At 40.8% G+C, this 72,089-nt stretch overlaps 1 long non-coding RNA gene and 1 pseudogene across 3 annotated transcripts; one reads left to right on the top strand and one right to left on the bottom strand.

Moving 5' to 3' along the window:
- Positions 1-32,486: 32,486 nt before the first annotated feature.
- Positions 32,487-34,070, top strand: LOC125304495. 3 transcript variants are annotated; one of them, XR_007195248.1, is made up of 6 exons: positions 32,487-32,526; positions 32,770-32,871; positions 32,966-33,035; positions 33,116-33,372; positions 33,501-33,799; positions 33,936-34,070. It is a non-coding gene; the product is annotated as an uncharacterized LOC125304495 (long non-coding RNA). The 3 variants fall into 3 exon arrangements; XR_007195247.1 differs by having other exon boundaries at positions 33,116-33,799; XR_007195249.1 differs by having other exon boundaries at positions 32,501-32,526; positions 32,731-32,871; positions 33,116-33,799.
- A 2,779-nt stretch (positions 34,071-36,849) lies between these two features.
- On the bottom strand, positions 36,850-48,219 carry LOC125304485 (annotated as a pseudogene).
- Between the last annotated feature and the right edge of the window lie 23,870 nt (positions 48,220-72,089).

Raw genomic sequence — 72,089 nt, 5'->3', positions numbered from 1 at the left:
CTCAACCTATAGAGAGTCGAAGTCCCGCCCCTTCCGTTTGCCTCCATGGGACCTATCTTTCAAAAAATTTTGGCGAAAAATAAATTATTTTCTGGTCCCGGTTGACTTGTGCCTTGAATTACCCATATGATGATTGTCAATTTTAAAGACAATTTTTCATGTAAAGACATTTGCAGTTTGTTTCGTAATTATTGAATTAGAACATTGTGAAAGATCGTAATTCCAACGACTACAAACCCATCAGTCGCGCTAGTGACGTTAGCTCATTCACAGCCACACTAGATTGTACAAGCATACCAGCAACAGGTCTTAATTGGGCTTTCCTTGCCGATTAAAATACTATGAGTCAGAGGATTAAACACATCAGGTAAGTTGTATTCGTCCATAGACTGTACATTAGATACTGTTAAGTGACATAGCAGGCAGCAAGATGCAACCGTTAACTAGCATAACAGCTAATCTTATCGTTTCATTATGTTGGTGACATACATCGTTCGAGACGAGAGATGTAGTCCACTGAGCGGATTCGCACAAAACCAACATAACTTTTGAAGTCTATTGAACAACAGTACTTTCTTGACGTGAAAAATTATCTTTTAAATTCACACACATCATATGTGAAATTCGTGGCACAATTCAAACTGGACCAAAAAATGATTGTTATCTCTCCCGTTCATATTTTTTTAGAGATAGGTCCCTTGTAGCGGAAGTAAAACGGAAGTCACTGGGACACTCTATTGGTAAGGTTATTGATTACTTTTATAGAGTGGAATTTCAGGCCCGTGGTTCTCCTCATACACACGCTCTTTTCTGGGTTGAAAATGCTCCCCAGGTTGATAAATGTGAGGATAGCGTTTATGGTGGATTTTCATGATTTAAAGGGATGTAATCATGGGTTTCATAAGGGTTTATAATATTGTATGGGTTTTCATGTTTTAGAAGAATGTAGTCATGAGTGTCATAAGTTTTTATGTCACTGCATGTGCTGTGAGCAGGGTGAGGTCATTGTATCTTGTGTAGGCCAGACCAACTATCAGAGGAGTGGGGTGAGTGGAAAAGTACTGGGGGTACCAGGATGAGAGCATCTCCTCCTTACATGGTCAAGAGAAGGGGGTGTTATCCAGCTGGTGAGCACCGGACAGGACAGGCAGTAGGAGGCCGCTGTGTCTTATGATTTAGGTCCTGTCCAGCTAGAAAGAGAATCAGATAAGAAGGCCCTATTTCCCCAAACTGGAAAGAACCAGAAAACCTCTATTTTACATATGTTTCCTATGCATTAGACAGGTTTGCATATAGTTTTATGCATGATGGGAAGATGGTTTCCACCAATGTAAGCAACCCTGCTTAATGCTGATTGGTGAAAGGTGTTTTTGGGGATGACGTGAGAGGGTGGCACTTCTCGAGGGCCAAGGGGTATAAAATATAGTGTATAGCCCTCCGTAGGCAGATTTCGTCTGGGGCCCCAGCTGATGACATCTCCTCCCTATTGCTTTGATGGTTGGTCTGGACTTTGGTTAGGCTGTACTATCATTGCAATATGGAGAATAAAGATCAACAGTCTTCAGAAAGTCTTCGGTCTACATTGTCTCCTTCAGACGCCTTGTTCCAGAGTGCTAAATTACTAAATAGTCAAGTGGTAATTGTTAATTGGAAAATTGGATTCGGAAGTGGACTTTTTCCACGACATGTTGTAGCACTTTGTTGATCAATATGTGACTTGTGAAATGCCACCTGTTACTGATGAGATGCATGCTATTGTTTCCAGTGTGCAGCAGCATAACCGAAAGCATTCTGTGAGTTGCAGAAAGAAGGGGACTGTTTGTCGTTTTAATTTTCCTCGTCCTCCTAGTGGCAGAACTTTTATCACATGAAGCAAGCTATCCCAAAATCAAGCACTGGTTGAAGTTGAAGTGAATGAAAAAGTTGAGAGAGACAAAAATGATGCTTTGGATGAAATAAAGGAACCGGTCCACTCTATGAAAAAAGAGGAAGCTGAGGCTATTCTTGAAAAGGTAAAGAAAGTATACTAAATGATGAATGTCAAACATTTCAATCAGTTGATGGTTGGTCTGATGCAGTAGGTATCACTCAGGAGTTGTTTGAAGAGGCATATAAAAGGATAACTAAGAAAACAAGTGTTATGCTGAAGAGAAGACCTTCTGATATATGGGTGAATCAGTATAATAAGCATCTTCTGATGTGCTGGAATGGAAACATGGACATTCAGTTTGTTGTTGATGCTTACTCATGTATTGTTTATATTGTTTCTTACATTTCAAAATCTGAACGTGAAATGGGTATGTTGCTTCAGCATGCCCAAAAAGAGGCCTCTAATAAGAACATGGAAGCCAAACAGGTGTTAAAGAAGCTTGGGTCAGTGTACTTGTTCAACCGTGAAGTTTCTGCTCAGGAAAGCATTTATCGTCTAACAAATATGAGATTGAGAGAAGGTTCAAGGAAAGTCCAATTTATACCAACAGGTGATGATGTGGTTCGTATGAGTTTTCCTTTACATGTTATTCAGAAGAAAGCTGAATGTGGTGACTGGGAGCATTTGGATGAGGAGCCTTACAGAGAAATACAGAGGTAGGCCTAAAACGACAACAAAATGATGAGTTTTATGATATGTGCTTGGCAAGGTTTAGTTCTGAATATCGCATTGTGTCTGCAAGTGATGCATTAAATGCCATAAAGCTAGATACTGATTTGGGCTTTGTGAAGAAAAGGACACGCACAGGTTTTGCTGTTGTAAGGTATGCAAGATTTTCTCCTACTAAAAATCCAGAGAAATATTATCAGAGTATTTTACAACTGTTTTTGCCACATTACTTGGACAGTGAATTAAAGCCATCAATGTTCCCCTCATTTGAGGAATTTTACAGAACAGGATTTGTGACATTGTTTGATAATGAGTTAATAGCTGCTAAGCGTGTAGTGTACTCTAACAGAAGTATGTTTGAAAAAGATGCTGAAAATGTACAGACTGCTCAACAGCATCTTGAAATACATGGTCCTATGGAAGATGTATGGGCTGAGATTTGCCCTGAAACTGAACGGGAACGGCTTGAGTGTGTTGAGGAAAATGGACTGAGAAATGATTATGGGGTATGTGAAGAGGCTATTCCAGATTTGCTCTCACCTATAGAGGTTGTGTGCACATTTGAGCCGTTGTCTAATGTGATGTCAAAAGAGAATGATTTCGCTTTGTTAAGGTCATTAAATGAGACACATTTGTAAAGTGTAAAGTCTTGCACAGGATTTCTAAGTGGTGTTTACAGAAAGTACAATGCAAAAACCCAGAGCCATTATATGTGTTTGTAACAGGAGGAGCTGGAACTGGAAAGTCTCACTTGATACTTTATTTTAGCCACAACCACATCGCGATGGAGCATACAGTGTGTAAAAATTTTATTTGGGGCTTTCTGCTATATGAGAGCCATCAGTCTACTATTATTCCCAGTCATTATCATGGGAAATATGTTCAGATATGCTTTACATTATTATAATGGCATTGTATAACAACCCTCATAGTATATTTTAAATGTTTTAAATGTATTTATTTCTTGCTTTTATTTTTCCCTCCAACTTGCTGAGGCCCCCCTACCAAGAGCTCATTTACTGCACCATGTAGGCTACTGTAGTGCGGTTCTGTCAACATAAAAAAAAACTACGGGTAGCCTACAATTTTCGCACAACTTGGTGGAAAAGTGTAGCACAGGTTAAAGAAAACCCATTAATTTTTGGAGCTGATCCTACTCAAAAGAAACTTCGCGAGTCGATGCAGGTAAAAAGTACCCAGATAGCAATTTCCTTTGGGCCGGATCCGCATAAAAGCCATTAGATCCGCCTGTAGCGGACATACGGTATCTGACTGTGGGCCAGGTCTGCTCCTGATACAGGTTTCAGCTCTGCTAGCAATGCTGTTTTATCACCGGTTTACAGATTTGTCCCAGGTCCAATTTCCGCAACTCAACTGGAAGTCAGGAGATGCGTTTAAAATACAAAACACCGATTTGGCCCAAACCTGTGATACGGATATGAGCCGAAGGACCATTTTTTCACATCAGACCCAGGTGGTAATGATATTAATTAAGGTGCTGATTCTGCTAAATTGACCTTTCCCTACTTCATTGTCAACTGGCTGTTAAAGAAAAAAAAAGGTATTTTGGAATGGCACAAATTTAGAAACCATGGGGGTGCACTATGTTCCCATGGCCACTTCATTTCTACAGTAAGGCTGGAAAAGAAGATATAGTTGGCTCAATATTGATCATATGCTCGTTTCATTATTTTTATTATTACCTAGCAGTTGTAAAAGTAGTCAATTGTTGTTTGTGTCAGATCAAACAGTGCTATGAGACAACCCCATATTCTTGCCACGCATGCAGAAGTCCAAGCAGTAACGTTAATCAAGGATCTTTGGTTTGCTCACTATCAATCTTTTCACATGATTTGCCAGCCTGGACTAGGACAGCCCAACTTTTCAAGGTAGGCTCTGCTTTTATGCTTTTTATCTCTGTTGGTTTATTCAGAGACAACAATAAGCAAACGAGCGATTGATAACTTTACTGTAAGGTTATACTATTATTTTCCAGCAAAATAGGCTAGGCTACTAGCTTAGCTTGAGCAAAACAGCCATCACAATAACTAGCCTATTTTGGTAACAGCTAACGCCAACAGGATCACTGATGATAAAAAAAACGAGTGTAATTGTGACTTAACCTATTTTCAAAAAGGAATAAATGGCTCATATTTATTTTTTTGTTGTTTCAGATTGACCATGGAGATGACTGAGGAAGACTGAATATCGATGGGAACAGTGGAATTAACACGACTTAAACTTTGTCTGGGATTGCACTTCTACAGCCAGGTTGTTGAATAAAAAAAATAATAAGACACTTATGTGTTTTTTTTTTTTTACCCCCTTGTGTTTGTAGCCTAGCTTATGTTTATCAGTTGAGCTGTTGGGAAAACGTTACGAACTTTAGCCTGGGTGAACCTATAACGAACCTGTTAGCAAATGTGTAGCAAACAGATTTTTCAGGATAATTAGCCCTAATTACCAATCACATTTCACATGTCAAATAAAGCCGGCTGATGTCTGATAAACGGGTCCGTACCACACACAATAAAGCGGACCATTATTGCATATGATAAACAGATCTGGAACACGTCAGTAACACAGACTACCATACGGAACTGGGCCAGTCTTAGCCCTTATTGGTACCAGATCCGTCAAATGGATCCAGACCAATTTTGGACCGATGTGCGTTTGGACGCCGGATCAGGTCCATTATGCAGATCCGTGCCGGACGTTGTGGTAGGTGTGGCCCAGTTCCGTCCCAGTGTATGTTTGCTATCTGGGTAGGCTATCAAGTTCAACTGGTAGGTAACGAAGGTATTGCAAAATGTGATGACGGCACACAAACTAGGGCAAAAACGTTTAGTATACACTTGTGGTGATAGCCTACAGTTAATGTGAATCGCGGACTATAACCAAAGTAAAGGACCAAATAAAGGCTGTGTTTGTGTTTCTACAACATGTTGGCACAAAACGTCATTTCTGTCAACTATGACGATGTCCATGTTCAGTGGCCTATATTTTTCATTTCGTCAAGCAGTGACATGTGGTTTAATGCATGGGGTAACATGACGTGAGACAGACAGAAGATGAGCCTGTCTTTAGTAGCCTATCCCTGAATCCTGTCCCTCTCAATTTCAAATCACTTTAAAACGGTGTGATTAGCAACCAGAATTTTTTTTTAAAATCCCGGAGAGACACCCTGGGCCGTGTTATTGTGATTAGGCTATAGGTCCAAATCTAAATGTTTGGGACGATTGGGTTCAGTTTATGAAGTATTGCTACAGCATAATACTGTGTGTTTGTTATTTATGGGGGGGATTTTCTTTTTTGGGGCGTCGGTCCAGTGGTGGGCCAGTTTTGGGCACTCATCGGGCATCCTATTTGGCAGAAATGCGCGTGCGCAAGGCTTCATGACACCAATCTTGCTCCTATCCAGCGACGAGTTCACAACACACCACATGATTGGCTCAATGTATTCACATATTGACATTTCGCCGAGGAAGGGGTGGGATATGTGTAACTAGCCCCATGCATTTCTATGGAGGATTTTTTGAGTGCTGTGTCTCCTCATTAGAAAGTCTCTGGTTAGGGTTAGAATAAGGGTTAGGATTAGGGTTAGGGTTCATGTGTCATGACAGTGTCATGTGTTCACGGCAGTGTCATGTCACTCTTATGTCGATACTGTCAAGTAAAGTGTTACCAAATAATTAAAGATATTTCAAAAGACATTTACTTGGATCGTAAAGCTGTCCTGTTTTGGATGCCAGCAGCTCCTTGCCAGATTGTAACTTCAGTGCTAAGACCCTGTCCCATACAAGGTAATATGGAGTGTGTCTGATCAAGTTACTTATTCACAAACACGTCTGAACATGGCAGCTATGACAACATTTTTGCTGTGGCTGCTTTATTTATTTCTGACAGCTGCAACAGTTGCAAAACCAATCAAATCCTAAATTAATCCTTACACTAATTAATAACAATGAATACAGTATCCTGTCTATAGAACTTTTGGTGTATAATAATAATAATTATATTTCAGAAAGAACAGTTGTAGATTCCGAGATAATGCAACTTTTTTGGAGGGAACTATCTCTAAAAGTTAGTTTGTAAGGTGACAATAAGGCTCAGTCATGTTGGGCTGTGCACAGACATATTGGGAGTCAGGTACTTAAGGTAAAAAAGGTCACCCCATTCACCAACAGTTATTTATAAACACCACCTACAGTAGGCAACATTTAGCACATCAATGCGCCTGTCAAGGTAATAAACATGAGTTACATATTCATAATAACAGTAGTTTACAGTATCAGTAAAGGTAAGGATACTGAACATTTCCTATACACCACAATAATGTAACATGGCTACAGATCTATTACAGATCTATCAGCGCAGCCTATATTGTTCTACATTTAAAATGCGGCTGCAGTAACTTGCCACCATTGGTAAGTCATCTCTGTGTGATGTCATCTCCAAGCACCTTGCCGGCCTAACCCTAATGCAGTTTTGTGATAAATTAGTCCTCTTTAACAAAGCAAGTTGGCCAGACTCAGGAGCTAGGATTCTGGCCTCAGCTGCTAAAACAGAATTATTTTGGATTAATAGATCGGGAAACCTGAAAAGATACCCGGCATTTCAGTTTGTGCACTTGTGTATGTGTTTGTGTATTTGTGCAGTTCTTTGCATGTCAAGGTCCTGAGTGAAATGTACTGACATTGTGTGTTACGTGTTTTGATTTTTTAAGTGTTCAATGCTAATTTCTGGGTGAGCTGCTTCTATGTTAAGTTATTAAGCTTAGATAAACCCTCATGAAACAGACATAGAGAAAGAGCATAGTCCATGCGAACATTAAGGTTATTATCAAGGATATACTCAAGGTGAGTGAATACACAAAAATGTGAAGACAACACATGACAACAGTCGAACACCCCTGTGGCTGTCTTTGCAGATGGCTGTTGAGTCTCTAAACAATTTATCAATGTGTCAGTTCATGCCTGATACCACTTTTAGGCACTGTTGCTCTCAGTGTATAAGTTGAGTTCTTTGATCTGTTGTCTAGAGAAGGGGAGGACATTTCAGTGTGTTTTTTTTTAAATGGAAGGACACACGAGAGGTGTCTGTATACTCCACGGTTGAGGGGAAAGCAGACAAAAAAACAGAGCTTGGTTGTTGGACATTTGACACGAAAGTCAAAATCAAATCAATGCAAGTATTAATATATGGAATGGTGGCAGATCAGGGCCCAGTTCCCCGAAAGCATCTTAAGCCTAAGAGCGTCATAAAGTCCCTCTTACGAACGTCTTAAGATTTGCCGACTGTTTCCCGAAACCATCGTAGCTTAAGAGCATCGTGAAAACACTCGTAGATCTACGAGTGCTCCAGAGTTCTCGTTACCGGCTAAGAGTGTCTTAACAGTACTTCTCACTGAAGTCACCAACAGTACATACGAAGGAATTACAACTTAGAATACATAATCCAACGTACGTTCCCATTCTAGTTGAATGTGTTTACCTGTGATGAATCAGATTGTAGCGTGCAAAATAGCATAGCCTACATTTAATGGTCATAATGATGTGATGAAAAGCGGACAAAAATGCAATCAAGTTATGAAACGAGACGTTGCCAGAATAGTTTGCCATTATCTTTGCTAACTGAAGGCTATATTTTATTAGGCCTATGAGGTAAAAGCAAAGAAAGAAACATAACAAAATCTAAGCCTACACATTTCCTTCTTACTCGACTTCTTTCTTATCTTCAAATGTATTCTTGACACCGCGAAAAATGATTGCACGGTGCAACAATCTAATCTTAAATAATTACAATTATTTATGTCTGTGTGGTATATAACCTAGCCTACTTGGGATGCTTACATGCAGGTGTCAAAGTGTTTCTATTTTCGTATTGATGTGAATTGATGTGTAGATCCGAAGTTTAAATGGTAGGCCTGTAGCTGTGACGTGCAGTCACCTCACATCACCATCAAATTAGAGGATATTTCAGAACTATTAACGTGGACAGCTCCCCTTAAGAGCATCATAAGAGCAGTGCACGCGCGTTCACGCTACGAGCATGTTCGGGAAACAGTCAGAAAAACCAAACGAACGATCGTAAGATGAATCATAGAAAACCCTCGTAAGAGCGTGTCTCCGTCGTTATCGGGAAACTGGGCCCTGGGTAGCCTAGGCTGTGCTGAGTAATTGGTTCAGTCATGTGTTGAAATGGTGTAGTTTTAAAATAAAATGTCAATTTCAGGATGAAAATGACTGAAAGGTGTGTTTTGTATCAACAGATGGTATTTTTGAACGTTTTGCAATTGTCAAGGTTCTCCTTTAGCTAATCATTAAGAACGATATACAGTATATAATATATATAATCACATACCAAATTTTACAGAGTGGGCTATCATGATGGACATGCTGAATTGAACGCATATAGAAAAGGGTGCCTTAAAGAAACGTAAAAAAAGAAGTCATTTATCTATGTTAAAGCAATAGAAAACACCTAAACACATAATAAAATTGATTTGTTATAGATATGTCTGATTTTAAAGTATAAGAGTAAGGAAATCATTGGGACATGGAAATTTGATCCAAAACACAAATGACCTCTTGACTAGCCTATGTGACAACTATCAGTAGCTTACACACCACAATATTGTAACATATGGCTACAGATCTATCAGCGCAGTCTATTCTGTAATTATATAGGTTGTCAGATTTTTCTTTTTCGCATGTCCAAATTTCCGTCAAGGATTCCCGGGACACTGAAAGACCGGGGTACACGAAACTTGGTGGGCATGTAACCCCACATACAGTGGGCATCGCTTTCAAATGGCCACTTCATTCGCGCATTACGCGGCATGAAGCTGCGTGAAGCTTTAGTACCACTTTCAGCCACTGTGCGTCGCTCTGCCACTGTACATCGCTCTGTCAGTGGTAATTGTTACCAAGAGGAATCCCAGCCTACGAATTCAATAACAAAATAAATCGTAATTAAACATTACCTCGATTAAGGCTACTTGGGTATGGCTTAAGGCTTGACTAAACGGTGGTAGCAAAAATCGAAATCTGCTTTTGATAGCCTACCGGTGCAGCTCCACAAAACGAAAACATATCTTAACTGGCTGTCTATGTTATTGTCAGTGTTGGGGGTAACGCAACTACGCAAATCAAAACAGTGTCTTAATTTGCCCTACTTCTTGACTGCAATGTAGTCAATTGACTGCTTGACATGTCATTTTTATTTTTCTGTACAATAAACAAATACATCTGCTTATGCCGCAGAATTACATTCATATTTGGCTGACTGCAGACGCGCCACTTCCCTCCCCATATTCCAAGATTAAGATAGTAGCCTATACAAAAAGCACTTCATACTATCATAAAAATTCGTTAAAACGAATAGCTATTTGCAATTTGACAAAACACTGGTCCTCATTTTGCGAATGCTAGGACTATATGAGCCTGTTGCATTTAGTTAGATGTCCGAGTCACGCATAATGTTTGAAAACCACTGGCTCGTAATAACAATAATGTAACACAGGACAGTTGGATAGCCTACTTCATCATGTCCCCATGCCTACATTTTTGTGAGTAGCATAGAGATCGTTAAAAACAATAAAGTATGGCTCTCCGTTTGGGACATCGAAAACTTATATTTTTAATAGACTACCGTCGAAGATGCTGACTTGCAAAAGCCTTGGGATAACACGTTATCTCCACTATCATCAGTCATGCCCCTTGATCAAAGTGGGGAATGAAATAAAAGTTTGAGAACCACTGGTTTAACAAGTTACCTGCAGTCCAGAACACACAGAATCTGTTGCAATATTCTGATGATCGGCAATGATATCGGCAAATGTTTGTTTTCCAAAGTAAGAATTTCACCTTCGACAATTTCACCTTCGACAATGAATAGCTCATTACACTTGTTACTGTTAAACGTAGGCCTACCTGGTATCATTACAAACATTATTCTGTGTCCTAAAAACTGGCATATTTTTATGGCATTGTGTCATGTAAGTTCGTTGCAAAATCTAGAGAAATGTGTGAGGTGGTCAGCGGGAGACAATTGAGATACACATTGGATTGTGTTATTACTTGAACATTCCACACAATCCACAGCTGTGGTAGGCCTATCAGGGGCAGGAGGATTACTGTTAGCGCAGGCTTTATATACAATTCTTCAACATAAGGCCTCGAATGTTGTCTTGTTTGTGGAGCGCTTTGCTTCGCGTCTGTAATCTCGGCTTCATTGAAAATGAGGGCTTCCCTCAATGACCCTCCGAGAATAAATAAAGGTTGAATGAATGAATGAATGAATGCAGGCTTGCCCAAAATAGGCTAAAGGCCTGTGGTTTTGCGCAGCCTACAGTAAATAACAGAGCCGCCAGAATGTGCGTTATGATGATGTTTTTTACGAGCAAGATGTTTTGGTACCCCTACGCACACTGCATGTTCTTAAATAACAATGATCATCAGTAATATTCGACCATTAATTTGGGTAAATGGGCAAGCGTGACCACCTTGATTGGCTGATGATTGTAACGCGGGCATGATTCCAAACACCTCCCTTAAGATGATGAGTGACAGGTGACAGGTCTCAGAATGCGTGCGCTACACAAGGACAGAAGATGATGAATAACTGGGGCCGTAGGCTATTCACAAAGGCTTTTATCTTACTACTAGGAGTAGGCTACTCCTAAATCGCACTTAAAGATTTTAGCTTGTAGTTTTCTCTTAAAAGTTATTCACAAAGCGTTTCAGACAACTCCTAAACTAGGAGTGAGTCTTCGTTGCTATGGATTACGTCATTACTCATGCACGAGCTTGACTGAAGTGATCACCTTGATTGGCTGACGATTTAACGCGGGAATTCCAAACACCTCTTTTCCGATGATGAGTGACCGGTGACAGGTCGGAGAATGCGTGCGCTACACAAGTAGTGCAAAGGACGGAAGATGATTAATTACTGAATAAAAAGGCCTAGCCTAAATTAATAAAGAGTAAGGCAAAACAAATAGCTAGTAGCCATAGAAACATAGGCCTATGGATTGATGCAGTAGCCTACCTTTGCAACATTATTAAATGAATCTGTCACCATATGCCTAGGCTACGTTTGCAAAGAGGAGAACATTTTAATTTGATTCACAATGAAACGTTACATTTCATTTACATGTTAACAATGAGTAGTTTTGGTTGTTGTTGGTGGCGTTATTGCATCCCTTTTATGAATGCAAAATTGTTCCCTCACGATTGGAAGCTCCCTGTTCGCGCATAGGCTACGATTTCAAAACATCATAACGTAAAATGCCACAAAAAAGCTGTTTATGAATAGGTCTTAGTGAGTTAGGAGTCCTCTCGACTTAAGCTGTCCCAGACTTAGGTGCTACTTTTAGGTCTAAAATGCTTCGTGAATTACTTTTTGTGGAAAAAATTAGGAGTCCTAAAGTTAGGAGTGGCACGCCCATTATTTTTAGGAGTTGCTCCTAAATTCGCCAGTTAGGCTGAATAAAAAGGCCTAGCCTAAATGAATCAAGGCAAAACATATAGCCTAGTAGCCTAATGAAACATACGGATTGATGTAGCATCTTTGTAACATTATTAAATTATTCTGTTACTATGCCTACGTTTGCAAAATAGAACATTTTAATTTGATTCACAATAATGTTACATTTAATTTACATGTTGACAATGATTAGCCTAGTTTTGGTTGTTGTTGGTGGCGTTATTGCATGTTAGTTATGCCTACAATGCAAAATTGCTTCCTCACGATTGGAAGCATGATTTCAAAACACGGCAGAATGCTGCAGGTTTGTGAATAGGTCTGTGAGTAAGGAGTCCTCTTGACTTCTTTTAAGCTGTCAGAGGTGGGAAGGTGTGATTTGTTGGGGGCAGGGGTTAACTGGGCACAAATGTCTGATGGCCCCCCTTCCCCCCAGCCAACGTGAATCGGGTGGTTAGTTAATAGGCCTATCGTGAAGATTTTTCCTGCCATCTAAGGCAGGAGCGCATCTGTGAGGCCAAGCCTCACCAAGTAGCTCGTTTGTTTACAACTAACATCCCATTTAATTAAACTGCTTTATAGGCTATGCCGAAATAGTTTTCAATATTTTGAATATTAGTGTCGGGTGAATTGAAATGTTCTCAAAGTATCCTTATGGCTGAAAGCTGCTTGGGATCCCCCCCGTCAAGCAATATAACCATACAAACGCGCTTCCTGCACTCATTGTTTCAAAAGGAGTAATTTTGGCTATGTCAGAACTGAAGAGCTGTGGACGGCACGGCACGGCATGCCCAATGAAAATAAATTAACGCAACGCAACACAACACAGACCCCGCTTCTCTCGCGTCAGTCACTGACATGAACGAAACAGAACCCGCTTCTCTCACGGCAGTCACTGACAGTAACCTAGAATAAATGCATGGGGAAAAACACTTCCCCATGACAAAGACATCGTAAAACACTGAAAGTTAATATTTTGTCACTAGCAACATACATCTGTCCTTTGTCAAATGTATTAGGCTATGTTCCAAGTAGCCTATGCGTTAATTCTGCTTCATAAAGTTGAACAAATACATTTGCTTATTTCACAGAAAATATAAATAGCCAGATAGGGTCTACAGTACAGAGTTGGTACAAGTTATGGTAGGCCCGATGGAAGGGCTGTTATGAGAGTATTAAAATATGGGATATTCTATGGGAAAACATTAAAACGGCAAGACAGTGGGGGAAAGTTAAAATAGGCCTACGTGATAAACACGGAAAAAGTTGGCATGCATTGTTTCGGTCCCCGTGCACAGGGATTATTTGTCATATTATTAATCACATATGATTATTTGTGAAATTGTGCAAACAGGCGCAACACATTTGAAAAGGAAGCACTGGTAGCATGCAAGCTCACGGGAAAGATTGATTTAAGAACGTTATCACAGTGTGTGGCTGTGGCTGGGCGAAGACAGCAATTGGCAGGGGAGGGTCATGTCTTTTTTAACAATTCTGTCGGAGGGTCATTGAACAATTTCTAGCAGGCAAGAGAGGGTCATGCAACTTTTGCCTGAAGCACTCAAAATTCCTCCGGTGGCCCCTTCAATAAATAACGAACAGTCCCTAGATTGCTGCTGGGCTATATGTCTTGGTTCATGTCTGTTAACAACTCATTGCCATCAAACGCATAGCCTATCTCTGCGGTTGCATCCATTACAAAACAAACATGCAATGTGAACGTCTGGGATTGGGAGAGCACTAAATGCTCTACTGAATAAGCACGAAGTCAAACCTTTAAATGAAAATAACTGTTTAATAATAATAAAAAAAAAAAGCGCTAATGAATTAAACTTGTGACCATCAAAAATCGTTTATCGCCTGTAACTCCGTGATAACAGAACGTAACAGGAAGGAATTTGGCTGAGCAAAGGAGGTTAATATGCTCTATATTTTGTCCAAATGATGTCTGTCTATCATCGTTGCACTCGGAGAAAATCAGAATGTTTAATTTGTCCTGCGTTTCTTCTACGGCTGCAAACGGGATTCACTCGCAGTTAACCAAATATTTCTTTTTTAGTGCAGGGCAGGCATATTTCTGGCTATCAAATTATTTCTAAACCAGTCTGCTAAAGTCTGTAGTGAAGTCTGTGTAGGGTTTTCCAGGCTCCATTTCTTTTTACGAGACACCCTGCTCACTTGAGCCATCTACAGGTTGTTTGGGTTGTTGCAGCGTCTCACTGGAAAAATACAAATTAGAGCCACGTGATACCGCGTGATCCCGCGAGTGAAGCTGGCCAAGTCGAAGCACTGCCCACTGTAGATACCTTGGAACCATCATTTTTCGTTTTGATCTGTAGCCCCCCCGCTGGACTGGACCCCTCGAAAGGAGGGTAGGGCAGACAGTTTTCTGTGAATATCTTGAGAACCGTAGGGCCTAGGATGACCAATTTTTTTCCATATGTTTGCCTCCAGGGGTCATCTTAACCCATTCCATGTGCACACATGTGCATAAACAGATACACACGCACACACAGTAATCCTACGTATGACACACTCACACAGTAGACATATGTACACATGCATGCACATGCACAAACAGGCACACACCCTGTTAGATTGGGTTGGGACTGGAACCCTGGCTACTAGTCTAATCCAGTGAACACCCACTAGGCAAAACAGAGAAATGACTCAAGTGCAGAGGGCCGACAACAAGGCTCAAGTTCAATAAAGTTTAATTAACAAAGTCCAGGAAAATCCACAGCTTGCAATGAAGATACGTCCAGTCAAGGCAATCAAGTGTCCAAAAAGAGAAAGTAAAATCTAAACGCTCAGAAGATACAAAAGTTCCAAACAAACATCTTCCTGCGGCAAGTTCCAGGATAAAGTTTCACAAAAGTGGTCTCAAAAGATCCAAAGTTTTACAAACGCAAAGTTCCAAGCAAACAAAAGGTAATGCCAAAGTTTTTTCCCAATAGGTACACGAGTGACTCACCCTCAAACAGCACAAAGACTCAGTGACAAGAACCAAACACAGGGTAGAATAAATACCCAAGGTAATTGATCACATGACCACCACAGAATTGGAAATTAAGAATTGGAGGGAAAGTTAACCAAAAACAGGTGGGGCACAAATCACATGACCATCAAAACAAAGAATCACATGACCATCAAAACAAAGAAGCACATGGCTGTCAAAACCATCACAAACAATCTAGCTGTCAAAACAAACATGGCAAGGATGCAAGAGTGACCCCCTAGTGGCCAAGATAGTCACAAAACCTAACACACCCACACACATAACCATAAACATGTACATGCACACATGCACTCAAGAATTTCTCAGAATTATGAACAGGCAAGATGGGGGTGGGGTTGTATAAAATGAATTTTACATGTGAAATCTAATCTAAACTAATCATGTTTTGGTACTTGTTGTCTAGCAGATACCAGTGGGAATTGAGTGTGGATAATGCAGTTTAGTGAGACAGATAGATTCATATAGGCCTTTCAGCGCGATTTATTTTTGTGGAAAAAATGTGCTGGACTGGGCGGCGGTCATATTTTGTACCGCTCTGTGGTACATCTAGTTTTGTTTGTTTTAATTAGCCTAGTCACCTGCTGTAGTTTTAGTGGTCACCTTGCTATTTTAAAGTTGTATCAGGTAGCTCAGTTGACTTTACATTATCCTAGCCTATGTGGGCCTAACACTTCAGCCATTTGGAACAAACCAGAATAGGCCTGTTTAGTAGGCCTAAGCAGGATTTGATGGCCGCATTCCTACACTTACAAAATGCAATTCAATGCGGAAGTAATCTAAGTATTCAGAATACGTTACTCAGATTGAGTAATGTAACGGAATACGTTACAAATTACATTTTTGGGCATGTATTCTGTAACGGAATACGTTTTGAAAGTAACCCTCCCAACACTGAGCATAGCGTATGTCACTGTCTGCTCACGTTGGTGACCGGACCAGGGCAAGCACACTTTCGCAGTTCCCGCCGGAAATGCAGTCTAGTTAATTAGGGGTCCGAGCAGCGTAGCTGCAGGACCCCTATTGTTTCTGTACCGTTCATTTTTGGCCAAAATTCTGTAAAAATCATACTGCAGCCTAAACCATAAATCCAAAACTCTTCAAATTTTCAGGTATGGTTACAAGTACCCCCCTCTGCCCATAACCCAAAATTTGGGGTACTGCACCCAAAGGTGGCGCTGTTGGAAAAAAAGTTAATTATGCTAATTTCTCCTTACCAGATTGACCTAGACTCAAAATTCTTTCATAATATTAATCTCTAAACTCAGATGCATCTTTTTGGCCCTGGTCTTATGGTCTAAAAATGTTTACTTTTGACACAATTTCATGGAAAAGCCAAACATTATAAAAAGTTTCACACTCTTCAAAAATAATTAAATCTTCACCAAAATTCTCACAGACAATGTTTTAGACCAAACCTCACACAAAAGTTATCGATCAGAATTTTGATATTTTGTTCCATTTCAGAGATATAGGCCAATAAAGTTAGACCACTTAGGCCATTTTTCCTAGATCACCTATATTCCTATAAACCGTAAGTCCTAGAAACTTCACATTTTCAAGTATTGTTACCAGTACCCCCCACTACCCATAATCCAAAATGTGGGGTACACTCTAAAAAATGCTGGGTTATTTTCTCAACCCAAACGCTGAGTTGAAACTGTTGGGTCATTGTGTGGGGTTGTTTTTACTCATTTTGGGTTATTTTCTGTAACCCAGCTTGTTGGGTTGATAGTTTAGGACAGCCCCCCTCCTCTCCCCCACCTGACGTGAGCACACTACCCAGCACCAGGGTAACTTTAACACAGCTGCATAGTTATTTGAGAGTTCGGCGGAAATCGTTATTCTTTCAACCGTCCAAGCAGTCCAGCAGCTGTCAACATGCAGTGGAAATCAGGCGATTTTGGAAGGTATGTATCTGCTTTTAACTTTTTTTATTATTATTATTCAGACGGATTTTAAAAGTACACAAAGAGATACCCTTCGTGATATGAATGGATATTCTGCCTGCCAATTTTCATTTAGCCTAAGCAGGTTAAGAATTGTGTCATTCAAGCCAGCTAACGTTAGCTAACATTAACTTACAATTACTGCTCATGTTAATGTTAAATCTACACAAAGACAGACTTTTAAAAACATAGTTCTGTGTTCACTGGCTATGAACTGCTGAACAGAAACAAAACAAACTTTTACAACGAACTAAAATTAGCATACCAACAGCTGGCTAGGTTAACGTTAGCAGACGGTTGGTATGCTAACGTTAATTAAATGCTTCGTGGTAGTGCAGCATGTGTGTCAGCAAATGTATACAGTCGAAGTAGTCTCTTCACACATACGGTAATCATCATGCCAAACAACATATTAATTCATTCAGGGTAGCTTCATATTATAGCCATGTAACTTACTGGGTGGTTTTTGGTGGTAACATTAACGTTACAGACAACTTGAATTTAACTAACTGAATGTGTTGACATGAGCTAGCTAACGGTAGAACTATCACTGCCACTAACGTTAACATTACTGAACGTATGTTTGTCAGTCTGCTGTTAAACAACTCCATGAGGTGGTTATGGTTTCCGAGTGTATTGCGCTTAATATTTTGTCTCCCGATTTTTTAATGTTTGTCAACATCATTCACTGATCATGGTTCGTGAAAGTCTTGATATAAAGTTCTGTCAATAGCAGTTGTTAATTTACTATTTTTCTTTCTTTGATTGACAGGGCTGACCCCCAAATGGACCACGGAATCTAGCTGTCTTCATGGAAGTAACTTATCACAATGCTGCTGCTGCTTTTAGAGTTGGCTATCCATACAAAAATAAAGTAAACTGTCAAATAAATAATTATGTCGAACTGTTTTATTTCATTGCATGGCTATTTGTTGCCCATTTTCTCTCAATGCAACCCAAAAACTGGGTTAAGAAAACCCGACAACTGGTTATTTTAACTAGCAGTTCTGTTGATATAACCCAGTGGTTTGGGTTGAATCTATACCCAATAATCTGTGTGAATTTTACTCAACATTTATATAGTTATAACCCAGCACATTGGTTACCCAGTGTACCCTTTACCCAGTCTATTTTGCCAATTTAACTAACATTGTGTTGATATTACCCAGCATTTTGGGTTAGAATCATACCCAATCTGCTGGGTTTAATAATGTACCCAGACCATTGGGTTAGGATAACTCAATGTGGTGTTGGTCCAATAGTTAACCAGCGGCTGGGTTATATTTGGGTTATTTTTAACCCAACATTTTTTAGAGTGTACTGCACCCAAAGGTGGCGCTCTTGTCAAAAATGCTTATTTCTCCTTACCAGATTGACCTAGACTCAAAATTCTTTCATCATATTAATCTCTACATTCGGATGCATCTTTGTCACCCTGGTCTTATGCTCTAAAAATGTTTACTTTTGCCACAATTTCAGAGAAAAGCCAAACATCATAAAAAGTTTCACAGGCTTCAGAAATTATCAAATCTTCACCAAAATTCTCACAGACAATGTTTAGACAAAGCCTCACAAAAGTTATCAAAAGAATTTGATATGTTTTTCCATTTCAGAGATATAGACCAGTAAAGTTCGACCACTCAGCCCATTTCTCCTATATCACCTATTCCTATATGAGTATTTTTTTTCCCTTGGAGAACAACCATACAACCATCATTATGTGGATACCATTAACAGTGCACATTTTCAGATCTGTACTCTTTTTTATAAAGCCCTTAATTCTATTGTCAAATGTATGCTAGGAATTTTCTTGATGTTGTGTGTTTGCCAACACACATTTTCACCATGTGAATGTGACTGCCAAATATGTAGGATTGTCAGTGGCTCAGTAGGATAATGCCTAGCGCTGATGTTTGCTAGGTTGAGAGTTCGAATCCCTGGTAGTGCTTTAGGCTCTAGCTCAAATACTATTGGTTATTGAAGATTCACACCATTGAACAGCACCTGAATGACATCAGGCAATCAACATACACAGTCATTAGTTGCCAAGAATCAGAACGCTGAGACACTCTGACATTTAGGGGAACTTCTTTGTTCACTATTTTTCCTTCTTCATTAAGTCTATCATATTTATATTTCATCCATTAGTGTTCTTCTCTACAAATGTCTAATTGCCCCAGAATTTCAAAAAGATTTCAGGTGTACTCTTTCAGGAAAGCCCTTCATTTTATTGTCAAATGTATGCTTGGAGTTTTTCTTGTGTGTTTACCAACACACATTTTCAACATGTGAATGTGACTGCCTAATGTGTATGATTGTTAGTGGCTCAGTGGGATAATGCCTTGTACTGGTGTTTCTTAGGTTGAGTGTTCGAATCCCCGTTAGAACTTTAGGATCAAGCTGCACATGCTATTGGTCATTTAAGATTCACACCATTGAACAGCACCTGAATAACATCAGCCAATCAACATTCACACTCATCAGTTGCCAAGAATCACAATGCCGAGACACTCTATGACATTCAGGGGAACTTCTTTGTTTACTATTTTTCCTTCATCATAAAGTCTATCATATTTATATTTCATCCATTAGTATTCTTCTCTACAAATGTCTTATTGCCCCAGAATTTCAAAAAAGTTTTCAGGTGTACTCTTTTTAGGAAAGCCCTTCATTTTATTGTCAAATGTATGCTTGGAGTTTTTCTTGTTGTGTGTTTACCAATACACATTTTCACCATGTGAATGTGACTGCCCAATGTGTATGGTTGTTAGTGGCTCAGTGGGATAATGCCTTGTACTGGTGTTTCTTAGGTTGAGTGTTCAAATCCCCGATAGAACTTTAGGATCAAGCTGCACATGCTATTGGTCATTTAAGATTCACACCATTGAACAGCACCTGAATGACATCAGCCAATCAACATTCACACTCATCAGTTGCCAAGAATCACAATGCCGAGACACTATGACATTCAGGGGAACTTCTTTGTTTACTATTTTTCCTTCATCATAAAGTCTATCATATTTATATTTCATCCATTAGTATTCTTCTCTACAAATGTCTTATTGCCCCAGAATTTCAAAAAGTTTTCAGGTGTACTCTTTTAGGAAAGCCCTTCATTTTATTGTCAAATGTATGCTTGGAGTTTTTCTTGTTGTGTGTTTACCAATACACATTTTCACCATGTGAATGTGACTGCCCAATGTGTATGATTGTTAGTGGCTCAGTGGGATAATGCCTTGTACTGGTGTTTCTTAGGTTGAGTGTTCAAATCCCCGATAGAACTTTAGGATCAAGCTGCACATGCTATTGGTCATTTAAGATTCACACCATTGAACAGCACCTGAATGACATCAGCCAATCAACATTCACACTCATCAGTTGCCAAGAATCAGAATGCCGGGACTCTCTATTACATTTAGGGCAACTTCTTTGTTTACTATTTTTCCTTCATCATTAAGTCTATCATATTTATATTTCATCCATTAGTGTTCATCTCTACAAATGTCTAATTGCCCCAGAATTTCAAAAAGTTTTCAGGTGTACTCTTCTAGGAAAGCCCTTCATTTTATTGTAAAAATGTATGCTTAGAGTTTTTCTTGTTGTGTGTTTACCAATACACATTTTCACCATGTGAATGTGAGTGGCCAACATATAGGATTGACAGTGGCTCAGTGGGATAATGCCTTGTACTGGTGATCCTTAGCTTGAGAGTTCAAATCCCACTTGAAGCATTAGTGTTAGAATACTGTTGGGTTGTGGATGTTAGCATACTACAATAGAATGCTGTTGGGTTGTGGAGGTTAACACACTGTAACATTACAGCTACTTGTCAATATGGACTTGTAGTGCAAGGCAAGTGTAACTGTATAATTATAGGCTGTTTATCTTATTGACTCCGACACAGCTGTAGCCTATAATTATTTGTTATTCTTATAATATTTGTCATTTCTTATACATATTTAGTCGGCTCTTCCACTTGACAGAACAACTCTGTATCGGTTAAGGATGTCACGCATGAAACAATGCTGCAGAAACACGAAAATACGACTGAGTTTAGTAGGCTATAATGTTCAGTTCCTGTTTATCTAGTGCACGATGGGTAATAATTTAAAGGAATCGTGTTGCAGTCTTGTAAATAGTGACCCTGCAAGATCCCTAGTCATTGCAAAATCATAGTCTGTGACTTAAAACTCTACTACTTGTCTTTAGATGTGAGAGGGTCTGAGACTGTAGTCTTTCAAAAATCTTTTCCAAATCTTTGCCAATCTTTCCAAAGTCTGTCAGTGTAAGGAGGGCTTGTGGTGAAAGTGCTGTGGAGAAATTGCAGGATTGTTTGGCTCTGCCACCTAACCACACCCAGTTTACCTGCTGGGAAACCCTGTAGCTCAGAGCAGGGGGGCTCAGACCAGGATAAATTGTTTGCTCGCCCTCAGTTCACTCTTTTGTTCATCTCAACCCAGCACTCCAGTGTGTCCTGCTTTGTGTGCGTCTTTGAGTTAACGTAAGTCATCACTTTAATGACCCTCACTATAACTTTTGTGATGTTTATCAGTTTGTAGAGTAGCTCTGCCATCATGTGTAAAGTTAAGGTCTTTGTTTGTTGGTTTGGTGTGTTGGAGTCCCATGTGAGAGATGATTAGGTGATGTTGGTTGACTTGGGATGTCAAGTATTGTTTAGTTGTACCTTATATAGCCATATGATTTCAGTTTATTGTTCAAATGTCAATTGGTTTGTTTGTGAGTTGGGATCTGTACTGATTTACCCAATTTCACTGATTACTCCATTTTCTGTTTGTTTCCTCTTTGATGCAGCACACATACAAGTAAAGAACAAAAGAACAGATGAATTGAAACTCAAATAAAGTTCACTTGTGTTGCACTGAAACCTGCCATCTCCGTGTCATCACTTCATACCATTGAGCCTTCTGACCGAGGCTCTGCCTGCTCGCCACACACTCACTCTACCTCGACCCACATCGCCCCCTACAGTTCCTTCAGCTGGGTTGTGGAGGTTAGCATACTAGAATAGAATACTGTTAAGAATACTGTTGGGATGTGGAGGTTAGCACACTATAACGTTACAGCTACTTGTCAGGACTTGTCGTGCAAGGCAAGTATAACTGCATAATTATAGGCTGTTAATCTTATTGACTCCAACACAGAACCCACCCCCACCCCCCTTCACCTACCACCACAAATACAATTCCATTCTGTGGGAAACACTACCTTCCATTAACAGACACTTCATCTTATCCATGACAAATGCATAGTCCTGTAGAATAGAGTATTGTTAGAATACTATTGAGTTGTGGAGATTAGCACACTAGAATACTACTGTTGGAATACTGTTGGGTTGTGGAGGTTAGCACACTAGAATAGGGTATTGTTAGAATAGTATTAGGTTGTGGAGGTTAGCACACTATAACGTTACAGCACAGGGTAATCCTAATTTTATGCATCAAATTTATTCCAATCCAACTCAAAAGTTTTGAACAACACAAAGTGAAGGTTTTATCCAGATCAAAACCAAGAATAGATTATGTGATCTAATCCAATTTCAGGATCCTTGTTTCCCTTTGAACAAGCCATTTTCAAGATTTGATCCAATCCGATAGCCGAAATCCGGTAACTGAAATCCGATAACCGAAATCCAATCACGTTTCTTTTGAACAATTGGGCCCAAACAATCAAAGCATATGTAAAACTAAAAAGCTATGCTACCTCATGTTTGTTTTGCTCGGACCCTGTAAATCACCGCTTGCGGTTATATTATTAAGTGTGCTTGCAAAGCAGCACACTTATTATTGTTCTTAAGTTTTATTATTATTATTATTATTAAGTGTGCTTGCAAAGCAGCACACTTATTGTTCTTAAGTTTTATTATTATTTTTCCCGTCTCCCTAATTTTTTGTCAGCCCTAGCGCCTAGGCCCTTTGAGACAGAGACACCGTTCCAACTTTAAAACGTCCGGTCAGTACCGGTGTAAGTTGGTCGCGAAGATGACGTCAGGTGGACGTGCCGTTCGTCCGCCATATTGGATTGAACAGAAAGCGAAACTAAATTTTCACAGGTCACAAATTTGGTCCGAACGCCACGAAACTTGGCCGTACATTATCCTTGGACCAAGCCTCTGAAAAATGTTAGCGGAAGGATTTTTTGATTTTCGAAAGCGTTTGCCCGTCACAGCCAAACGAAATCGGGCGAAGCTCTCGAAACAGGAAGTAGATCCATATCTCAGGAACACTGTCACATATCGATACCAAATTTTGTATATGAACTGGGGACTCCAGTGTGAGGGTGCATAGGCAAAAAAAAAAAGAAATATTCCAAAAGTTTCCATCATTTGGCAAACCACCCACAGGTATTTGGTAACTCACACCATTCACCTTTTATCACAATGCCTTCCATATATGCACAATGTCTCAGAGCAGACACAATGTCTCCAGGCAACCATGCCCAATCATGAAATCCTTGCTCTGCCATGGGATAGTATGGACTTACGAACTGAAACAGCAAGGAGAACAGTAGCTATATATAGCTTACATAATAGAGTTGTTTTCACATTGACGGTATTCAAATTAAATTTTTCATTATTGTTAAATATCATGATGGGAGAGTATTATTAAAAATGTTACAAGTATGCAAATGCATATGTTTACGGGCATTTAGGTTTTACTGTGTTTTGTTGTAAAGACATGCAAGGCATTCTGGGCCATGTAATGGTCGGCAGCACTCCATAGGCTACGTATTAATATGAATAGGTGTTTCTGTAAACCTAGGGACAATAAACAGCTCTCTGTTACAAAAACGAGCTGGTAATCGCCCATTGAAGAGGGAACTATGATAAAAAGATTGTTTTCCTAAAAGCATGGAGTTGATGAAAGAATAAACAAGCAATGTCACGTTAATGTTAAATAGCCTACATCTGGACGCTAGGTGGCAACGTTGTATTACATTTCACTAGTGTAGCCTACTTGAAATATGGTGTGAGATTCACAAGTAAGGAAGGTGCAAATATTATGTAATTTATCATGGGAAATTATTGGAAATGTTATTTCTTGTTTATTCTAATTGCAAACCACACACATCCATTCGGGAAGCACACGTACACATTTAATACTGGAAGACTGTCATTTCGTTTATTTGATGTTGCTTAGCAATGGGGACAGACTTCAGAGCAAAGATTCTAGAACAGAGCTTCAGAGAGACACGTTTTGAGTTTGTGGCCAAGTACCTAAAATATCGGTTTCCATGTGTATGTGCTGGATGGTGTGCTTCCTTTATGAAAGTAAGTGTTTTATACAGTTAACGTTACAGACATAATGAGTCATGTTGTAGTGGTCCACATAAATGTGCCCCTTCTCTTATTAGAATGCTAAGCAGAGATTTTAACATCATTCATTTCTTGTGTGGCTAGAAGCTAGAGCTAGCTAGCTATCGTAACTCCCCCTATTTCCACCGGTCCCGTATTTCCACCGTCTTGCGTGTATGTGTCACTTAATATCCATTTCTATACAAACCAAGACAGCGGACTCCTATAGAAACATAAACCACCCACAACATAGGTGTATCTAAATTAGCTATGTACCAAAAAATGACATTTTACCCGTGACTCGAGGGAGCTGTAAACAGTGTTGTAAGGCTGCGTGTACACAACCGCTTGGAGCTCCAGTGTAATTTTAAATTTCACGGCCCGAGAATTCTCGGTCTAACCGATCCAGCAATGCCGTTGAAGCGGTGTAAATGGCGCGACCCATCAGGCCAGCACTATAACTCGGCGTGGTAAACAAAATCGGATATTTCAGGCAGTAAATGCTCCGTTAAGAACCAAACCAGATTCTGTTCAAATCTACACAACTATGGCTACTGAAAAATGTAAGGTTCATTTAGTAAATGTTATTTTGAAGTGTTAAAAAACATTGTTGTTTTAGAATTTCTGAACAAAAGTGGTGATAATTGGGGGGTGTTACGATAGGTCATAGGGAAGGAGATGTTGCTTGTTATGAGATTTATGTTGCTTAAGCGTAATGCCATGGTCATTTGATATGAGATGCTTGTACTTTCGTAACCGTCACTGGTAACTTTAGGACTCTATTTTTTTTTTTACTAAGAGTAATTCAGGAAGCATTTAGCCCTAAAAGTGGCTCCTGAGTCTGTGACGACTTAAGCGAGGACTCCTAATAAGACCGATTCACAAACAATGTTTTTTTGTGGTGGCATTTCACGTCCTTTGATGTTTTGAAATCGTCTAACAATCCCGAGGAACAATTTTGCATTGTAGGCATAACTAAGGGATGCAGTAACACCACCAACAACAACCAAAACTAGCCTACTCATTGTTTACATGTACATTAAATGTAACGTTTCATTGTGAATCAAATTAAAAGATTCTCCTCTTTGCAAACGTTGGCATAGGCATATGGTGACAGATTAATTTAATAATGTTGCTTTCGTGAATCCGCGGTAAGCGCGAATGAAGTGGCCACTTCTTAATAGGAGTCACTGTATGGAAGTAGGCTAAGTAAAATAGAGATGTTTAAAATAGGATAAAGTTAGGATATGTAAAGCGACAGCGGCAGAGATAACTGGCCTTTGGCCATAGTAACCATCCATTTAGAGCGACTGGCCTTCAACCAAGGATCTTAGCTGTGATTCATGTAGCTACAGTATGCATGTGTAACAGGGTGGTACATAGGAAGGGCCAAGGGGGCCAATCACAGTAGCCTGACCCTACATGCACTGCCCTGAGGCCCTGGTGCATCAGGGGAATCTTTAAGAGATTGTGCCGCTTTCAGGGTTCGTAACTACACAGTGGACATGAACAGAAAACAATATTTTATTAAGACAAAGGTGGGGAGGTGGAGATCTGAGGGTGGCAACTATGGAAATTCAGACCAATACCATGCAAGCTTAAGAAAGGGTTCACCCTGGTACACAGCAAAGGGACACACAGTAAAGCTACAAGGAATACACCAAAAAACATCCGTGCTTAAACTAGACCCCCCTCAGGAGCCACCCTCCCTACTAAATAAAGATGAAAGTTACAAACAGAGAGGGACAAGACAGGCAACACAAAAGAAAACCAAACATAAAAAATCAACCAAAGCAAAACCAAGACTAGAGACAAGACAGCAGCCACTGGGCCATGTTCCCCATTAGCATTTTGTGCTGCCTGAAAACAAGAACACAGAAGATTAAACAGGGCACACCAATATACATAACATAAAACCACAAATGTCTATGGGGACAGCATACCTGGCCGGTAGCACAGACAGGGGGGCTACACCAGTGGAGTCTACATTGCTACTGGCTGCTGCCCCTCTTAAGTAGTACTCCACTGGTGCCAGATTAATCAAATGCTACATGCCCGCCCCCCTTCATTAGCACTTCCAGGTGCTATGGGAAAATAACAGGCAGAAAAGGTCTACCTGCTACAATCCACCCCATTAATTGTCATTAAGCCTGACGACAAATCAACTCCTAAACTGTCCTGGTTAAAACCAGGGGAGACTACAAGGCCTAAGAACAAAAAATTAAAACATGGTGGCCTTGTAGTATGGACGCGTCAAAATCATATGGGCACAGAAGACCTGGCCAGTGGATCCAACCCTGATACAGGGGACCCAGTGGACTAACAACAGGTAAAGTACATAGGTCTCCAATATACAGAGTGAAGCTAAAACCATTAAAACCGCGACTATTGGCATTAAACCAAATACTTGGAACCCGACGGTCGACCCGCTATCAGAACACAGTGGAACCCGGCAGTCGGCCGCTGAACCGACGGTCCGGCGCCGCTATCCAGGACACAGTGGAGACCCGACAGTCCGACGCCGCTAGACCCGACAGTCCGACGGCTATCAGGACACAGTGGAGACCGGTGGTCCCAGGCTGCGCGTGTCCATAAGTCACATCCATGCCAACTGGTAGGCCAATGCCACACCGGTGGTGCTTCTCTGCAACTCAGTCCTTTGGGGTTGGTCCGGAGGGGCACCAAAACTCCGAGCCTGGGATGGTGGGAGGGTCCTGGGAGGCTGGTGCAGGAGGCTCTCCGGATCCATGTCTCTCCTGGCGACTCTTGGGTGTGTTGTCTTAGAAATAAAAACAAAGAACCACAAAAACAGTCTGTAGCTCAGGTGTATACCTGGAATTCATGTCACTGGGCTGCATGGGGCGTGTAACAGGTCAGATGTAACAGGGTGGTACATAGGAAGGGCCAAAGGGCCAATCACAGTAGCCTGATTCACGCCACCCTGAGGCCTAGTGCATCAGGGAATCTTTAAGAGATTGTACCGCTTTCCAGGTTAAGAACTACACAGTGGACATGAATTACAGGAAAACAATATTTATTAAGACAAAAGGTGGGGAAGTGGAGATCTGAGGGTGGCAACTATGGAAATTCAGACCAATACCATGCAAGCTTAAAGAAAGGTTCACCTGTTACACAGCAAAGGTACACAGTAAAGCTACAAGGAATACACCAAAACATCAACGGCTTAAACTAGGACCCCCTCAGAGCCACCTCCTACTAAATAAAGATGAAAGTTACAAACAGAAGGACAAGACAGGCAACACAAAACCAAACATAAAAATAACCAAAGCAAAAAAACCAAGACAAGACAAGACAGCAGCCTAGACCCCATGTTCCCCATTAGCATGACTGTGCTGCCTAAAAGAACAGAACACAGAAGATTAAACAAACACACCACAATATACATAACATAAAACCACAAATGTCTATGGGGACAGCATACCTGGACGGTAGCACAGACAGGGGGCTACACCAGTGGAGTCTACATTGCTACTGGCTGCTGCCCCTCTTAAGTAGTACTCCACTGGTGCCAGATTAATCAAATGCCTATGCCCCGGCCCCTTCATTAGCACTTCCAGGTGCTATGGGAAAATAGCAGGCAGAAAAGGTCTACCTGCTACAATCCACCCCCCATTAATTGTCGTCAGCCCGACGACAAGCCAACTCTAAACTGTCCCTGGTCTAAAACCAGGAGCTAAAGGCACAGAACAAAATTAAAACATGGTGGCCTTAATTGGGCACGTCAAAATCCCTTAACGGGGCACAGAAGACCTGGCCAGTGGATCCAACCCTGATACAGAGGGGACCCAGTGGACTAACAGGGAAACAGGTAAAAGTACATAAGGTCTCCAATATACAGAGCCCAGAAGCTAAAACCATTAAAACACGACTATTGGCATTAAAACCAAATACTTGGAGACCGGCAGTCCTAACCCCCGCTATCCAGAACACAGTGGAGACCGGCAGTCCGCCGCCAAGCTAGACCCGCAGTCCGGCGCCGCTATCCAGGACACAGTGGAGACCCGGCAGTCCGCCCGCTAGACCCGCAGTCCGGCGCCGCTATCCAGGGACACAGTGGAGACCCGGTGGTCTGACTGCCGCTGTCCATAAGTCACATCCATGCCAACTGGTAGGCCAATGCCACACCAGTGGTCGCTAGGAGGCTTCCTCCTGCAACTCAGTCCGCACAGGGTTGGTCCAGAGGAGGCACCAAAACTTCCAGAGAGCCTGAGGATGGTAGGAGAGGTCCACAGGAAGGCTGGTCGGTAGAGCTCTCCAGATCCATAATCTCCAATGGGCTGGGTCTTGTCTTAGAAATAAAAAGCAAAGAACCACAAAACAATCTGCCAACAAATTAACATACCTGGAATTCATGTCTCTTATGTATCCCGTCGAAATTTACGCCAGAATGTAACAGGGTGGTACATAGGAAGGGCCAAGGGCCAATCACAGTAGCCTGACTTCACGCCACCCTGAGGCCTAGTGCATCAGGGAATCTTTAAGAGATTGTACCGCTTTCAGGTTCAGAACTACACAGTGGACATGAATTACAGGAAACAATATTTATTAAGACAAAAGGTAGGGGAAGTGGAGATCTGAGGGTGGCAACTATGGAAATTCAGACCAATACCATGCAAGCTTAAAGAAAGGTTCACCTGTTACACAGCAAAGGTACACAGTAAAGCTACAAGGAATACACCAAAACATCACACGTGCTTAAACTAGACCCCCTCAGAGCCACCTCCCCTACTAAATAAAGATGAAAGTTACAAACAGAAGGACAAGACAGGGCAACACAAAACCAAACATAAAATAACCAAAGCAAAACCAAGACAAGACAAGACAGCAGCACGACCCATGTTCCCCATTAGCATGACTGTGCTGCCTAAAAGAACAGAACACAGAAGATTAAACAAACACACCACAATATACATAACATAAAACCACAAATGTCTATGGGGACAGCATACCTGACGGTAGCACAGACAGGGGCTACACCAGTGGAGTCTACATTGCTACTGGCTGCTGCCCCTCTTAAGTAGTACTCCACTGGTGCCAGATTAATCAAATGCCTATGCCCCGCCCCCTTCATTAGCACTTCCAGGTGCTATGGGGAAATAGCAGGCAGAAAAGGTCTACCTGCTACACATGCAATGTGATGCAAAGTATAGAAAGGTGATGAAATATACAGAGACAGGTCAAGAAATATAGTGCAATGTAGACAGTAGTATACAGTTGATTTACAGAAGGTGGTTTAGAGTAATATGAATTAAATATAAATATGTGCAGTGTATTAGCAGTTATCTCATACAATAAGTAGAATAATGTATGTAGATGTAGCAGTAAACATTATAATAGTAGAAATAATAATATAGATATATGCAGTGTATTAACAGAATATAATAAAACAGAATAAATATGGATATTCAATATGACAAATATATAACAGATATGTACATAACATACAGCTATGTGCAGTGTGGAAACGGTGTCATTGTAGTACAGAAACAACATTATAAGAGTAGTAAGAATAAGTTTATGTGCAGGATGAATAGTATAAAGATCAGTAGAATAACTATGTAGAAATGTAATTACAGTAGGGCTATGTACATTTGTAAATAAATAGAAAACTATGGGTGAGAGGGATAAATTAATTTTATTTAGTAAGAAAAGTAAATTGCATTCAATTAAATTGCAATTAAAAATCTTTCCAGTAGGCTTTAATGTCACGCAAAAAGTACAACCAAAGCTGAGCTTGATCAACTTGATCAACGTCTAAAGAACCAGAACTTGAGTAGTTTTTTGCTGGGTCCCAGGCCATGTTGGTCTGAGGGGAAATGAGAAAGCGGACAGTGCTGCTAAGCAAGCCCTCAATGAAGAAGTCACAGAATGTCAAATCCCTGCCCCAGACCTTAAACCTATACTGAACTCTTACATCTCAGATAAGTGGCAATCTGAATGGGATTAATGTACCAACAACAAGCAAGAAATGTGAATTTTGGCACATTTTCATGATCCACTGGGTCGTTATGGGCCACACAAAATAATGGTGTTGCTAAAATTACTCCCTATTGTGGCTATTAGAGACATGCGTTCATGAGTATCCAGCTACATTCAATGAGTTAAGTAAAATACATTTACACACAAAAAAAAAACCCATCACTAATGTTGTGGACATTCCTTTATTCTGAGATACATCAATAGGCTCTCAAAACAATCCCAAACAGACATAAGGTCTTTATAGAGCAAATCCATATAGATTATTTGTCAAATAAACCAGTAAAACAGAATTAGGGGATGGAATATATAACATTCACACTCATAGCTCATATTTCTAAAATAAATCAGTGAAAAAATATCCTGACAAACAAGCAGCATTTTAATGCCTTAGTCATATTTCATAATTTCAAATGTTTCTCTAGGTTACCTGATAGCCCAGTTTGAGAGGTGCAAGACGTGTGACATTATTTATTTTTGCAGCCAATCACTGCTGTTGTTTTATTTTATTGATTTGATTTTAGTCATAGAAGCTAAATTCAAGGCAGGCCACAGGTAAAGCCAACGAACCGCATTCACCCATAAGGCAATAGTTGAATAGAGCTTTTGAGGTATTGCCACTGCTCCAACACTGAAAGGCACTGTTAGAATGCTTGGATCAAGCCAGGTTCAGCATAGCGTATGTCACTGTCTGCTCACGTTGGTGACCGGACCAGGGCAAGCACACTTTCGCAGTTCCCGCCGGAAATGCAGTCTAGTTATTATTATTCCCGTCTCCCTAATTTTTTGCCAGCTCCTGTGCCTGGGCCCTTTGAGACAGAGACACCGTTCCAACTTTAAAACGTCCGGGCAGTACCCGTGTAACTTGCTCGAGAAGATGACGTCAGGTGGGCGTGTCGTTCGTCCGCCATATTGGATTGAATAGAAAGCGAAACTAAATTTTCACAGGTCACAAATTTGGTCCGAATGCCACGAAACTTCACGTACATTATCATTGGACCAAGCCTCACAAAAGTTACTAGAAGGATTTTTGATTTTCGAAAGCGTTTGCCAAACAAAATCGGCGGCGAAGCTCCGAAACAGGAAGTCGTCCATATCACAGGAACACTGTCACATATCGATACCAAATTTTGTATGTGAACTCGGGACTCCAATGTGAGGGTGCTTGAGCTAAAAAAAAAAAAGAAAACATTCCAAAAGTTTGCAGCATTTGGCAAACCACCCTCCCGTATCTGGTAACTATCACCTTCCACATTTGCAGTTGTACTGGTACATCTATCACAACACCTTCCAAGTATGCACAATGTCTCCAGGCAACCTTGCCCAATCATGAAATCCTTGCTCTGCCATGGAGTAGTATGGACTTACAAACTGAAGTAGCAAGGAGAACATTAGCTATTTATAGCTGACGTAGTACAGTTATTTTCACATTGACGGTATTCAAATTAAAATTTTCATTATTGTTAAATATCATGATGGGAGAGTATTATTAAAAATGTTACAAGTATGCAAATTCATATTTTTATTTGGGTATTTAGGTTTTAATGTGTTGTTTTGTTGTAAAGACATGTAAGGCATTCTGGCCCGTAATGAACAGTGGTCGGCAGCACTCCATAGGCTACGTATTAATATGAATAGGTGTTTCTGTAAACCTAGGGACAATAAACAGCTATCTCCGTTACAAAAACGAGCTGGTAATCGCTCATTGAAGAGGGAACTATGATAAAAAAAGATTGTTTTCCTAAAAGCATGGAGTTGACGAAAGAATAAGCAATGTCACGTTAATGTTAAATAGCCTACATCTGAACGCTAGGTGGCAACGTTGTATTACGTTGTAGTGTACATTTCACTAGTGTACTTGAAATACGGTGTGAGCTTCACAAGTAAGGAAGGTGCAAATATTATGTAATTTATCATGGGAAATTATTGGAAATGTTATTTCTTGTTTATTCTTATTGCAAACCACACACATCCATTCGGAATCACACGTACACATTTAATACTGAAAGACTCTCATTTCGTTTATTTGATGATGCCTAGCAACGCAGCCTTCAGAGCAAAGATTCTAGAACAGGGATTCAGAGAGACACATTTTGAGTTTGTGGCCAAGAACCTAAAATATCGGTTTCCATGTGTATGTGCTGGATGATGTGCGTCCTTTATGAAAGTAAGTGTTTTATACAGTTAACGTTACAGACATAATGAGTTATGTAGTAGTGGTCAACATAAATGTGCCCCTTCTGTTATTAGAATGCTAAGCACAGAAGCTATGGGAGAAGCATGCTAAGCAGAGATTTAGTATCATTAATTTCTTGTGTGGCTAGCTATAGGGAGGAGATGTATGTTGCTAATTGGGATTTATGTTGTTTAGCGTAATGCCATGGTCATTTGATATGAGATGCTTGTGTAGCAGGCTGTGCCTCTACTGAGTGTTACGTGTTCCGAAGTCTAGACGTGATGAATGGGCGGGTCTACTACTACAGGGCAAGCGTGGGTCCTGTGTGGGTCAAAGGTAAGCTCATTACTAATGCTCGGTATTGTGGTGCGATATAGCACTATTGCTAGTTAACACATAGTTGTTTACCTGCCGGTTTGTCTGTATTTAGGTGGTGGTTATGACCTCTGGTCCATCCTTTGGCTTACTCTACTGCTAAGATAGCTGCACTTTGTGAGCCGGTACGTATACGCAAGCACTGCCATAGTTGATGTACTCAATAGTAATTTACATAGAGTAACTGTAACGTTTACATTTATAGAGACTGCATGTTTCACCGGCAAAGACGAGATTGGCCACCAGGCGAGTGTCCGCTCTCACAAGGGTCTGCTGTTTTATCTTGTCCATTTTGTCTTGTTTTTGTGACTTGTTTAATCAAACTCTCCATACTCTGGTCATCCTAGCGTGGGCTGCTAGCTTTGGTTGCTGGGGCTTGGTTGTTTACCTCACGCTTGCTGCTTATCTACAGCTTGCTTTGTCTACAGCTTGCTTTGTTACGATGATTATTATGTACTGCTGGTGAGTTTTGTATCATCTGTGTGTCGCTTTCTTTTCTTTTGTATTACTCCATATTTTGTGTGTGTTTGTGGGTGTTTGTGGTTGTGTGTGCATATGGTCCTATGTGCCTAACTTCTGCTACCCTGTAGTGGTGGAGGACGCCTGGGGTCTTAACCGATGTGGTCCCTATAGCAGGGCTCTGGGCCTCTCCTAGCATTGTGCCACAAGCTAAGTACACTCTTCATATCAGAGCTAACTAATAATTTCTTATCTATTGGGTGGCAACTCCACCCTTATATGCATGTAGCTGATATCTCTCTCTCCCTCCTCGACAGGAATAGCTGGCCTACACTGGTGGTTCGCAGTCTCCGGGTGGTGGTCTTCCTCACTAGCCTCCCTACTTCCACATGGTGTGTCTGACGTTGCAGTGTCGTCACCTGGTTGCAGTGTGAGTTGTGTGAGAGTGTGTGCAAGATATTTTCTCTCTCTCTTTTTCTGCCTCCTGCCAGTGATCAGCCGTCAGTCCTGTCTACGGTAGTAATAGAGATTAATTAAATAGTTAATTGTACATCTCCATCTTTTAGGGCCACATCCTCGCCATACCCCCGGCCTCCCTTCCACTTTAACGGGAGAGCTTGTCATTGCTGTGGCTGCTGTGTTTTATTGAATTAATTATGCATTTGTCCGTTTGCTACTAAATAAACATATGTATTGCATCATTCACGTCTCTGCCCTATGTGTATCGAACCTGTGTTGTCAAATTACTTGAGTTGGTGAATTGGTAATAGTGTCCTAGGGGTAACCATACTCTAGGTGGCGTAGTCAGCTACAATTTCCTTTTTGAATCTGCCACACTTGCACTCGTAACTTTGTCACTTGTAACTTTAGGACTGCTATTTTTTTTACTAACAGTAATTCATGAAGCACTTTAGCCCTAAAAGTAGCACCTAAGTGCTAGTAGTTAGAAAAACTCATTCATGCATTTATCTCCAGCAGGGTTGATTACTGCAATGGACTGTTCACAGGCCTTCCTAAAAAGACTATTAAACAGCTTCAGGTGATACAAAATGCAGCAGCTAGGACTCTAACAAAAACTAAAAGAACTGACCACATTACTCCAATTCTTAAGTCCTTGCACTGGCTTCCAGTAAGTCACAGAATTGACTTTAAAGCACTATTGCTTGTTTATAAATCAGTAAATGGAGCAGGACCTAAATACTTGTCAGACATGCTTCAGCAGTACACACCTTCTCGTCCTCTCAGGTCCCAGGTGAAAAACCTGCTAGTAAAACCTACAGTTAGAACTAAACATGGTGAAGCAGCTTTTAGCTGCTATGCGGCTCAGCTGTGGAACCAACTTTCGGATGACATTAAAAAGGCCCCAACTGTAGCCAGTTTTAAATCTAGACTTAAGACCAAACTGTTCTCAGACGCTTTCTGCTAACTGTGCCGAGTTACAAATTCTGAATCTGCCTCGATAATTATTCTACTTTGTCTTTTATTACTTTTTTACTACTTTTTGCCTTTTGTTTTTGCTTACTAATTATTCTTTATTTTTAAATGATTTTACCTTGTGTTTTATGTTTTCTTTTTATTATGATCTTTACCTTTTAACTATTCTTTGACTATATTGCTATGTTTCAAATAAGTTAAGGTTAATCAGAATTCTACGATATGCCCGCTTGACAACGGCAGAGATAGAACTGGCCTTTGGCCATAGCAACCATCCATTTAGAACGATTGGCCTTCATAGCAACCAAAGATCTGAGCTGTGTTGCAATGTGAGGCAAAGTATAGAAAGGTGATGAAATATACAGAGACAGGTCAAAAAATATAGTGCAATGTAGACAGTAGTATACAGTTGATTTACAGACGGTGGTTTAGAGTAATATGAAGTATTCCTTTATTCTGAGATACATCTGAGATAGGCTGCATCAATTGGCTCTCAAAACAACCCCAGGCTCACAAAACAATCCTAAACAGACATAAGGTCTTTATAGAGCAAATCCATATAGATTATTTGTCAAATAAACCAGTAAAACATAATTTGTGGGATGGAATATATAACATTCACACTCATAGCTCATATTTTTTTTAATAAATCAGTGAAAAATTATCCTGACAAACAAGCAGCTTTTTAATGCCTTGGTCATATTTCATAATTTCAATTCCTCTGTAGGTTACCTGATAGCCCAGTTTGAGAGGCGCAAGACGCGTGACATTATTTATTTTTGCAGCCAATCACTGATGTCATTTTATTTTATTGATTTGATCTGTCATAGAAGCTAAATTCGAAGGCAGGCCCAAAGGTAAAATCCAACGAACCGCATTCAACCCGCAAGCCAATAGTTGAATAGCCCTCTCCTAGAGCTTTTGAGGTATTGCCACTGCTCCAACACTGAAAGGCACTGTTACAATGCCTGGATCAAGCCAGGTTCAGCATAGCGTATATGCCACTGTCTGCTCACGTTGGTGACTGGACCAGGGCAAGCACACTTTCGCAGTTCCCGTCGGAAATGCAGTCTAGTTATGAGATAATTATCTCATAATTACGAGATAGTTGAGATACTATCTCGTAATTATGAGATAATATCTCGTAATTACGAGATAATCATGATTTATGACACATTTCAAATTCTGCCCCCACTTGTGTGAGGCAATGACATGGTCTATTAGAGAAGATAGACCTAACAGCTTCCCAAGAGAAAGGTTCCTTTCAAACCTTTACTTAGGATTCACTGTAAAACTATGCAGACCAACAGAGTACATCTCTACGGTGGCGCATTGCATTCACATCACAACCTGATTATTTTTATTATTTTTTCTATCTTATTATCTTATCTTATTATGAGATAATATTCTTTCTTTTAACTTGCATAAAACCCTCTCCTGCGGCTAATACACAGGAAATTACTGTAGGCTAATCTTTTTTCATCTAGAAAATCTTTCAAGGGGGTTGAACATTTGGCAAGGAAATGTATTTGCCGACCAATGTTTAAGACAGTGTTTTATCGTTAACAATTATCCCGCCGGTAAAATAGCATCAGCGGCCAAGATCCGCCCACAAAGTCACTTGCGTTTTGCGCAAAGACACTTCCGTTTCAGACCATTAAAATAGAGCCCTATATGTTAATGTATGTTTTGCTTTTTCAAGCACTGGTAATTTCCTCGAAATTACATTTTCTAGTTATTATTATAATTACTTATGATCGCAAGTTATGAATGTATGCATAACTCATTATAACAGTGACCTTCATAGAAAGTGTTACCACATTGTTCATTATTGGCAAACAAGTCTGTTTTAGCCAACGGACCTGGAAATCTTAAAGTGATTTTAAATGCAAATAGAAAATCGAAACATATTACAAATTCTGATCACAATTAATTCTGATTCTAATTAAAAACAATATACTCATATTCTGAAGAGACTTTTATTATGTAGGAGTTGAAGTGTGGTCACAGTAATCAGGATATTAATCCAAATGAGTGACTGGTCAGAAGATTTCACAGGATTTACTCTGCAGCCTCCTTGCCCTGAGAAAGAGAAATTGAAGAATGAAATAAAATTGAGTATGAACATATGGCTTATAATACATTGAAATATGGCAAATTAGATTTACCTTTCCAGAATCACGGCTCTTTGCTCTCATCTTGTTGACCTGGGATTCAGCAATGTCAGCACGCTCCTCAGCCTCCTCTAGCTCATGCTGAACCTTCCTGAACTTGGACAGGTGGGAGTTGGATTGCTCCTCCTAATAATGAAAAAGTATGTTTGAGTTCAGATGCTTCTGTTTTGAAGCAAACCAAAAAAAATTTTGTGTGTGTTTATGAAGATTCATTTAGGGTCCAGGTGATAGCAGTTCTTTTAAAACATTTACTTTGAAAACACTGAACTTAATGGACTAAGAGATACAAAATGTTTTGGTGTTCATCCTTCCTGTTGCATTTATTACAACTGATGATGGTGTTTGGATGAACCGAAAAGTTGTTTATCTTTTATTCTTTTTAGTCCAGTGTTTTCAAATTAGACATTATCATTTTTATTAATACAAAGGCAAGATGTTTGACCATATAGGCAACACAAGAAACAACTTACAGCTTCCTCAGCCTGCCTCTTGTAGGCTTTGACCTTCAACTGCAGCTTGTCAACCAGGTCCTGCAGTCTGCTGACGTTTTTCTTGTCCTCCTCAGTCTGAAAAGAAAAACTGTCAATCATTGTCTTCCTCGAGATGAATGCTGTTCAATAGTGGTGAAAGAAACTTTGTACCTGGTAGGTGAGCTCCTTCACTCTCCTCTCGTATTTGCGGACTCCCTTGACAGCATCAACACCACGTCGTTGTTCATTCTCAACCTCACTTTCCAACTCACGAACCTTTACATAAGCAAGATTTCATTTCACAATGTCTTCATTTTATTTATTACATTCTGAATATCTTACCCAAGTTTAGTCACTTACTCTAGACTCCAGTTTCTGGAGTTGTTTCTTGCCACCCTTCATGGCCAGATTCTCAGCCTCATCCAGGCGGTGCTGCAGATCCTTCACAGTGATCTCCAGGTTCTTCTTCATCCTCTCCAGATGAGAACTGGTGTCCTGCTCCTTCTTCAGCTCCTCCGCCATCATGGCAGCCTGAATAATGGGAAATTGTGTTTTAGATCACGCAAGCTACATACAGTATTTAGCTCATAATATACAGTACTGAGGTGCAAAACAAAACATTGCTTACATCAGTGATGGCTTTCTTGGCCTTGTCCTCAGCATTTCTAGCCTCCTGGACGATGTCATCAACCTCACCTTGGATCTGAACCAAGTCAGCCTCAAGCTTCTTCTTGGTGTTAATCAGACTTGTGTTCTAACATTCAGAAATAATTAAAAATAATAATAATTAAAATATGTTATACGGTGAAAAATATTTTAAAAAAAGAACTGAGGGTTTTTTTTTATGAGAAAAATATATCCCCACCTGAGAGTGCAGGAGGCCAACACGCTCACTGACATCAACCAGCTCCTGTTCAGCCACTTTGCGGCCTCTCTCTGTCTGCTCCAGAGCAACTCTGAGCTCCTCAATCTCAGCCAACATCAGGGTGTTCCTGCGCTCCACCATGGCAACCTGCTCCTTCCCGTCTTCTTGTCCTCTGACAGCATCATCAAGGTGCAGTTGGGCATCCTAAGAAAAAAAATGTGCCATTCATGGACAAAATCATATAACATTGATGTATGGACATTCTTGAACTATTAACCAAATAGCAATTATGGTAAAATAGGATCCTTGTACTATTTTATTGCATTACTGACCTTGAGTTGACCCTGCACATTTCTCAGTTGTTTCTGGGACTCAGCAGCCTGGCGGTTAGCATGGCTCAACTGAATCTCCATCTCATTGAGGTCTCCCTCCATCTTCTTCTTGATTCTCAGGGCATCATTTCTGCTCCTGACCTCAGAGTCCAAAGTGCTCTGCATGGAGTCGGCTATCCTCTGGGCATTCCTCTTGATCTGCTCCATCTCCTCATCCTTCTCTGCAAGCTTTCTGTCAACCTCACCCTTGATCTGGTTGAGTTCAAGTTGGACACGAAGAATCTTGGACTCCTCATGCTCAAGAGTTCCCTAAACAAGAAAATGAAGAATTTTGAAATGATGAAAAAACATCATAATTTCCATTTCTCACTGTGTAGGAAAGCCATCCTGATTTTTTTTACCTCAGCCTCTTCCAGGGCTGTTTGGATCTCAGACTTCTCAGTCTCAACAGTCTTCTTGGACTTCTCCAACTCATGGATGCTCTTTCCAGTCTCACCAAGCTGCTCAGTCAGGTCAGAGATCTCCTCTGCAAATAAGCAGTTATATTGGAGCAAACATTATCTGAAAGTTTTAAAACATTTTTTGAGTGGGATATGTATTGGGTTGTTTTTGACTCACGTTGCAAATTCTTGTTCTCCCTCTTCAGGGTCTCAAGGTGGTCAAGAGACTCCTCATAGGAGTTCTTCATCTTGAACAGCTCAGTGCTGAGAGAACGAGCCTCTTTCTGGGCACCCTCCAACTCTGCCTGACCCTCCTCATACTTCTGCTTCCATTCTGCCAGGACCTTTTAGAAACAGTTGTTGTGAGGCTTATACTTATTCACCTACATTCCACATCTGAATGATGTTTTGGAGGAATTACCTTGTCAAAGTTTCTTTGCTTCTTGTCAAGGTTGGCAGCTAGACCATTGGCTCTCTCCACATCAATCATGAGGTCCTCAACCTCACCCTGGAGTCTCTGCTTGGTTTTATCTAGAGAGGCACATTTTGAGTTGACAGCCTCGATTTGCTCCTCAGCCTCCTGGAGACGCTGGGCAAGCTTTTTTCTGAAGGAAAAAGCATCAAATTTAAGACACAAAATATGATTTTTTAAGAAAGTTTTAGTGAAAAAAATCCATATCCAAAACTGTGTTTTAGCATCTTTAGCACATACTTGGACTCCTCAAGCTCTTCAGTGCGCTGGATGGCATCAGTTTCGTACTTGCTCCTCCACTGAGCAACCTCGCTGTTGGCCTTGGACATGCCACGTTGAAGCTCAGCCTTTGCTTCCTGCTCCTCCTCAAACTGCTCCCTTAGAAGGTCGCAGTCGTGGCGAGCAGACTGAACAGCATGAGCCAGGGCATTCTTGGCCTGTTTGTTAACAAGTAAGGGTGATTATGTAAGCATTTCCCCAAATGTGATTGATGTAATTCAATTTCTTCATTTCATGCATAGGTATCAGTACCTTGACTTCCTCTTCATTCAGTCTCTTCAGCTCCTCAACTTGCTGAGTGAAGGCCTGTTTGCTTCTGGTCAGTTGAGACACAAGAGCATCTTTCTCCTCAACCTGGCGACCAAGCTCACCATTTTCAGTCTGAAGTCTTGCTCTCTGACCACTGAGGTCATTGACCTGACGGGCACCCTCATCACTCTTGGCCTTGGTTTCACTGAGTTGGTCTTCAAGGGTGCGGCACATCTTCTCCAGATTTGTCTGTTTATGATAATGTCCGTTAGTAGCAAAAAGTTAATGAAATTAGTTTACAAGATAGCATGAGGGTAAACATCTCACCAACCTTAGATTTAGCAACAGCCTCCATATTGCTGGAGAGATCATCAATCTCCATCTTGTATTCACTCTTCTCCTTCTCAAGCTTCTGCTTGACACGTTGGAGGTTGTCAATCTGCTCTCCCAGCTCAGCCACGCTGTCGGCCTGCTTCTTGCGGAGAGCTGACGCAGTGGCTTCGTGCTGCAGGGTGGACTCTTCAAGGTCACGACGCAACTTCTGGAACTCAGCCTCACGCTTTTTGTTCATCTCAATTTGAGCAGCAGTGGCACCACCAGCTTCCTCAAGCCTTTCACTAATCTCTTCAAGTTCCCTGGAGAGATCAGCTCTCTGCTTCTCAATCTTGGCACGAGCTGCACGCTCAGACTCAATCTCTTCCTCCAGTTCCTCAATGCGGGCCTATTGAAAAAATATATTATATTTTATTGGTAAGACAGAAAATTGCAATAACGCTCAAAGTTTGAGTTGGTGGAGAATAATTAAACCTGAAGCTCCTTGATCTTTTTCTGCAGCTGAGCAGCAAGTGATTGTTCATCTTCAATCTTACTAAGAAGTTGACTTGTTTCGAAGTCCTTCCTGATTAAAAGAGAGATTGATGAAAAGAAAGAGTCATCTGAAGTTGGCTGCACACATGGGAATTGAACAGTGATATTTTGCAATATATAATGCCTTTACTTCTTTATCTTCTCATCAGACTGCTGCTTGTCATTCTCCAGATCCATTATGGTCTCCTGGGCCAGCTTCAGGTCACCCTCAAGCTTACGCTTGGCTCTCTCAAGGTCCATACGGAGCTTCTTTTCTTGCTCCAGAGAACCCTCAAGCTGCCAATTTGAAGTGTGAGGTGAGCATGTGGTAAATGGTCAAATTTCAGTGTGAGAAGTTGTCAAAGGTTGATTTTTGTACTTACATCATCCACTTGCTGTTCAAGCTTAGTCTTTGATTTGGTCAGAGTGTTGACTTTGTCTTCCTCTGCTTGAAGATCATCAAGAGTCTGCTGGTGGGCCTCTTGGAGGGCTTTCTTCTCCTTTGTCAGCTTAGCAAGGGACTCATCCTGAGAGGCCATCTCTTCAGTTAGGTTCTTGACCTGCACATAGAACAAGTTTGACATTAGTGAAGAGTGTAAATAAAATACTTTATTTCCGACAGACTACATTGATTGCCTCTTTATAAATCCCAACCTTGTTCTCGGTGGCATGTTTCTCCTTCTCCACTTTGGCCAAGGTCAGCTCCAGATCATCAATGTCCTTTTTTGAGCTCAGAGCACTCATCCTCCAGCTTCCTCTTCTTGGCAGTCAGCTCAGCATTGATTTCCTCTTCATCCTCCAGTCTTTCGGTTGTCTCTTTGAGCTTGGCCTCAAGCTGGATCTTACTTTTGATAAGACCCTCACACCTCTCCTCAGCATCATTAAGACCCTCATTTCCCTATTGTAAAATAAGATGGAAGCATGACAATATATAATTTGTATTGAAATCACAATGCTGAGACTGGGTAGTGGTATGATTGTGAATATTGAAATGGTACACTATACACTTACAGATGACACTTGCAGTGCCAGGTCATTCCTCTCTTGCACCAGAGACACCATCTTCTCCTCTAGCTCCTTCTTCCTGGCTGTTGCCTTTGCACAGTCCACTTTGAGTTTCTCATAGTTTCTCCTTCATGTTGGCCAGCTCCTTCTCAGTTTCAGCACTCTTCAGCAGAGGCTTGATCTTGTAGTAAACCTTCATCCAAGGCCAGTGTTTGACATTCATGAATGAGCGTATATTGTACTGGATGGTGTAGACAGACTCCCTACACAAGAAGGGTGGTAAAATGTATCCTTAAATATAGGTTGTATAATTACATGAATTGTATAGAGTAGGGATGTAACTAGCCTATATCAAAATCTTACAATGCGATAATACCCCAATAACAAGTCCAAGTTAACAAGTTACAATATGTGAATATGAAAACAAGTCCATATTATGATATGTATTGCAATACTGCAGATATGTAACAATATAAATATCACAATATGATATCTCGGTAACAAATCAATGGTAAAATATTTATTGTGATATTTAACAAAAAAGTCAAATTAAGACTCGGAAAATAAAAACATTTACTACCAGATCAATTACTACCATATCACCGATCTCCTTTGCAGTTCTACCTTTTTTAGCTACTATGTTTCAGTCTGACTCTGAACTATGACACCAATAGCCTACATTAGACAAAACGTAGCCTAATGGTGCATACATAGACGAGTTTAGTTGTTCGGTTGATACATAAACATCTCTGTGGATTCAAACTCTCGTTTAGAGACACTGCATAGTTGCATAAGATGTGTGTGCAGTCTCTATATGTCTTACCAACTGTGTAAATAGTTTACTGTTAAATGTAACTATTGTACTGTTATTTGTATGTCGCTTTGGACAAAGATGTCTGCTAAATACCATAACCATAACCATAACATGATGAAAATGGACATCATGCTGTCATCAGCTCTCAACTCTTATAACAGGTCTAATCAAATATTGACCGGAGGAGGCGCAAAAGAAACAAATAGCATGCTCTATATTGTCTGGCCAACACCGGCATCTACCATTTTTGCTGTAGGCCTAGATCTGTAGAGGCAACTGACAAGCAGAGTGCAAAGGATAATAGGCACGAATAGGACGATGGTCTCTGTAATTTTTATTTTATCTTCACTCTGCTCCACGGCAGCTGAAACTGTTTTTTGCTCAGGAGACCTATCGTTTGATACCATACCATCACATGTCCATGACGATATCGAGACACTTTTGTTATTGCGATATTGTGAAATTGACAATAACATTCATCCCTAGTAGGAAGTGTAATAGGATCTTCTGAGACATTATTTTTGAGAAAAATAGAAAAATATTAATATTGCTAATCATTTAGCAAACAGCAGTGCACTATCAATTGAGAGGGATACCGAGGCGGACTATACAATTAATATGCTTGCTACTCATACTATAGCAGTCTTTCAGTCTTCTGAGTTCTTTTGAAATACAAATTTACCTCCTTTCCATCATCTTTGAAAACTCCCTCCTCATCAGGTATGCACGGCAGAGAGCCTGAGTCATTGTGACCAGGGTAACCAGTTTCTCATCTCGCATCTCCTCAAGGTCACCCAGCAAACCAGCTTTAAAGAACACCTGAGGGATGAATGAAAATATAAGCATCTATTTGATACAGAAAAGCTGTGCTCTAGTTTGTCCTCATGAGATACAGATAATAGATTGCATGAAACTTATCTACCTTTGTGTGTCCAAACATGTATTGCGTGTGATCAACATCAATAGATCCCAAGAGCTTCTCAGCAGCCTTCTTATTATCAATGAACTGACCATCGGGGATGACACTGGCATTTAACACTTTGTATCTGGACAGAATAAATGAATGTCCTTATAGAGCATTACTTCCCCCCCTCTAAATGCAGTATTGAATATGTGTCATACTCCATTGGCTTTTTCTAAGTTCACCTCTGCTTGAAGTCACCATAGAGGATTCTGCTTGGGAAACCCTTTCTGCAGATTCTGATACCCTCCAGCACACCATTGCACCTGAGCTGGTGGATGACCAGGAAGTTCTGCATATAACCTGTCAAATACATGTCATGAGATCTTCTATTCTCAATGTAATATATGACTATGCACACATCTTTATTGACTACCAAACGCCCTTTACCTGGTTTCTTAATTTCATTTGGAATCAGACAACGCACAAAGTGAGGATGGGTGCTCCTCAAGTTGGTCATCAGTTTGCCCAAGTTCTCCTGTTGAGATAAGAATGCAATCAAAACATCCTCTTCACCATTCTATTAGATGATTGATTTGTTGTTATTGGTTTAATATACACACCCTGAACTGTGATGACACAGTCTGCATGGAGCCACCCTTCTTCTTCTTCTTACCACCACCACCAGACTCTGTTGACACACATTATTCAATAATGGAGGTATAAATATATAATTTTTTAAATTAGCTTTTAGATTTGCTTACTTGTGTTTTGTTGTTACCCTCAACAACAGGTGGGTACAAGACAGGCAGGAGTTTTACTCCCGACTTCTGGTACAGCTGCACAACAGAATCGTTCAGTGGATCCTTGTTCTTGTCCAGCCACCCAGTAACATTGTAGTCCACAGTACCGGCATAGTGCACCAGGGAGAAGTGGGCCTCAGCCTTGCCCTTTTTTGGGCTTGGGCTTCTCAAAGGCCTGATTTTTGCCAAGATGCTGGTCATACAGCTTGTTCTTGAAAGTGGTGTCAGAGGCCTTGGGGAACATGCACTCCTCTTCAAGGATGGCAAAGATTCCCATAGGCTGTTGGGAAAATGAGCTTAGTTTTAAAAGTGAATATTATAAAACAATATAAATCTAGCACTTGGCTCATTTGACTGATTAAAACTGACCTTCTCAATGAGCTCAATGCAAGCGGCTAAGTCCATGCCGAAGTCAATGAACTCCCATACAATGCCCTCTTTCTTGTATTCCTCTTGCTCCAGAACGAACATGGTGTGGTTGAAGAACTGTTGCAGTTTCTCATTGGTGAAGTTGATGCATAACTGTTCCATGCTGTTGTACTGTGATTAAAAAATAGTTTGTAATATGAATGTCCCCTACTGAAATTGTATTACATTGTGGTGTGAGTGAAAAATGGTGTTAACTCATGCTTACATCAAAAATCTCAAAGCCAGCAATATCCAGCACACCGATATAGAACTGCCTTGGCTGTTTAGTGTCCAGCATCTGGTTTATACGGATGACCATCCACAAGAACATCCTCTCATAGATGGACTTGGACAAGGCCGAAACTGAGTTATTGACCTGAAACAGAATATTCAAGCAGTGGTCATCCTATGCTCAGAGACAAAAAGGTGAAATGCTTATAGGATAAAAGTAAGTCCTTTTACTATTAGTAATTCTGTCCAAATACTGCCAAGTGGTTTGTGATCTTACGTTAACTTTTTAGTAACTAAAATAATACCTGTGGCACAGTCTGACCCTTGGTGACAAACTCATTTCCGACTTTCACTCTTGGGTAGCACAAAGCCTTCAGCATGTCAGCGGAGTTCAGGCCCAAGAGGTAAGAGACTTTGTCAGCATCTAAAAAGAGTGCAACAGTGAAGCATTTTGGTGATTTGGAATTTATAGCAACCAATTTCATACTCCACACTCCAAACAAATTTGGGACAACATATGAAACAAGTTTGTCCACCTCAATTTCCTCTCCCTAAATCAAAACGTTTGTCCAAGATAGTGTTAGATTAAAGGTTATATGTCTCACAAAAACATAAAGGTATCTGAGTGACCATTGTTTTGTAAATGTTTGTCTTTAAAAGAATATAGATACTTTCTTTATCCAGAAGGACATTTAGAATATGAATACACATTAATATACATACTGTATGTTGATATAAATAACATGGTGGTATGGTATGACAATTTCCTGGGTTCACTTTCCAAATCTGCCAGTGCCAGCCCGTTTTTGTCATTTTTGATAAATGTGTTACTAGATATCAGTCATATTTAAAGGAACCATATGTAAGATTGTGGCCAAAACTGGTACTGCAATCACTTTCAAAATACTCGGTGTATCCCTCCCCTCCCCTGACTCGAGGTTGCCAACCCGGATCTGAAACACTACTGACCATTGATTAGTTTTGCATCAGGCCAAAACACAACATGACATGACAAAACACAACATCAACATCAGTTGAGGGTTTACTTTTAAATGACAATATCTAGTCATATTTGAAATGAACATGATTTTTCATGTCTAGTGAAAATCAGGGCCATTTTAATTAATTGAAAATTTTTCTTAAAACTTTAACCTCTTAATAAATAAGAGTACCTTGTAGTTATTACTAGAACTGTGATTCAGTAAAGTGTTGTAACCTACCCTCAGTGCCATCAGGCTCAGCCTGCTCCTCACGCTGCTTCTGCTTGAATTTCATGTTGCCATGATGGAGCACAGCACCAGTCAACTTGTAAATGGTGACTTTCTCCTCTCCAGTGAAACCCAGGATGTCAATGGCATCCTAGAATGGTAAATTATTTGATTCATTTAAAACTATCTTCAAGAAATTGAACAGGGGAAAACCCATTATTGGAAGACTTACATCTGTGGCATCCAACTCCTCTTTGTCATCAATGCTCGCCACAGTGATCTGACCCTGACTGCACATAGGGAAGTCATAGGGGTTGGAAGTGATGAGGGACATTTCTGTCAGGATGCAAAAATTATTTTAGAAATTCAGAATTAAATTCATTTTTTGAACATTTGGTGAAATTATTAACCTTACCTATAATTTCAGGCTTGTGGTTGGTCATCATCTGGAAGAAAATGTGGTAGCCTCTCTCATCAGGAAGCTGGAATGTCACTCTAGACTTCTCCAGCAGGTCTTTTTATGCAGGGAAGGATGTATTTTAATTTGATACATTTAAGGCAATAAAAGAACATTTCTACTTTGAACAATTATACTTACAAGTCTCAATATCAGCACTAGCCAGTTTTCCAGTTGTGGCAAAGTGAATTCTGATGAATTTTCCCTGTTTGAGATTACATTTTGACATTTTGATTTTAACCAAAGCAGGTTACACATGAGGAAAATATTCAAGTATTCAATAAATATTAAAATATTCAGTAATAGACCTATGAGTAACAATAAATACTGCGTTTAATACAAAAAGCAAAATATGATAGTGTATATATTTAAGTAGACATCAGAGGATACTTTGAAAAAGAGATACTAATTGATATAAAACAAAGTGCATGTTTGATTTAACAGAAAAACCCTAAGAAGTTGAACCTATCTAAAAACAAAACAAACAAACAAAAAAAAACATGTAAGAGATTAGATGGGAAACTAAACTTACGAAACGTGAAGAGTTATCATTCCTCACAGTCTTGGCATTACCATAAGCCTCCAGCAGTGGGTTTGCTGCAATAATCTGGTCTTCAAGAGAGCCCTGCAAGTCAATAGATATATTGTTACTGAAGTTCATGTCTGTGTTGCTATGTGATAATTAGCCTATAAATATGCAAGGGGTCCTATACCTTAATTTTTCCACTGCTGCCAGCTGGTGCATCTGATGCCTTCTTACCAGCCACTGCAATTGTTGCAAAGTACTGGATGACACGTTTGGTGTTAACAGTCTTGCCAGCACCAGATTCTCCACTGTATTAAACAGAAGATCACAATTAGAAAGTGTACCAGAAGAGTATACAGAAGATAATGTAAAGGTTTAGCCTTTTAATAATGTAAAAAGTTTTAAGGGATGCATGGACACTTACGTGATCAGGACAGACTGATTCTCTCTGTCTGTAAGGCAAAATAGAGATTGAAATAATTGGTTAATTTCACGTAAATGAATCAAATATATAATGTATTATTCAGTGATGGATTTAAAACTGAAAGCATACCTTGGAGCATGAACTGAAATGCGTTGTCAGAGACAGAGAAGATGTGGGGTGGGGCCTCCACACGCTTCTTGCCTCTGTAGGCATCCACCACTTCTTGGTCGTACACTGGGAGCCACTTGTAGGGGTTCACAGTGACACAGAAAAGTCCAGAGTAGGTCTAGAATGAAGAAATGAAGAGGATTCGTTTTTCAGCTTTTCAAATTCACTTGATTTTCTTAATTTGTTTATAAGTGAGATGCTTACATAGATCATCCATGCTGCATAACGCTCTTTGAGGTTATACAGGACAGAGGCTTCATTGAGGTGGGTCATCATGGCCATGTCCTCAATTTTGTCGTATTTGGGAGGATTCAAGGGGAAGACTTCATCTTCCTTCACTGTCCTTTCCTAAAACCAATGTAGAAAACAGCTTAAACAAAGAGATGTATTCAAGACACTTTCTGTAAAAATTTAATTTTAACATCAGAAGATTTTCAACAGCCTTGCTAAAGTACCTCCTTAGATTCAAGCGTTTCAACAACAACTTTGCCACCATCCTTCTTTTTAATTGTACCCTTGAGGTACAACTCCTCTTTATCAACCACAAAGCAAGCAGTCTTTGCATCAAAGGGTTTGCTTTGAGCCTCCATTCTCTCCCTCTCAGGCTTACGAAGGTAGATGGCAGCTTTGCCATACGTGGCCATGTCACTGTCCCCCATGGTTGCTGGTTACTGCATTAATCATAAACATGAAGAGCAGTTTCAACATAAAATGCTTTTCACAATCAGACATCTAGACACGGTACTGTAAATAAAGTGGTTGACAGTCATTAGGGGGCAAAACCACAGTTTTTTGTCAGACCTCAATATACGGAGCTTATCAATGTACATTGGGTACTCAAACTGCAATTCATTAAAAAGTAAAATACAAAACAGTCCTTTTGATATCTAAATAATAATGGAACCAATTTATTTATTGCATTATTGACCTGAAATCTAATCCCATCCCCCATTATACTAATTTACACATTGAATAGGGTTGGCAGGACGGCAGACGGTAGTAATGACATTGAATAAAATGTGGATTCCGCTACCTCATTTCGATGCCACTTAAATCTATTTTTTTTCAGTTTTCAGTTTTTTTCAGTTTTTTCAAATTCAGTTTGCATGAGCCCATGCTATCACACACTCTTGTCAAAATCTAGGCTATGAAACAACACCAACAGCCTACACAAAAACTTGCTAATGCACTACTGACATCTATTTGAAATGTTATCAGCAAAGTTGTAATGTGAATACTTTTTCAAGGTATGTTCTGATAACTTCCGAACTACCTAATAACATCAATCTCTCATATTCATGAGGCCCATACAGCATCACAATGAATTTGAAGCTGATGCAAAAAGTTTGCTTGTAAAAGCATAAATATGTAGATGACAAACATACCTCTTCTGCATTGATATTCCCAAGCTGTCAAAGAGGCTATGGAATCATCACCGCATATTATTACTAATTAAGCTGCTCTAACGGGAGGTAACCTAATGTTTTGTGCATAGTTGCTGTTAAAATGCCTACTAATCCTTCAACACAGGCATATGTTTAGTTTATCATGAATATCTGTTGTTTAAATGCTTTTAGGCATCAGTCTAAATAACTTTAAACATTAAAACAGCTTACCATGATGGATGCACACACAATGGCAAGTATCCTAATCATTCCTCTCTCTGCTTTCAAGTTTATCTAGTGCAGATGGCTTGCCATATCTTTATATGTTAAAACGGCTTGCCTTGAAAATGCCAGGTCATGGACAACAGTAATTGCAAGAAGTCTCATCTATGGAGTCAGCTTTTAAGTTTATCCAATGTGTTCTCAAATGCTTCGATAAATTCTGTCTTCCCCCTTAAATCATTTTTTTAACATGCAATAGCCAAAATAATGCATGATGTCCAATGTAGTAGACACAATCAATATTTACAGCTTAAATGAAATCAGTATTTGAAAAATAAACCAGTTCTAATACTAACTACTGTAATGTTACTTTCATGGGAGCTCAACATATTTGGACTTTTGTCGGCCATCTTGGATTTTTGGTATTACATTTGCAGTTACAACTGCTCACCACTTGGAGGAAGGCTAGTGTTTACTGAAGTGGCTGATATGCAGTAACCCTACATGTTATGGGAAGGGTTGGATTCGGACAGGGGTAACGGTTTTAAGGTGCGCCCCGTGCGTAAAATTGCATGCCACAGTCAAAAAATATTTTTTGCTATAACAGTGCAATGTAAACATGGAAATGCATACAGACCAATAGTATAGACATGGCAAACATACGACTTAAATTTAAGACACAGAATTGTTTACAGGTGGGCTACAGAAAGTCTCCAAGTTCACCTAGCCTAATACAAGGCCTAATACTGCCTTTAGTTCATTTGATTCGTTTTACTTACTAAGCCTACCAAACATCAAGCAAAATAAAAAAAATTTAAAAAAACTGGGTATGGGTGTATGGGCATTTGCTTAAAAAAGAACCACTAATCTACATGCAAAATTCCCTGAATAATAGTGCCGATTCCCTCTTGTTAAGACTTTAAGAATGACATTGCACAAAGTGGTATATCACCTCATTAAACCTCTCCCCCCGTGTTAGTATATCTATGGAACTCCTCCTACCGCGTGTGATTCTAGGCCTAATGTTAAAATCTAAGCAGCAGCGATGGTCGTGGCCGCTGAGTGGAAGTGAGACCTCCAGTTGAACCATAGCGTTCTTGCTACTCAATGTTTTTAAAAGGTTCACTATCACTACAAAGGCAGTGAAATAGAGAAATGTATGGCCACCGCTTACCCATTTGTATATCAGGCTTTTGCAGCCTCCACTGTGCATTTGTTTTAATTCGTCAGTAGGCCTATTATATCATAGCAAAGAACACAGTCTGAACGTACCAGAGAAATGGTACAGCCCAATGGGGGTGAGGGCTTGAAAATTGTATTTCATTAGATTATATCCTGAATTGTTGGTATGTGATGGTAATACTGTAGTTAATTACATGCAATATTGGATAACATTACATTTTTTCAGTACCCCCCAAACTATTATTTTCATAGCTTTTAGGAGGGTCCAAGTCTCATCTAGGGGGGTCGGACCCCCCCCCAATGCCCCCTGTAATTCGAACCATGGTTACACAACTGCAACCCATACAGGGAAATGGCTTTTGAATAGCTGTCTACTGTAGTGACCACCATGCGGGACAGGGTTATTAGGGTGATGATGGTGATGATTCCAAGTTTTCCATTTCCCTGTAGAGGAAGGTTAGGCGGTATGATATCAGTGAATTATGGTGGAGGTTGGGGATGTTTAAACGTAAGCTTCCGTTCAAGATTCATCAAGGCACTAGTGTCCTGACATTGTCTGCAAAGATTGCATATGTCTATACAAATAAGACCTTGAAAGGAGCTACACCTGTGCCATAGCAATAATCTATAAATGTCCCCCAAAATAATTGCTTTACTAGAATGGAAGTAGCTTGTTCGGCTAAATCAGATGTAGGCCTACTGTAAATCAGATGTACCTTACCTTTTCCTCCCAAAAGAAGATGAAATTTCCACAGTTGTTATGAATATCTAGAAAAGAATAAAAAAACATACAAAGACAAGTATTTTAGTATATCAATAAGTGTAGTAATTGTTAGTGTATTAGTTGCTTTAGCAATGAAGAGACACATGACACATTCAATAGGAGCCACCTCCTTTCTGTGTCTGTGAAAGACTTACTGTGCACTGGAACTCCCCCCCCTTTTTGCAGCCCTCCCATACTCCCAGCAGGTCCTTTTATTGACACTTTTCTGTCAACTAAGCAGAGCTCTAATAAGGCAAGATGTGTTTGATTGATGTGTTTGGAAACATTTGATACCTGGAGATGCTCATTATGATAAAAAGCTGTGGTTATTTTTAACTGAGCAGAAAAAATGGAATACAAAATTAATTGAGCAATATTGCACATGACTGTTTCATGAACAGAATAGTTTAGTTGGCATATATTTTGATGCCAATGTTCTGCAAATACAATTGTTATCATATATCACAATTATAGAGGAATGTCTGCCCCATACATTTGTGTGACTATGCATTTTTGCTTCAAGGGCTTTCTTGTTTGTATTTAGATGTGTCTGGCAGCTTTGTAGGAGTTTTCATTAGTTTGTAAATCAGTTTAATAAATATTGTTTCCCATTGATTGATAGGCTCCCTGAAATGAATTGCATGTAATTAATATATCCATCAAATATTAACGTGCTGCATATGCCCACCACACATAGCATGAATAACATGAATCACTAGTTTTGGCAGGGATTTAAATAGTACTTTATGGCAATATTCCAAAAGTGAAGAGCACTGCAGTTTTATTACTGGTGTTGGGTGACAGATTTCTTCTAAGCTCCATACTGTATATGTCTGGACACTCTGCACTACCAAACGTGCAAAACAGACAATATAATTAAAAAATAGAGCTTAAAATTAGGTATCACAAATAATAAAAAGACAAAGTCTCAACCAGCCTCTATCTTTATAGTTGAAAAAACTGTCATATTTATTATTAGACTGTGTATTATGTTCCATCATTGTATCTTCCCAGTGTGTTGTAAACTGATTCAGCTTACATTGCAAAAAATTAGGAAATCTAACCAAGTGTTATTAATCTTAGATTGACTGCTTTTAAGAAGTCTTCATCAAGTCAAATTTGCTCAACACACTTGTGGTGGTTCCAGTTTGTGAGGTGGTTCCCATTCTTCCTGTGCCAGAGGATGAGTGGTTGATGGGCAAGGAGTGGAACACTAAAGGTGAGACCATCTTGATGCCCTTGATTGACAGCCTTGGCGCCCATTCTGGTTCCTCACCAGGCTCCAGTTTCGGCTCCTTCTCTCGCTCCATTCCTGGCTGCTCCTCAGCACTCTGTAGCGCCATCCATTCTCGATTCTCCTCACTATCGCTCTCTAGCACTGCCCTTTCTTGAGTTCCATCTGGACCCCCATCCTGAGCATGTTGTTCAAGAATATTGTACAACAGACTAGTAAAACGTATTGTTGCAAACACACCAAGCATTCCTAATTTAAATGGTGGGAAATTGCAAAGTCTGTCAACAGCAATGATCTTGTGCAAAAACTACAGTTATCAGGTGGATGCATTGAGCTGACTCATCAGTCTTTGCTTTTAAGATCTTGCCATTGGTGTTCAATTAACAAATTGATTTTGCCTAGTTGTTAAACTGGCTTTAGTTAAACTTACAACTTCACCATCACCCAAATTAGGGGCCCATCATTGCACATAAAGGATCCAAGCTACTCTCAGAGTTAATGAGTTCAGAGTCTAGCCATTTTTCGTCAGGATGCTTGTTGCATCTTTAAAGGAACCATATGTAAGATTGTGGCCAAAACTGGTACTGCAATCAATTTGAAATTACTCTAGAGCGTTGTATCCCCTCCCCCCTGAGGTTGGCAACCCGGATGCCGAAACACTACTGACTTTGTGATTAGTAGATAGGTGGAGGGTGGCGCATCAGGCCAAAACACAACATGACATGACAAAACACAACATCAACATCAGTTGAGGGCTGCAACTTCACTTTTTAAATGACAATATCCTGTCCGGACTACGGTAGCAGTGATATAAGTATTTGAAATGAACATGATTTCTTAATGTCTAGTGACATATCAAGGCCCTTTTATGATTAATTGAAATACATTTCTTGCATACGGTTCCTTTAAATATGAACATTATTAAAGGAACACACCACCGTTTTATAAATTTGAGTTATTCACTGTCTCCCCTAGAGTTAGATACTGTAAGTGAGCAAAAACATTTTTGTCTCTGTGCATGTATTTTTGTAGTCTGGCAGCGCCCCCGCTAGGTTAGCTTAGCACAGTGAATGGAATCCTTTGTAGCCGCATATAGTAACCTGACTCTCGCCAGATGAATTTCGTTCCGCCTAGCTCCACTCATCCATCTGGGATCGATCCATTGGAGAGGTGTTTCAGAAGGCTGGGCCTTATCAAAAATCCTTGCATATGATTGGATAAGCCACTTGTCTGTCATCTATTGACGTGTTACTTCAACCACTCACATCGAAGCCAACCTGTGACGCTGAGAACAGTATCACAGTCGCTTCTACGCTACGTCACATCTATGAAACTCCCGACCTGCGTCCTGATTGGCTCTGCCATAAAATCTGGTGCCGAAATCACTCTCAACGGAAGCGATCCCAGATGGATGTGAGTGGAGCTAGTCGGAGGCGGCTCTCTTTGTTCTTTGTGTCTCGGCATGCACAGATCAACTGTGCTTTTGGATACATGGCATCCGCACATACAAGAACAGGGTAAATACAGTGTGCATAAGAATACACCCCCGTATGTTAAATTCCTATAGAGGCAGGCATTGGCATGGGGTACTTTCCATAAGATCATCTCTCAATGTGAATCAAACCAGCTATTAGGCTAACTGAAATAAAACCATGCCAATCTTTAGGTAAGGTGAAGGGTATGTGATGATGTGGGGCTATTTTTTTTATTCCAAAGGCCAAGGGAACTTTATCAGGATGCATAGCTCCTGGATCCATGAAATAACTGGCCTTTAGAAATAAAAAATGTGCCTGCCTCTATGGGAATTTAACATAGGGGGGTGTATACTTATGCACCCTGTATTTTAATGAAGAAGATGCATTTTTTCACGATACATTATTCATTCACAAAGAAAATTGGTGAACTTAAAGGTTGGAGTTTTCCTCATTTTTTAAATTAAGGTATTGACACTTTGAACAGCTGCGCTGTTATCAGAAGCTTTTGCCCAGAGTGACAGCAATCTAGATCATTGTTGACGATTTTTGTAGAGCCACAGCATAATGGTGTTTAGAAACGGAAGTTTGGGAGGAGCATGACGGAATTTGCCACGCCTCCTTCAATCAGACAGGTTATTTATTCGCAGTCTACCTCTACCTGCCGAAGCATCCGCGTCACTCCGCTCGCAAGACGCGTTTGGTCAAGCCAGGAGCCAAGTTGCAGGTCGCGCAGATTGGCTTCCCCAGCGCCTTCTCGGTCATCCAATCGCTCGCCTGTTTGTAATAACAGCAATAGCCGCCGCACGACCCGAAGAAGGAGAGCTACTCAGCGGACCATATCTTTGATTAGAGCAGAGTTGGATGCGGGTGGGATCGATTGCCCTCGTTCCGCAGGGAAAGCAAGCCTGCTTCGCCTTCTCCAACAATTAGTTATCTTTCCACTCCTATAGCCGATCAACCGAGCACCAGCGCCGCAGCGCGGAGCTCCGTTCCTCCGGCATCTCCCCCTCTGTTCATGCAACATGTTTCAACTCAGCAAGTTATGGCAGCCCGCGTGCAGCCCTCTACCTTGCCTTCCGCTACTGCGGCCTCATTCTCTATTCCTAATTAGCCTTTTCCCCCTACTCACTCAACTCAGCAAGTTATTGCAGCCCGTGTGCAGCCCTCTACCTTGCCTTCTGCTACTGTGGCCTCTTTCTCTTTTCCAGCTAATCAACCCTCCCCACTTTTCTCTTTGCCAAACCAGGGTGCTGCGCAACCTCCTCCCCCTTCCCCCGTAGCGACCGCGTTGCTACCTTTTCCCTTTTCCCATCATCTCCTGCTGGCACGAACCGCGTTCGAGCCCGCGTTTTTCCCCAGCCAGGGACCGCATCCCTGGTTCTCCCTCACCCCTCTTTCCCTGGATTGGTGCCACCACCCTATCCCGTTTCAGCATCTCATCTGAGACCATGTCTACATGAAATAGTAACAAAATATAATGTCTTCTTAATTTTCAATTTATTTAGTACAAGGTGTAAAACATACGACTAATGTTTCGATGTAGTCACATCTTCATCAGAGTCCTTGGAAGGAATGGGGGGTAAAGCCCTGATAAGGATTACCTACAGGTGTGATTGAGCATAAAGGGGGCGTTGGCTACCTGAAGATACACCCACAGCTTCCAAGGAGCTACACTCATAACATTAAGTCATTAAAGGCAAATTGCCCACAAAGCAGAGAAGTAATTAAAATGATCGAACAAGCATCTGTGTAAACAAGCATACATAGTTCACAGTACAATAGGGAAAAAACATTTAACATTAACAGTTTAACATTTACAGAAAGCATGATAGATTTAATTCATCATTAAGGCCTAAAGGTTCTAAAGTGCCAAGTGCATGTATCCAATAAGCTTCCCTACATAGCAGCTTTTTAATAATATCACCACCTCTGGGTGGGGCTGTGATTTTTTCTATTCCCCAGAATCTCAAAGATGCCGGAGAACCATGATTGGCCTCCTTGTAATGTCGCGCCATGGCATATGTTAGGTTTTGGGTGCGAATGGCGGTCTTATGTTCAGATACCCGTATTTTAAGTTGGCGTTTTGTTTGCCCTATATAAGCCAGTCCACAGGGACATTTTAGAAGATAGATTATGTGTGTGGTGTTGCAGTTTATAAATGAAGAGATAAGAAATTTCTTGCCAGTGCGAGGGTGAGAGAAGTACTTTGTGTTGGACGAATTTGAGCATTGTGCACAATTTCCACATTTATAGAAACCTTGTGGTGGGCAGGATAGCCAAGTGGAAGGAGGTGGGGTGGTCATGTCCGAGTGGACCAATCGATCGCGGAGGTTACGAGCGCGCCTAAATATAAATCTGGGTGGCTCAGCGCAAATATCCTTTAGTGTCGGGTCACTTTTTAGTACATGCCAGTGTTTGCGAATAATGTTTTTTATGTGTCCCGCTGCTGGGGTGTAGCAAGCGGAAAAAGATAGCCTAGATGTTGTTTGTGGCTTCGTTCTTTTCTTTAGCAGTAAGGCGCGATCTGTATTCAAATGTTTCCCTATTGTGTGAAGGCCGCTGTTCAGTCCTGTATGTCTTAGCCTGGTGAACCAGGTTTTCTCCTGTCTTGAGAGTAAGTTGATCTTTTTTAACTGTTACCGTTTGTTGAATTCCATAAAAATGCCTTCCTTTTTCCCCCTTATCCAATTTGTCTTGCCAGAGTTTACCAGATCTTCAGAGTGAATACCATCTTTGATTATTGTTTTCAATTCTGATTTGCTGAGTGGAACCTGTACTTGATCTGCTTTCAGTGCTTCTTTTGCCAACTTGTCCGCCTTCTCATTGCCCTCAATCCTGTCTGTGAGCATCTGCATGCAGATTTCCCAGTCTGGATGCTTGTTAGGGAGGACTTGTTAGGGAGGACTTGTCAGAGTCTGAACAGATAACAGATATAGCTTAACTTCTACACACTGTAGAGCCATTATGATGGCCATCATCTCTGCAGAGAAGACTGAGAGGTGGTCTGAGGTTCTTTTTTGAAATGAGACCTTGTATTTAGGAATATAGCCACCCTTTGATAAAATCCTGTCTTGACTATATTTATAGCTTATAGATTAACTACAGGATGGCAGAAAAAACAAGGTGGAATTGTACTCAGGTTGACTGTTTTGTGGCAAGGTATAGTACTGATTCCCATGTCATCTGCCTCTTTATTGCTGTTCCATCCAAAACTACAGTTCATAATGCGACCATATTCCCAGCATTCTTTAACACCAGTTTTGTAGGATGTGTAGTTTCATGCCTTTGTAGGTTTACCCAATAAGCTAGAGAAAGTTTTAACCTCCAAGTTAAAGGCATCTCCCCTACTTCTACTTGCCGCGCTGGGATAGGTGAAGTTCAGAAGGCTCCACAACAAAAACAGAGAGCTTTGGCCTGCACCCTGTCCAATTCAGCTAATGTGTTTTTTGCTGCTGGTTTGTATACTGTACAACCATAATCAAACACTGATCGGATTATTTCAACATAAATTCTTTTCAAAGAAAAGCCTGATGCCCCCAGCTGTAACCTGAAAGACACTTTAAAAGATTGATTGCTTTCTTACACTTGTCAACCATTTTCTGAACATAATTTTTTTTTTTAAAGTGAGCTTCTCCGCTACGTCACATCAATGAAACTCCCGCCCTGCGTCCTGATTGGCTTTACCATAAAATCTGGTGCCGAAATCACTCACAACGGAAGAGATCCCAGATGGATATGAGTGGAGCTAGGCGGAACAAAATTCATCTGGTGAGTCAGGTTAGAACATTTTACCACCTATTTCCATTTTATTCAACTTAATTAAAAGTCCTTCTTTCTACAGCATGCCATAAGCCTTCTCTATATCAAAAAAGGTTGCCAAAACAGATTATTTGTTGACTTGTGCTTTACGTACTTCATTCTCTAAGCAGACTACAGGATCCATAGTTCCATTACGGAAACCACTCTGGTAGGATGTGATCAGCCCTCTGCTTTCTATTTTGTATGATTACTAACCTTTTCATCCTCTCCATGAGTTTACATAGGTCAGATGTTAAGGCTATTGGTCTGTAGCTTTTCACATTTGTTTTATCCTTACCTGGTTTCCCTACAGGGACTACTAGTGTTTCCACCTAGTGGGCAGCTTTCCTCGCTCCCAAATTGTGTTATATAAAACCAGTATCACACTTCAATCATTTTATAACATACTGTAGCGATCTCTCCCTCAGACAAGAATCACCTTTGGCCAGGACGGCCATTTATTGGAACAGGCAGACTCAGACACACTCAGACAACTACATAGGGCAACACAGGGGTAGTCTCAGCCGCACATGTAACACACAATAAGGGTTTACCACATATATCAACACGGGGTTAAACACATGAGGTACAACCAAAGAGACTAACACACTAACAAATACAGAGAGTCCAAGCAAAATGGAGAGTCCTAGGCGGCCAGAGCTTCTCTGTAGACATATAATCCATGGGCCAGATGAGATGTCGGTACCACTCAAGGTGGCAAAGGTTGCTTATACTTTTTGAAAAGATACATGTCTGTAGTTTGCATTTTTGTATGATAACCCTTCTGGAGTCACAGCTAAATTAGTGTTATCAGCTGTTAAAGATACCTTTTTACACATTTTTGACGCAGGTGCCTATCTTGCTATTGGCCTTTGTTAAAGACATATTTGCATTTTGATTTTATTATGTTTGGTATCATTTTGAAGAGGACAATCTGAGCTTTCATTCAAGTCCCTTTGTGAACACTTTGGACAAATACAGCCGACCCTGGAGCTCTTCAAACTTCAAAGCTCATCACACACATTTTCCTGCCATTTCTGCCAAATCATCTTTTTTCTTTTAATCCTGTGGCATCGGGGAGCATCAGAGATACAAAATACAAACACTGCAATACTGGCATGACTAAGGATTCAGAATATGTATAATTTACCTATATTATCTCATTCTGAGGTGGTGATTTTCAGCTTTATATCAGGCATGGCGTTTTTTGCGAAGAAAGGTAGTTTTGCCAACCTCTGAGGTTTCCTTTGCTATTGGACTCTGACTTTAATTTATACTCAACCATCTTCTGGGCTTTGTGATTTTCAAAGTCAAAAGTCAAAGTCTGCTTTATTGTCAATTTCTTCACATGTCCAGACATACAAAGAGATTGAAATTACGTTTCTCACTATCCCACGGTGAAGACAAAACATATTTTACCAATTAAGTCCACAGACGAACATAACATTCAAGTAAACAATAAAAAGTAAATAAGAAGGCACATACAATGAAGAAATAAGAGCAGCAAAATTGGGTTGAAATTGTGCAATTGTGCATAGACAGTCAACATAATAGTGCAAAGTCAGGCTAATAAATGGCTGAGGTAGTTCTATGCGCTGCAGGGCTTTCCTGTTGTATTCAGTGCAGCTTTTGTAGTTTATTTTGCTATTGCTGGTCCTGTCAGCACTGTCTGACCACTTCTATTTGATCTGAGCTTCAGACAGTGACAAATGTATGCTTGTTTGTGTGAGGCCAAAACTGGTGCATGAACATAACTTCTTGTCCATGAAGGGTTGAGACCAGACCAGGGTCAAACCTGAAACGTAAAAAGTCTCAGGGCAGGGCCACAAACACTGACCCTGGTGCTTCACATGAAAATTAATGGTTCTCTATCAGTCAAACTACTCAGCGTTAATCAATGGGAATACACTCCTCGATCATGTGATGACCACTGAAGTCCTCTAGGTTCTATTGGCGCGAAACGGCTCGGCTATATATTTGGCAATGGCAAACAGTCTTTAAGGGTCTTCAGACATACGCGTAAGATCGGAGGTTCTGTGGATGTTAAACGGTCGGGCCGTATATCTGAACAACATAAACGACCATATGGAAGTCCGAACTTAGCCAGCTGTTCTACTGCTCCCATCCTTCCTCCGCACATTATGTAAATGAGCTATGTCTGAACGAAGCGGAGAACATGCGGTTAAGATTCACACCATGTGAGGACGTGTCAATGACGTTTCTTTCGTGCGTCCATGTGGCGGGAGCACTTAAATGCCAGGGTCAGGACCATGATGGAGTGGCATAATGCTGATCAGAAAATCTCCGACCTGGAAAGACGAAGACATCACGGAGCTACATGAGGGCAGACAGCGTCGTGATAGAATACATAAAGGGAACGGCAAGAGACACGTTGATGTAGGCCTACAACCGCATCGCAAGGCCAAAGGAATTCAAAAGACCAAATCATCATAAGCAGAAAGCGCTGAAAAGGCAGTACAACGACGTCATTGATGACAATAACGGTATTACAGTATAATATAAGAGTATTTAATAAATTGTTAGCCAACACGGTCGGTTTTCTGTTCATTGATAGCCTTCTCATGACCTCACTGCTGAGCCCGATATTTTTTGAGAATGAATAATACCTAGCTAGAGAAAATGAACAGAAGAAAACCCAACTTTATTCCAAGCTCCTTACATAAGTGCAATAGACACATACAGTATTTGACTTGTTTGCAGGAGCACACGTGCACAGGCATGTGAATGGCAGATTATCATTTATGCTGCCACTCAACGAAATGCAGGCACACGTTTGATTGACTGTAGTTAGCAGGTGCACCTGCCATTGGGACAGGGAAGATGCTTTTGGAAAAATAAACCAGGAAAAAATGCATGCTCTCTCCAACGCAAACCAGATTTGGGTTCCATAGCCAAGTAATTCTGCTACATAACGTTGAAAACAGATAAATGTGTTTATTTGAAGCACACATACAAATACTGTAGGTCAGCTTCAAGTAGGCCTATGCACACTTACGTGACTACTTCAAGTATTAGCCTACGCACAAGATTTTTCTTCTTTAGCCTACATAATGCATAGATTTTGTAAACAAAAACAACAGCTGTGACAGCGGCCGCATATATTCTGCGTCATAACACCCCTCTTCTGAAATCTGCAAGCCCCCACTCCTCACTCGACAACCACACAGAGTTTCTGTAATGTGCGTCTATGTCGTTCACACATAAGTCAGTATAAGGTCCACAGGTTAGCATCATATCTGAATCACCCGAAGGGTCAGACCTCCGTTTGACAAACCTCCGCATATACTCCGGAGGTTATGTCTGAAAGCCCTTTTTCATTCTTCAGCGACGTCTATTGCCACTGGTCTGAGAACGGAAGAATAGGATCTGAAACAACTGACGGATGACAGAATAAACATTTTCTGTCAAATCAAATAATAAAAAAGCAATGTCCGAGGCCGCCCAAATGAAGCGGTGTGTCCAGGGGTGTGGGCAGTTCATTCCATTTGCATAAACTGTCTGGGTATATCTCATGCCCGGACAGAGTTGGTGGTCCCACAATTCTGCTCGCACTGGGGCCAAATGCTGTCGTCTTCCGGGCTAGCTTGCTCCCCTCCCAGTCCGCCACTCAAGGGGAGTGGCTGCTGGTTGAGCAGGAGGAGGCTAATTTGCCGGTCAGGCTGGCTGCAGAGTCCCCCACTCTCCAGGAAGCTCTCTGGGGTCTCATGATGATGCCCAGGTGTCCGTGGCCTCCGAGAGTAGCTCGCGTAGTAGCTCGGACGATGCGCTCTTGGTGGAAACCCTATTCAACACCACAGCATTCCTCCAGGTCTACGCTGGGGAGAGTATGAGGCTGGCTGCGGAGGAAAACGAAGCCCACGACTCCACTCCCTGAATGGAGGAGAGCACTGAACCTGGCCTTGCGGGCCTCGAAGTGCGCAGCCCTGGCACAGGGCAGAGCAATGGGCCATTTGGTGGGGCTGGTACGCCATCTGTGGCTCAAGCTGTCCCAGCTACCCGACAGGGAGAAGACTCCATTGCTGGATGCGCCTATCTCCCCCTCCGGATTGTCTATATCAATCGGCAAGGCGGCATTTGCTTCCCGCAGCTATGCAGTCTGGCAAAAAGGTTGCTGTTATGGGAGAGATGTCACCTCTCAGTCCGCGCAGTTCATGTTCTGGGAGAACAGAACAGGGCGGCAGATATGCTTACGAGGGGCTCCCAATCACTACCCTGGCTCCGCCCTCCTACGTACTTCTGCTCAATTTTCATTTCCCTTCAGTAAGTCGTCTGGGTGTGCGGTATATTCACAGGTTTTCTCCGGCCAAAAATGTGCAGGTCCAATCAGCAAACAGAGGGAGTAGCTGAGAATGATGACGTTGAAGTTGTGCGCTAGTTTGAGCATGACATACGTTACGACCAAATGTTAGCGATTGGTTATGACAGATCCAGAGTGGCTCTGGGCAGATCCAATAGTTTTTAACTAGTAGCCAGACTCTCTGATTCTGATAGCCCCTCATTGGCACGATCAGATTTGGTTTCCGGTTTGACCCTGGTCTGGTCTCAACTCCTTCATGGACAAGAAATTATGTTCAAGCACTTGTTTTGGCATTGCACAAACAAGCATACATTTGTCACTGTCTGAAGCTCAGATCAAATAGAAGTGGTCAGACAGTACTGACAGGACCAGCAATAGCAAAATAAACTACAAAATCACAAAGCCCAGAAGATGGTTGAGTATAAATTAATCCAATAGCAAAGGAAACCTCAGAGGTTGGCAAAACTACCTTTCTTCGAAAAAACGCCATGCCTGATATAATGTTGAAAATCACCACCTCAGAATAAGATAATATGGGTAAATTATACATTTTCTTAGAGTCATGCCAGTATTGCAGTGTTTGTATTTTGTATCTCTGATGCTCCCCGATGCCACAGGATTAAAAGAAAAAAGATGATTTGGCAGAAATGGCAGGAAAATGTGTGTGATTAAAAGTTTGAAGAGCTCCAGGGTCGGCTGTATTTGTCCAAAGTGTTCACAAAAGGACTTGAATGAAAGCTCAGATTGTTTAAAATGATACCAAACATAATAAAATCAAATATGCAAATATGTCTTTAACAAAGGCCAATAGCAAGATAGGCACCTGCGTCAAAAATGTGTTTTTTCAATGGGGGAGGGTATCTTTAACAGCTGATAACACTAATTTAGCTGTGACTCCAGAAGGGTTATCATACAAAAATGCAAACTACAGACATGTCTTTTCAAAAAGTATAAGCAACCTTTGTCTTTGGAGCCGCTCCCGCAGAAAGGCCCGGTACTCTCCAACGATAATCCCTCCCGACTGGAAGGGCTCTCGGCTGCCTCTGTCACATCAGTTCTCCCCCGAACAAGCACCAGAACCGGCCAGACGTGGGTCGTGGTGTCGCTTGGGCCCTCGGTCTCCCCGCCGTGCAGCTGTGCTACCTTAAAAAGCAGCAAACAGTCCCACTGCAAGCCGAACCCCCGGATACGCTGGAACCCCTGGACGTTCGGTAGCCCCTTCTGGCTACTGTGACAGCTCGTGGCCGTTGCCACCTGTCCACAGTGTGCTGATCTCCAGGCGGTCAGCAGTCCACGTCGTGCTGCCCTCTCGTAGAACTTTGTTGGCTGTCTCTCGAGCACAACGATGCTCCACTGTGGTGGGGAATGGAGACCCCGACCCTCCCAGCAGGCTCGGGACACACAGGAACTCACACACAAAACGTGAAAAACATTGCGCAGACTTGTGTCAACCGCAACGTGCGCACTTCAAATCTCAACAGTCCACAAAACGATAGCTCCCAAGGCTCTACAGGTCGACGTTGCCCTCTTGGCCACTAGCTGGAGCACCGCAAGCTCCCGAACTAGCAGCTATGACTCCCATCACACTCTCGACCGCCAGCTGACGCTCTGGAAGTTCTTCTGTAGCTGGCGGTGGAAACCCGGCCACTGTGGTTGTGTTCCGAGGTCGTCAGAGAGTTCGTGCTCTCTATGGATGAGATCCTCGGATGACGGCAGCATCGACATCGGTGTCGAGCCGTGAACTTCTTGCCAGCCGCGGACACTTCCGCGACATCAGCCGGGGCTACTTCCTCCACTGCTGGCAGCTCTCGTCGGCTATGCAGGGCTGGTTCCGCTGGTCGCCTGCACAGGCCCGGCGCCGAGCTGGCTAGTCCTTAAAAGGACAATTGGAACATCTGCGGAGTTTCGCCGCCATCTTGCTGGTCTGGTCTTCGGCCTTCTTCTCCATCTTGATCTGGCGTGGATCTTCGCGCCCCGGGAGGGGCCCATCCCACTTCTGACACCAATGTAGCGATCTCTCCCTCAGACAAGAATCACCTTTGGCCAGGACGGCCATTTATTGGAACAGGCAGACTCAGACACACTCAGACAACTACATAAGGGCAAAAAAAAAAAATAGATTAGATTCCCCATGCAATCTTTGAAATGAACAAACTGAACAAAAATGTTGGTAGTGTTGCATAGGTTATTGATATTAAATTTGAAAATACAGTTGCTTAATATATAAAGACATATAGGCCTGCACAATATTGATAATTTAAAAGTAAAAATCACATAGGCCTATTATTTAGGAGGACTACCCTCGCAAAAAAGGGGTGAGGGTATGTTTGTTTTAAATGAGTAGCCCTCCATATGATTTCGGGTCTTCAGGTAGCCCTCATTCCCAAAAAGGTTGGAGACCCCTGGGCTAGATGCAGCGCTAGCTATCAAGAAATTCTGTCTGACCTAGAAAATATGATTAGGCAAATTAGGAAAGAAACTGATCAGGAATTGAATCGTAATGTTAAAGGGGTCATAGAATGCAAAACCGAATTTACTTTGTCATAGATGAATAGCGATAGTTCAGTGGGTGAAATGGACATACAGAGAACTTCAAAACCCCACCAACACCTCCTTCCTATGCAAATCTCACAATTCTAAACTCCCGCCATAAAACGGGCGAATCCCATTTTTGAGCCCAGGAACGTGAATCGAGAGCGAAGATGAGACAAACACTAGTTTAGCTGCCTGCTCGTTTACTTCTACAGGAATTATAAAGCTGACAGTTCTTCGAGGATTTCGAAAATGAGCCACGGTCGTAAATGCAGAGTTCCAGGCTGAAACTTAGGCTACAAAGAAAGCTGAGACTTTCTATAGTCTTCTCAAGGATTCAAAAGTTCGAGGGGCATGGATAATGTTTTTCTACCAGAAGATCCCTGCAAAGTTCGACACTCCGTTATTAATTTGCAAAACATTTCACCGAAGGCAGTTTTCAAAACCTTGGAGAGTTAAGCAGGATTTGCTAAGCTGCTGTTACTGAAACGAGGGGCTGTTCCGACCGTAAGGTCATCACAACCGCATGCTGTAAGTATTATTTTGTCGCTAAACAGTTATTAGCCATGCTAACGTGTATCTAGCAAGTATAATGTGTGATTTAATGTTGTATCAGTTGTATCTCCCTCCAGGCTAGATCACTTAAGCCTAAAGGAAATGTTTTCAAAGTATTTATAAATGAGGTCAAGCATTGGTCTGAAACTAAGCACCATGCTGACCACGCTAGTGTCTATTTGGAAATGTCCCTTGCACATGTCCTGTAATTTTAGATTAGTTAGCATTTTCCAAACAGGACCACAACATATCCCAATAGTGTTCTGAAGGTAGCTTAGCAAACTGGTAAAAGAGAACCCTGATCACCCTGATCATTATTTTAATATGCTCTATGTAACAGTTCAGCACTGAAATAAGTTCCCCCCAGCATACCTGGCAAACAATAGTCTCAGTACTCGTCTGGGTCAGGCTAAATCCACATTTCGGGCATCAAATATTATCATTGACATTAACATTTTTCATCACAAAAAAAAAAAAAGGCATTTATTTCTGTAAGACACACAGCACATATTTCTGTAAATTGCTCAGCCCTAGAGTCTCCCTCCACCATGGTTCTTTTATTGTCAGATTCAGGACAATCTGTCCTACACACACAATAGTGTTAATTTTGTCATCTATTTTTTGATTTAGTCTTAGTCTTGTGACGAAATGTCCTTTTTTGTCTTTGTCATATTTAGTCATTCAAATGTCATTTTTGTTAGTCAAGTTTTAGTCGACTAAAGTCTCGTCATTTTAGTCTAGTTTTAGTCTAAAACTAAAGGTACTGTATCTTAGTCAAGTTTTATCAAAACATTTTAGTCTTTTATAACAAATTATTTTTGATTACTATTTGTCAAATAGTGTTTCACACATCTAAATTTTCCAACAATATTGTGTTTCCACATGGCTACTCGTCTGTTATAATTACTCATTCTGATTTTTTTGTCAGTCAGTATGTTTACATGCACAGGTAAGTCGAGCTACAGTATAGTAAAGATTTGACTGGACCACTGTCATGATCTTCGTAGACCCAAGTATTAATGTTTTACTCCGCCACGCTAGATGGCGATATGCGCCCAAACGCAACACATTCCCGAAACCTTCCATCTTAGCTAACTTGCTAGCGAACTTCCCATATTAGCTTACTTTCTAGCAAACTTTGCATCATCAGTGTAACTAGTTAAATAGTTCACATTACTTGCTGAACATTTTCATATGGACATTCTGGGGGATGTTAATTCGTATAAGAAGCTTCAATTTATGGCCATGTAGCGTTGTGGCATAAAGCTTAGGGAGTTAGCTTGCTAACTTTGGCAGAAATCTCCAGTGTTCTTGTTCCATGTAGTTTCGTGTTGCAGCCACAGGGTTGCCCTTATTAGACATTCACATGAATTTTGAAAACGTAACAGCTAGATATTCTGTCTTCTCATTTTGTAGACGAAAATGAAGAGATTTTATCTTAGTTTTTATTTTGTGCAAAACATTTTAATCGTCTTTTTTCATCAACAATAATGCATCTTAAGATAGTCTTAGTCAGTGTTTCAGGACACTGAATTAGTGATTTTCGTTTTTTTGCAGAATGTGCAAGTTGAAGTCTTAAAGAAGCAATTCCATGTTTCAGATAACAGCATTGGTTGCTTTAAAAGTGTATATTTTGTCTTTGAAAATGGTTAAGTTTCAGGAAGTAAACCAGCGTTTGAATTGGGCGTGACTATTAGTGCTCGTTTGTTCTGTCGGTCAATCAGCTGTATGCTAGAAGTAACCTCATGGCTACTTACTGAACCAGCATGCTGTTTGTTTACAATTGGAATGGAGATGGACAAAGCACAGCGGATTGCAGATGAGCTAAATCTGATGATGAAGGCGACTGCATTACATTGGAGAACATCCCTAATCTAGAGCTGACCTTAGCCGAAGATAATTACAACGAGGAAGAATCTCTCGGTCTGGCAGCAGAGGAGCTAGATCGTAAGATATCAGATGCTATTTCCACAGTTACATTTGACGGGGATAAAGTTTGTTTTAGAAACTTTATCCATTGCTACTAGCTAACGTAGGCCTACTATCGTTAGGCTACTAGCCAAAACCCATTACAGATAGTTTCGGTGGGCAATTAATTTGAATAATGCGAGAATGTCTTGTTTTGACTGATGGCAGGGTGCCTTGCATCGTGTGTGCATTCAAATGAACAGGTTTGCAAACATGATCTCATGTTTGTTTAGTTCACATTTTAGACTATTTTATCTATTGCTAAACCTGCTAAATCCATTGCCAACCTGGTACCTTGCACTGGGTGTTAATTCAAAATAACATGGTTTGCAAACGTGATCTCATGTTTGTTTTAGACTACTTTATCCATTACTACTAGCTGGTTCTGTAACCCATTACAGATAGTTTCGATGGGTCATTAGTAGTGCTGGGCGGTATACCGGTTCACACCGTATACCGGTGTATATTTTCGTTATGATATGAATTTTTAATATACCGCCATACCAGTGTGTTTGATTACACAATGTTTGGAACGCTGCGCCGTGTGACTGTTTCAGACGGGACTTTTTTCACATGCACGCATGGTGCGACTGCCAGGCATAATGAGCGTAAACACAAACACGTTTTTCCCGTGAAGTATGACCCTTAAGGCTTAATTTCTTCTTAGGTAAGGGGTACGGTGTACATTTTAGGACATCCTCAGCTGTCAGACTCAAGTGTCAGACATCAGATGAAAAGGCATCAGGTCTCAGGAAAACTGCTGTCAAGTTTACGGAATTACACAGTCATGTCTCAGACATCAGATGAAAAGGAGTCAGGTCTCAGGAAAAGCGGAGTCAGACTAAAAGGTCTCACATAAAAAGTTATCAGAGTCAGGTTTCAGACATCAGATAAAAAGGAGTCAGGTCTTAGGAAAACCGCTGTCAGAAAAAGGGGAGTCAGACGAAAAGTTCTCAGATGAAAAGTTGTCATAGTCAGGTCTCAGAAAAAGGGGAGTCAGACAAAAAGTTCTCAGATGAAAAGTTATCAGTCAGGTCTCAGGAAAACCGCTGTCAGTGGAAACGGAGTCAGACGAAACGTTCTCAGATGAAAGGTTATCAGAGTCAGGTTTCAGGAAAACAGCTATTTCTCTTAACTGGTACAGCAAGCAAACTTATTTATGATATAATAAGCTACTAAATAGTTGTTTTCTGAAAGCTAGTTCACTCGTGTAGGCTAAAATAAACCCACGTTTAGTCCTCCAGTTGCCATGGATACTACAAACAAATTCAGAAGAATCATAACCAAAAATTCTAGAACAGAGCTCCGCTCTAGAATCTTTGATCATAACGTAGCTTGCAGAAAACAACTAGAATTCTATTTCGTATTAGGCTACAGGGAAGCTACACAACTGAAGCGTTGCATCTGCTGCAACAAAGCTTCCACTATAATCAATGGAAATAGCTACACCAGACGTGCGTACGTTCGAAAAAAATAGACCACTCTTAAATGTTTGTATGCGTTGCAAAAGGCTAGGCTATCACAAATACGTTTGGTTTGGTACAGCAAGCAAACTGGTACAGCAAGCAAACATTTGTAATATAATCATAGACTGTATGGATATAATGCCAAATAGTTTCTTTCTGCAAGCTAGTTTAAGCACTGCTCAAGCTAGTTCATGTGATGTGTTATGGTAGCCTGACGTAGTCATACTCAATTCTAGTTCTGGGCGGGACTAAGTTCGCTTTGGTTCGCACCTATTTTTTACAGTCTATGGTTCGCATCCAGGCTAGTGTTATGGATCTTCAGCCGAGTTTGTTTGTAGTATCCATGGCAACGTGGGTTTACTTTAGCACACGAGCTAACTAGCTTTCAGAAAACAACTATTTCGTAATATATCACAAATAAGTTTGCTTGTTGTACCAGTTAACAGAAATAGCTGTTTTCCTGAAACCTGACTGATAACTTTTCATCTGAGAACTTTTCGTCTGACTCCGTTTCCACTGACAGCAGTTTTCCTGAGACCCGACTCTGAGAACTTTTCATCTGAGAACTTTTTGTCTGACTCACTGTGTAATTCCGTAAACTTGACAGCGGTTTTCCTGAGACCTGATGCTTTTTCATCTGATGTCTGACAGCTGAGGATGTCCTAAAATGTACACCGTAAAGGGGTTTATTTAAAGGTGTTGCACAGAATACCTTAAATTGTTTCATTAGTTAAGGGATACTGCATTGAAAGGGATTTAACGTCACAAAAATTCTATTGAGATTGTTCAACAGCTGTAACTAGCTGGCTATAGACTGTAGGTGATGTCGTTAGTTAGCAACCCACCGAACACAGTGAAGTTTAATGATCTTATCATTCATCTCACCTTAAGAATATTCGCTGAAATTATCCAGGTAGCAAGTAAAGCATGTTATAGACATGAACTGAGCAATACTAGCTGGCTAGTTAGAAATGATCCTGACTGTCATCAGTGCACCAAAACGAACTTTTTTGTTTGCCTAGCGAACCAAACTGAAGTTCATGGCAGGCTAACAAGATCCACATCCACATGAAGTTAACGTTAGCCTACCACTAACGTCATGTAAACCACACAATAACAATAAGGCATGTTTCTGATAGGCCTATTTGACAGAGTAAGCATAGTAGCAGAGAGGTTTTATTTTAAATTGTATAATTTTCAAAAAAGTATAATTATTGCAAGTTGCACTACTTTTTGTATTGGTTTTATACAAGATGTTTGTGAAATTTGCACAGTAAAAGTTTGGTATTTTGTCTTTGCATTCTGATTAGATTCTTCATTAGAATCATGAGTGGCTCTTTGTAAACAGCATCATTTTCTGGGGCCATGCAAAACTGCATTACCACTAGTGTGGAGTTATTCTACATCATGACAGTAAAATAAAACCATCCTTAGTCAATGTACTGCAGCAATTCCTCTCTCAACCTGTAGAAAATGCTGTGAACATCTGATTATGCATGAAAAAAAAAAAAAAATACCGTCATATACCGTGAAACCGTAAGAATTTTGAAAAATACCGTGATATACATTTTTGGTCATACCGCCCAGCACTAGTCATTAGCATCATATGATGACAGGGGGGAGGGTTGATCTTAATGTCATGTAAATGAGGACCATTGTGTTCCCCTCCCATGGACTGAGGGAGAAAGTAGTCAAATTGAAAAGCCTGATTTCTCAGCTTGTAGCTTTGATATGTGTATTCAAATATGATCAGATCTCCATGAGTGAGACATCATTGGATAGCTTTGAAACTACACTTTCAGAATCTGTGAATAACTCAAAATGTCTCTGGGGAGACATGTGCCTGGTTTTGCCATGCCTGGTCACATATATAGTATGTGTGAATGGCACTTACAATGGCCAGGATAAATACTTATAACTAAATGTAGTGAGAATGCGGTATATGGTTAAGCACAAAATGGAATCCAACATATATGTTGGTTTTCCTTGGCAGTATTGATGGTGTTTTGGGCCCCCATCGTTGACTTCATGACGGTGGGGGCAAAAAAAACATATATTGCAGTAAGTGTACATGTCTTGCAACAAACATGACATGACAATGACATGTCCAGACCAACCTTACGGAAATATGACAGGGTACAGCTAGCTACGAAAGTTTCAGGGCACACATCAACATCTTTGAAGCTTTAACTCACATAGTGTTAACAAGGTTTCGGGAAACATGTTCCTGGGTCCTGCTCTGCCACTGTATATTACAGCGGGGAAAATAAGTATTGAACACGTGCCATAACATGTGTCCTTTGTGCCCTCCACCAAATATGCCCAACTGAAGGCCAAGTGGCCTAGCCCCCAGAATGGTGAAATTCCAAGCCTGGTCTCACTCATTGGATCCAAATAACAGTAATAGCAACCTCCAATGTTAGGGTAAGTTACATTAACACAGTACTGTTAGGGTAAGTTAAGCTATTAGCACATAGCCAATTAAACATGAACGGGACACTTTTTAAAACTATTTCAGCTTGTGTAGGCCTATCAGTGCTTTCGGAACATATTGAACACACGTTTAAAAATACCGTGATAAATCCGAAAACCGTGATAATTTTGGTCACTATAACCGTGAGGTTAAATTTTCATACCGTTACATCCCTAATCTTGTGATATAAAGGTTCCTCAACATGCTGCATTGGTACCATATTCATATAAAATGTTATGAAATTCTACCCATGGGGGTGAAGAATGCAGGTAGCCAAGCTAAGTTGATGAAAATAGTGTCAGTCCTTGGTGTGAACCAGTACCTTGGGGTACGATTGTGTGATCTTGTCGTGAATATGATGTGCCTTTGAACACGTTTTTGTGTACAAAACTTTTGTACATGTGAAATTCACATGTATACATAACCTACTATTGGGAAATAAGTATTCACTGTAAATACGTAAATTCACAAATGTCAGGAAGTGATTTTCAAGTTCAAGTTTATTGTCATGTACTTATAAATAGACATTTATCAGTAATGAAATTTCTTATGCTCAAAATCCAGCGGCACATTAAAATGTAGGGTCTGGGCACTCACCGTTCGCAGTGCTCAGTCCGAGGGGCGGGATAATCAGTTGTCTTTCAAATTCCCTCTGCACGCAATAGGACAGCGGCAGCTTATGAGTCCCATCGTTTCCCACCAGCGGAGCTAGTTGGCTAGTTCAAACGTTTGCCAACATAATAAAAGCTTAACTCGTGTCACACTGTTCGCCAGCAGCAACATCCATCTTATTTGTTTTCAAGTAGCAGGGAATTCAAGCCAAACCGTTGCAACTCTGCCATC

This window comes from Alosa alosa, chromosome 12 (assembly GCF_017589495.1).
Source record: "Alosa alosa isolate M-15738 ecotype Scorff River chromosome 12, AALO_Geno_1.1, whole genome shotgun sequence".
In the NCBI taxonomy this organism is placed as follows: Eukaryota; Metazoa; Chordata; class Actinopteri; order Clupeiformes; family Clupeidae; genus Alosa; species Alosa alosa.
This window is presented reverse-complemented; position numbering and strand designations above follow the sequence as displayed.